Below are 60,948 nucleotides of genomic sequence, written 5' to 3'. Positions count from 1 at the left end.
GGAAAATGTGAGAAATTAGAACACAAACTTAAGAATTGGATGGTATTAAAAATAATTTAGCTGGGTGTAATAATGGTGGTTATAGAAAAAGAACCATTCTTAACAAGGAGAGATGCACGCTGATGTGTTTGTGAGTGTGAGGACACAATATCTGAAATTTGCTTTAAAATAATCCAGGGAAAAAAAAGAGGTGACAGATGAAACAAATTTGGCAAGATGGTCCTAACTGTTGAAACTGGATGATGGATATATGGGGGTTCCTGATACTCTTATCTGTTTTCTTGTATGTTACAATTTTCCACAGTAAGTTCAGAAATATTATAGATATTTCTTTCAATGCATGGTTCTAAAATCTGGCTGATATTCAGAACCTCCTGGGCAGCTTTAAAAAAAAAAAAAAAAAGAGGGCTTCCCTGGTGGCGCAGTGGTTGAGAATCCGCCTGCCGATGCAGGAGACACGGGTTCGTGCCCCGGTCCGGGAAGATCCCACATGCCGCGGAGCAACTAAGCCCGTGAGCCGTGGCCGCTAGGCCTGCGCGTCCGGAGCCTGTGCTCCGCAACGGGAGAGGCCACAACAGTGAGAGGCCCGCATACCGCAAAAAAAAAAAAAAAAAAAAAAAAGAGAGAGATTCCAGGAGCTGCACAGTCCTTCGGCATCAATCTTCTATAGGTACACTTGTATTGGGTGGAAGAATGGGCCATTTATAAGTTCCCAGGACACGGGTCCTGCAAGTCCTCAAGACCATCACAGTCCTAGGTCACCTCTTCTAAGATCTGACCCAGAGGTCCTACACTCCTTCCTCCCCTCTGATCTCTTTCCTTCCTGTCTCTCTCTGCTCCTCCCCCTTGCCTTTTCTCTCTGTACTTCAGTAAGGCCGAGGGCAGGAAACCTCAGAGGAGCACGGACAACAGGCCGTGGCACATCTTCCCTACTTCCCTCTGGGCCTCCATGTACTCCCTGTTAAACCAGGTGCCTTACCCTTAACAGCGAGTTCTCTTAATACCTATGGGTGAGAGATGTACCCCCTGCCCAGGTGCTCCGTGAAATAAAGTCGTTTGGGAAGTGTGGTCTTAATATTGGGGCCTTTTGCTTTCATCATTCGTAAACAGAAAACATCAAAATTTGTTCTTAAATAATTTACTTTTTAATCTTGACGTCTGTGAAAAGTTACATTTAAATTTAGGAAAACTTGAAGAAAGCCAATAGAGGGTCAACAGTTTTCTATTAGAGACAACTTAAATGTGCAAATTTCAAATGTTTTCTATAATAAGTATAAATAATCCCATTTATTCACATTAAGAATGAAAATATTGATACACATAAAATATTAAGATAGCAACTTTAAAAGAACTAAATAAAAACACTGAAGTTTATCTTTAGAAAGACATTATAAAGAGATCTCTCAAGGAAAAAGGCTCACGGTATCTCAAGGGGAAAACACATCACACAGGACAAGTAAAGACTATGGAGAGTTAGTTATAGATTGCCAAAATTTTCAGGTTCTAAGTCCAGAACCACCACCCCCCCGCAAAAAAAATAGCAGCCTTTACCTCTGGGGACAATGTGTTCCTTTTTTTTCTAGAACAGATATGAGAGTAACACAAAACACACAGAGAAACTGCAGGCCAAGGACAGAAAGAAATTTCCTCGTACTCATGGTTACAAGGTTGTGCTGTCCCAGCGCTAAGGTGGCCACGAGGTCACTGCCCTGCACCCCAGCACACAACATTAACACAGCAAACAAAACCATCACCAAAGGCTCCATATTTCCCCGTGAGCTTCTCCAATCTCATCCCTGCTCCTTCCCAATTGTCTCTCTAAGGAGGTAGGATACACAGAAGCATCTATACACCGTGGAGAACAGTTTCTCATCGGAGGGCTGGGACGTGGCTCTGGCCAAAGTTTCACGAGGAAGCGTGAGAGTTTAATGAATTTATTTTCGATGTGACTTCTTCTTTCCAAAATGTGTGGAAAAGGACGACACCCCCACTGTGGTCAGGAGTTTGCTGTGTCTATAACATGACCGAAAGCCAGTATGTTATCTCAAGAAGACAGTATGTATGTTATCTCAAGAAGACAGCGATTTCTGCAGACCGGAAGAAACAGCTTCACTTAAATAACCTTAAAGTTTGCAATCAAATAAATAAAGTGATTACACAGACACAAGAGTCTGCTGGTGGAGTTCACGCCTATGAGTTGTGCTTGCCCCTACAACAACCAGAAAATAGGTTATTATTATCAGTCAGTCTTCTTACTTAAACTTCTAGGGCAGCAGCGCAACGTAACAAACAAAATTCCCTCATATGTAACATAAGGGGCCATTATGTATGTTCCAGGTTTATGCTCACCTCAGTTCAAGTTAAGCTTTAGAAGTAAAGACAGTGATAACCGAAAGAGTTACACACCTGCCCACTGAGAATATTGAGTTCTACAAGGTGCATATTGCAAAGAGCAGCTGGTGTGCTTTTCACCGTGGACTTGTTCAGTCTCAGCAGCCTCAGCATCACAGTCTGTGGACGGTTCTGCTTCTGCCGTGTCCGTGGGAAAGGAAGGAGGCAGGTAGGGCAAAACCGTGAACGACTGGCACTCTGAGTCTGCCCGTTACCCCTGAGCTTCCCGAGCTTCCGGCACAGGGCCTGTGGCCTCGGCTTCCCATCTCCGAGAAATGCTGACGGAGGGCGGGGGGCTGGCTCCGAGTTTCCCAGCCCGCCTGACCTGTGTCTTTTCCCTTTTCTCTAAACATGAGGCAGCAGTCCTGGCGCGCGTTCTGAGTCCGTGAGGTTCCTGGCTGCCTGCTTGGAAGGAGGGGGAGCTCTGGGCTGAAGCCCACGCCACCCGCGGCCAGTCACACGCTTCGCTCAGGTTCCAGGCTGGTGACCGAGAGCTTCTTTCCTGCCCTGCTCAGAGACACGCTGGCCCCCCATGCGGGGCTGGACCCCCGGGTGGCACCGGGGCGCTGGGAGCACAGCACCACGCGAGCTAAGGCTCCAGGCCCCTCCGGGCCGGGGCTGGCCCCCTGGGTCAGGTTAGCCGTACATCTGCTTGAACTGAAAGCACTCGTTGCAGTAGCCGTTGCACTTGGCGTTCCCGAAGTGCTCACAGGCGGGGGCCCGGCAGCGCTGCGTGGGGGGCTCCTCAGGGACGGGCTCGGGCCGCCGGGCGCTGGTGGCCACACGCTGGCCGAGGTGCTGGCACTCCATGCATAGCTCCTGGCTGCAGCAGGCCAGCACATTCCTGCAGGTGGCCCGCGTGCCCTTGGACCAGGTGTTCTGGGGGGCTCGGGGCAAGTCTCTGTGCTGGCTCGCCCTCTGGGTGGAGAGAGCAGAAAGAACCACTGTCACATTCATTGTTCAGGGACCGCACGGTGCCATCCCATCCGACGGTGTGGGTTCTACAAAGGGCTGGGTGTGGTGAGGGCTACCTGCCTGACCAAGCGGACAGGGGGCCGTCTGTGGACGGGAGCCTCCAAGGACCTTTCCTCCCCATCCCATGAAAACAGACCTGGCCCCAGGGAGGCCCGGTGGAACCACCAACCCTAACACGGAGGCCGGCAAAGGCCGGCCCGGCTCGCTTCCGTCTGGATTAATACTAAGGTGCCCTCATTTAGACAGATTCCCTACCGCCCTCCAACCAGTAGGAGAGGCATCTATCCATGAATGTTTGCTTTTCTTATATGCCAGTAAGTGGAGGCACCCGGGATGTTCTGCCTTTGCCCTCTATCTCATAATAAGAGGATTACTTAAGAAAGTCTGCACTTCTGCTACAAATCCAAGAAGTCTCTGATCGCCATTTGGCTTTTCGGAGGCTTTAAAACGGGTTTTATTCCACGGCTGGTTTTATTTGCTTCTTTTTTTTTTTTTTTTTGTGGTATGCGGGCCTCTCACTGTTGTGGCCTCTCCCGTTGCGGAGCACAGGCTCCGGACGCGCAGGCCCAGCGGCCATAGCTCACGGGCCCAGTCGCTCCGCGGCATGTGGGATCCTCCCGGACCAGGGCACGAACCCGTGTCTCCTGCATCGGCAGGCGGACTCCCAACCACTGCGCCACCAGGGAAGCCCTTATTTGCTTCTTAAAATGAATCTAAAGTAAACTTAGGCCATGGAAATCAATAGGAACTGCTGCGCTTCCAGCCCTGGGAGCCAGGCTGACTATTCCCCTGGTTTTTCCCTGGAACTCAGCAGGGAGGAAAGCCTGCTTATCACTCCGCCAAGGAGGCCGGGCCCACAGGAGAGGGGGAAGTCCCTCAAGATGTCTCACCAGCTGCTCTTCAGTCCTTTTCGCTTCATGAAATCTCTGATTCTGAGCTTCGATGAAACACTTCTGACAGTATCCTTCAAACACACTGCTTCCGAGGGCGCCGCATTCCCTGCCCAGGCAGGGGACAGTGTTCTGGAACCTGGAGGCTGTGGGGCTGGCTTTCCCTGAGGCAGGGACAAAATCTACAAGAGAGCAGAGGCTCATCAGTAACACGTACGGTTCACCAAGCAGACAGATGCTGACATCAGAGAAACAGACAGGTTCCTAATACAGATCAGACCAGCTGCGCTCTACCTACGGGAACAAGCTTTCAGAAACCCAGCAAAATAACCAACAGAAGTAATACTGTAATAAAAACATCTCCGACTTTACAGATCTCTCCCTTTGCAACATGACGCACTGGTCGGTCACAGTAACAGGACAAGCAGAGACATTAAGTGCCCGTCCTTCTTTCCAATTGGAGATTTCGAAAACCACAAATGGCCTCTTACAATGTCAGTGAAGGCCGTTCTCTTTCCAGCTACCGCTCACCAGGTTTTGAATTTTCTTTAGTATGCCAGTTTCAAAAGAAGTCTCGTTTCAATTCTACCTTACAAACACTACACCACATGACCTTATAAAAACAAATTCTCTGAACTCTACCCACAGGGCTCTTGTGGGGTTTGGAACATGTTGTTCTGTGATTTTGCTTCCAGGTGTGCCGGCAGAGCCACTGTGACTGTCCCCCCCCCACCAAGCAAGGCACATTCAATGCCACAGCCCCTTCTTGAAGGGGCTCCCTTCTTGAATTTCAGGGGCAAAGTGCCTTGTACGTGGGGTTTTGAAACAGGGGTGAAACCCATCCTCTCACTCACGTTTATTTTCTCTGTACTCGATGAAACACAGCGTGCAAAAGCCTTTGTTCTCTGGAGTCCCAAAGTACATGCAGCCCGCTTTCCTGCACTTGCTGGTGCCCGTCCTGTCCCCGGGAGTCCGTGCGGCCGGGGAGTGGCGGCCAGAGGGGGCCTTGGGCCCGGCTCCGCGGCAGGCGTGCGGGGAGAGGCTCTGGGAGAGCTGTGAGGGGTCGGACTTGGAGCGCTGGTGGCAGGAGAGGGGGCTGCCCGAGCTGAGGTTCGGGCCGGGCTCGGCTGTAGTCCTTTTAAAGCAAGCACTGCAGATCCCGTTAAACGTCCTGGTGACGTCCTGGAGGCAGGCTCGGCACTTGCCCGGGTCGAGATGCTGCGCGGGGTCCGCGGGGTGGCCCGCGGGAAGCTGCCGGGCGTTGTGGCATCGCTCGCAGAAGCCGTTGTGCTGCACGTTGAGGGTGAAAGGGCAGCCGGGGCTCCTGCACTTCATGGCCGTGGTCTCGCTGAACAGGAAGAGACTGGGTGCTGTCGGAGGGGCTGAGTGGGGACCCCCGGCGGGCTCCTCGGGGCTCCAGGCCTCCCCCCGGGAGGCCCCGAGCACCAGGCGGGGCAGCGCCTCAGGGCCCGCCTTGGAGTTGGCCTTGGGGCCTTTGGTTTGTTTCTTTTGCCGCCTCTCCGAGCACTCGTGACACAGGGGCTGGGTGTTCACGGACATGAAGAAAGGACAGTTGGGCGTTTCGCATTTGATGCCCATGAGAGACAGCTGCGGCACGGAAGGTCCCAGAGGGTTCTGGGGGTGTGGGTCTCCCTGCCCCTGCTCATTACTCTCCTGCCACTTCTTGTATTCGTGCTGGACAAGTTCAAAGTAGTCATCTACCAGGTTTATTTCTTTGGGTAAGTTAGCTTCATCCAACCTGAAGACCAAAAGGAAAAACATGGTACTACACACACACACACACACACACACACACACACACACATACAACTTTACGCCACTAGATCATAGAGCAAACTTTTAAAGTCTGGACTGTGCTAATAACTTCGTAACCATTCACTGAAATGCAGCCTATGATGAAGAATTTCCACCTCTAACGTAACGCAGTCCAATACCGTTGAGAAGACGTCGTCATTCCGAGAATGAGTCTCATTTAATTAATGTTGGTCCACCCCCAAATTATGGATAATTCTAAAGAAAGGGCTACTCAGGGGCTGCTTCTACACTTAATTACCCTCTTCCTCTTTGAAAAAGTCACTTTTACTTTCTAACTTCTCAGAGATCAAGTTTCTAGTGAAACATTATTCAGCGTATTCTTTTGGGATGAGCTTACTTTATAGTACAAACTACCCTGTAATGTGTTCTGTATTTTTCTTTATGAATTTATTGTATTAATTTTAAACATGCCCCTGGTCTCTGTTAGTGGTAGCTGCCATGAGCAGTAACTAAGAGGCGGACGCACCATCAGGCGCTACATACTGACTTCTGACTCTGTAATTTGTTCAGCTCCACTTTGAGAAACCGATTCTCTTAGGCCTTCTCGGTCTTGTGCATTTCAAGTTCTAGGAAATAGGCATCTCTTTATCATCAAGCCAGTGTTTACAACTTTGATACTTGTACAACCTGAACTCTGGGTCTCTCCTCCCCACCCCATGCAGCCAAGTCATGTGCCTGCCACGTAAACACGTTCTATAGCCCAGTCTGTGTTCTGGTGTGTCTGCCTTACCCAGGAGCCAGAAGAATGAGAGTTTTGTTTCTAAGAATTTTCGCTTGCTAGTCTAGCACTAGGGCAATTAAAAAAACCCCAACCCATCCTTGTTGTGAACGCACTTTTAAAGCCACAGGGCTGACGCTCAGCATCCAGATAGGCAGAAAAATCATTGTGGATAAATTACTTGTTCCCATTTGAAACCCAAGTTAGTGCTACCTGAAGTGATTGTCTCTGACTCACACACAAGCCCCTAAACTTGTTTCACGCTGGAGGAAACCAGCTTCAAACAACTTTACTGTTGGTCTTTGGGGTAGCAGCAGCTTAAAGATGACAAAGGATAGAGAGAAAAACAAACTGCTTACTTTGCAGCGTTAATTAAATGGGTGGTGCCATGGTCCCAGCCTTGAACAGGGATTTCTATCACCATCAAGTACTCTTTCAGGAGCTTTTCCTTCATCTCATTCTCAGGATCTGTCAAAAAGTGAACTTTTAAGTCTTCGAATCTTCCTCTCTCTCTGTTAACAAGTGGAACAGCTCGGATTTCTGAGGGAAAAAAATAACACATCAGCAAAATATGATTCTACTAAATGAGATTATGTGTGAGGCCATATATATAACGACTACATTTTGAAAATGCAGAAAGGATACAATTACAGAGTGGAAAAGTATTATCTAGCCACAAAATCAAATGGGGAAACTAACTGTGCTAAACTCTAATTAAAAACACATGGTTGGGACTTCCCTGGTGGTGCAGTGGATGAAAATCCACCTGCCAATGCAGGGGACATGGGTTTGAGCCCTGGTCCAGGGAGATCCCACATGCCGCAGAGCAACTAAGCCCGTGTGCCACAACTACTGAGCTTGCGCTCTAGAGCCTGGGAGCCACAACTACTGAGCCCACGCACCTAGAGCCCGTGCTCCGCAACAAGAGAAGCCACCGCAATGAGAAGCCTGCACACCGCAACAAAGACCCAATGCAGCCAAAAATAAATAAAATTAAAAAAAACCAAAAAACCAAAAAAAACCCCACACGGTTTCCAGGACGCCCACAGCATATTAAGCAGCCTGGAGGCAGTAGGTCTTATTGGTTAAATCCCACACTCAGAACCAGACCGACCTGGGTTCGAGTCCTGACTTTGCTACCATCCATCTCTGTGACATCAGGTAAGTTATTTCACTTCTCTGAGCTTCAAGTGCCTCATCTGTACTATAAGGCTATCGCATCCACAGGGATGCTGTGAAGATGAAATGAAATAAAATAATGTACCTAAGCATTTGTAAAGTGCCTTATTAGTTCCTCATTAAGCTATTACAATAATAGCTAACCTGCCAGACATTTACGTGCCCTATGCCAGGCACTGTATTACGGGCTAATTAAGAAATGGAAGCAGTAATATACATTATCTCCTACTTGCCACTAACATGCTGAAAGTACTTCCCAAACTATAGACAAAAAGTTGGGGGAGCATTACGATGACTGCTATTGCATCACTGTTGCTAAACAACTGACAGAACACTGTATTTAAATAACACTAATATACTTAGATGAGACTTTCAATAAGGAGCAAAAGAGCAAACCCTGATGTTCAGGAGGAATGGCGTGCACCAGTATCTACCAGCAAGTACAAATGTGAATAGATGCTCAGTTTTCTCACCAGGTCCACTGTCCTTCATGGTCACCAGGGGTACAAAGTGTTGGCTGTCGTAGCCGAGAATGATGGGGTATCTGTAGCATTCCTGGGCAGGCCAATGGAGAGGCAAGTAAATTCCGCCCACCTTCAAAGGAGCGAAATTGGAACCCGACTCCAAACTTCTCAGCATTTTGTCTGTTTAAGGAAAGAGAAAGAAAAGATAAGGCCCTCCGTGGCTTTCATCAGATCCCATTTAACTACGGTCTCCTGTAACTTTGGTAGCATGGGTTTTCCTAAGAGGTAAAGCACTAAAGCTGAAAAGCACTTCAATACAGATAAGCCCTCAGCAGGCATCTCACCTGAAATGACAATGATCGGCCTTCTGAGGATGTTGCAAAGGACAAATATGTGTATCTCTTCCAGTGAATTATACTGAAGTCCACTGCGGGCCACCGGTGTGTCCGTGGATGACATTTTGACAAGGCTGTCCCATTCATCAGTCCAATTCTAAGGGGACAGAAAAGAAATCATTGAATGTACTCTGCACTGAAAAACAATTCTGGCTTCCCTCTACTCTAGAATTAATCACTTGTATCACTCAGCTTACTTTTACCCTTTCTTGAAATTATCACTTAAACGATCACCCTTTTGTTCCCACTTTGGTTTTCTTCCCTTACTTTTTTCCACTACAAGGCAAACTCAAAAGTAGGGGAGGATGGGGACAGCACCTGCTTTCAAAAAAAATCCCTGATGAGGCATAATGTCAACGCTCCTCATCCAAATGTGCACAAAAATCCCAAACTTGTGACTGAAAATGGGGAGGCACCCGTCTGAATTTGATTGGCTGGCTCAGTAAAGCATGAGAAGGGCAATCAAACTGAAAAACAACTAAAACGCCACAGGGAAGCCCAAGATCAGAAAGATCATTCTAAAATGACTCCCCAGCTGGGAAGCTGCTGCCCTGGAGCCTCCCAGCAGTGACAAGAGCCTCAGGTCCATCCCACAGGAGGTTTCTGGTGTTTTCCATTGACTCTGCTTTGCCCAGTTCACGTGACCCGGCAAAGCACACGCTCCTTGAGAGCAGGGACTGGCCGAAGGTACTGTTTTGCCACCATGGAGCTCTGCCAATAGATGCTTGATGAGGAAATGCAACATACCCGGGTATCGTAGCAAAGCCCCGTTTCCACGAATTCCTGAGACTTAAGAGACTCCAGCTGCCAGCGGAATTTAAAGTTGCGGGTGTCCGTCTCCTTGAGGGTGCTGAAGAGCGCCTTCCTCAGGACCAAGTCTGTGTCCTGAACACCCCACATGTACTGGGAAGCGGCGTGCATGAGGCAGTTTCCGTCACCTGAGGACAGAAGGGAAGCAAATTCAAGCAACCTACATCTAAGGCCTAGCAGGGGTTTACAGAATAAACTAGCCTTATGGCTACCAGGTGGGGACCCAACAGCGCTTGGGAGAAACAGTGGAAGGGCCAACTGGTAACATTTCACAAGGTGACGACAGCTTTAACGAAAAACAAATATATCGTTCTTTTAACTCTTATTTTTAATGAATGATACTAACAGAGCCAAGGAACCAGGGACTGAGAGTCAGAAGCCCTTGGTTCCAGCCTGGCTCTGCCCTAACTAGTTTAGGTGACCTTGGGGGGAAATTCCTTAACCTCTGAGTATTTTTCCTCTTTGGAAATGAGGACATTGGATTATGATCTCGAAAGTCCATTCCCTTCTAACATGCCTTGATTTTCTGGCTAAGACGCTGGCACTATTGCTCTCTGACTCTGAGAGCGAACCCCAGAGCAACATGCTCAAACCAGGAAGCTGGTCTGGCTCCACTTACTAGACAGGGGCGGCCTGGCCATGACTCAGCGGTACATGACTTGACCATCCCACCACAGCCTTTGGGGCCTGGGAGCTTCCTCTCCTGGTCTGTAAAGTGGGATTGAGAAGACTGAATTACCTACTGCCTGCCCACCCCACCCCCAGAAATGCCTTGTGTGAACCCGCCTGTTAGCAATTAGAGTCCTTTTTCAGAGTCAAAGAGGGCCTCGATGTGTACATTTGAAAATAATTCAGTGTTTAGGGCTGGCACTTCAAGAATTTTGAGACTTTTGAGAAAAAGATAGGTCTAATTTTATTTTATCACTTTGTTACTTTTATAGGTTAAAATCCACAATTCACGAGACTGCATTGCTTTTTGAACTCCAAAGAATAAACATTTTGGAGGTCTGTTTAATACTTAAAAAGTTAACTCCTTAGTCTCTTTTGGGAAGTGCATAAGTGTTTTTATAAAGAAAAGTTCAATCGTGTTCTTACATTGTTCTATGGGGCAATAAAGCTATTTGAAATTTTATCAAATCTTAATTATAGTCAACTGTAAACAACAACAAAACCCCACAACAATATATCCGCAGCCAGTATCCGTTCAATTTACACACTTAGAAAAACTAGCTAAATAAACATTCAAACAAATGAACCAAAAAGATCGCTCAAGGCTTGTGTCTTGGCAGAAATGTAGCAACAACTGCATTCTGTTGAAATTTCCCCTTTGCAAAATCTAGAGCAAAGATAAGGCTTTTTTTCTTCTTGTGCTTACTTTCAGTTCTTTATTGAGATGCACCAGCATAAAATTCCCTAAGTAACATCTGGAATTCCCCAGCGCTAAGTTATTTGACTAGCAATTGAGCAACAGCTATTGTACTTTTTGTTCTGGTGTGTAGACATTTAAAGTGCGAAGTGCACCCTGGACTTTCCAAGTGGGTGTGGTCAGGGTGAGCTGGAATAGGGCTACTCATTATACAAGTGAAATCGCTGCAGCCAATAGACGTTGGAATTTTTCACATGAAGTTTCAATTTTATGCCACCTACTCCCTTCCTCATTCACCACAGTCTCATATCCTCAAATGCAAACTTGTGAATCACCCCCTCCCCAAACAGACCATTGACTTTGTAGAGCCCTCCTATAGGGGGAAGGCTTAAAAAAAAAGGCTAATAAAAATCAGAGAGGAAAAGTCATTTGTTTCCTTCCTTCCCCTAAATATCTTTTCTTCCTTTTCCAGAATTTTAAGGAATTTTTTTTGCAAGTGGTGAAATAAAAGGATTCTGAGCCTAAAAATCCTTACTTCTCAGAAAATGATACCAGAATGCACTTGCTTTTGTAGTTTTGCTTGTAGCGTGAATCCTTGATTTAAATGACCTATCTTTGCAAAACAAGTATTTACTCTTCATATTCCATTTTTTCTCTTAAGGAACCAGAGCAAGTTAACCCTAAAATCTCAGTTCAGTTCATGATAATATGTTTTTTTCTCTTTCTACCACATTTCTAATTTGGCAGAATCTCTTCTTTCCAACTCTCCCACCTCTTTTTGTAACCAAATGGGAGAGAGTTAAAACCACAAACTGTCAGGAACATAAACCCCTTGATGATGACTTCACATAATTACCTACTTCTAAGCATCACTTGACTTAATGCCAAGAACAACATAAACACTACATAGCCCCAGTTTTCTTTCTATGTTTCTAAGAATCTATGCTTCAAAAATAAAAGCAAGATGTTGAGGTGATGCCAACTCCCAGAACCAAAGGAAAAAAACATGTCCCTCAATCGTGCCAAGTTACCCAAGTCAAAAATGGCCAAAGTGAAGGTACCGATTTATTTAAGTTGATGTTCTTATCATCTCACTGTCAACAAGGATGTTCTAATTTTGCCCTTCGACATATGATTTTGATCGGGATGGTTTAGGATTGTCACTGATCTAAGGACAGGAGCCTTTTGAGAAAAAGGCCTTACTTAAGACTATAAGCAGTCTACTTGCTTCTTGTGATAATTCGCTACATTTATAAAGTAGAATTTTGTATCTGCGTGAAACAGTATGCTCGAATGTTTCTGTGATGTGCATACTCTTGCTCAAAGGAAATAAATAAGAAACAAAACAGTAAAGCTTAGAACAGGAAACACCTACTAGTCACAAATGGCCATTGGGTAGACAGTCACAGACAGCAAGAAATGCAGTACAGTACTAGGAATCCCTAAAAAAAACATGAAGTAGAGGTCTAAAACCTGCGCTAAAAATCTCAAGTATCTTTCTAGTTCATATCATGGGACTGTGGGCAACAGAACCCAGGTGAGGGAGGAGCTGACAACAGTCACTGGTTAACCCATAAAATGTCACTGATTCAAGAAGTGTAAGGCCAAGCATTTTCTAATGACAGTGGGAAACGCTACCAGTTTTCACACAATGCTTTCCTTTTGAACTTAAAGCCTTTTGATATTTCCATTACTGGCCAGGGAAGGGTATTTCACAGATGATTAAACAGTTGCAAGAATTACATACAGAAGTCATACATACATACCATACACATATACTTAATAGGTGCATGGTGTCTAGACATGCATTCTTAAAGCCTCAGTGCGCTCTCCTGTCTAACATACACTAGAAAATATCCTTAATTAAAATATTCACAAAACGAGCTTGCTTTCGTTACGTGCCCCTTATAGAATCTCTATACTAAGGTACCTACGGCCTTAAGAGATTCGATTTGGACTGGTGCTATCACCTTCTAATAAATGGGCACCCAGCCCGGTGGGAGCTACCTCAGCACCCAGACAGAAGCATGTCTTACCATTTGTTTTCAGCGCCACAAGCTTCCTGACTTCTCGACACCAGTTGAGCTTCTTCTGGCTTTCCAGGGAGGCCTGGATGTTTCTGTCGATGAGAGCATTGTGGATGATCTCCCGAAACTGTGGACAAAACTGGCAAGTTCTGAACATTTCCAGTGTGTACCGGTGCATGGATTTAAAATGGTGAATGATTCCATTGGTAGGTTTAAAAATATCTTCTGGAGTTCTCTCTCTTATCTTCACAGCTTTCCGCATATTGCTCAAGTACAAAGCCAGAGGAAGGAGTTGCTCAGCCATGGTACTCTCCAACACCTGAAGAGGAGGGAAAGAAAACCCCATGCTGTTAGCTCGGCTTTGATAGGACTCCTATATACCTGCCTGCAGGAAACCCCAGTGTTTGATCTTGTCATTACCCTAAGCGGTAGGCAAAAGATCTTAGTCACCTCTACTCCCAGGATACTAGCTGGCCCCAAAGATGAACTCACACCGGACTGTTTTAAGTTACATCACTTTTAAAGATTAGTCTAAACAAGAGAAGGAAGGCGGGGAGTGGGCAATGAGGAGGAGGGGAATAACCCATGTTTTCAGTAACGTTTGTCAGGGAGCCAAGCCTGTCTGTCAGCAACAGGTATGGTGCCTCGTAACCGACTGAAAATCCCACTTCATCCTGATGCTGCTCTGGGGCAGCCACTAGATTTTAGGCGCCCTGAATGCCAGCCAGTTACAGGCATGATGTAGTCCTGACAAGTCTGCCTCCTTTCCTAACAGCACCACCGAGCAACCCTTGCTCTCAGGCAAAGTCTTGATTTACCTCTTTCAAGCACTCCCTCCCTATACTGGAAAGACAATAAATATTTTGCGAAAAATCCTGCAATTTTATGCTGCCACCTAGGCTGTTGATTGGACTTTTCTCTTTAGTCCCCAAACGAAATATTTATAAAGCGTTTACTTGTAAAATGTATTATAATATACAAAGAGTTAAACTGAATGTTTTATAACCAACAAAAAAGCTTATTCCCAGCAAGATGTTTTGCAATTTTAAGAGCAAACAGTCAGCGGTCTTTCAGCACCTCTCCACTGAACTTAACAACATTAGAATAAAAAACAGAATAAGGATAACAGTAACAATAATAGAATACTAAATTCTATACTTCCAAGAGCAGATATTGGAAGTACAGAGTTATATTCTATATAATTACAGAATTAACTGTATTACTTCAACTCAACCGTCAACCAAATTTTAGTATCGTCCTCCAGGTACCAACACCCAGACGGATTTTGCACCCTGTCTTCACCCTGAAATCTTCAAGCATAATCAACTGGTGGAAAGAAATAAAAGTCTGGAAGCAGACAAGGAGAGAAGTTTCAGACAGAGGGAGCACTCAGGACAAATGAAAGAGGAGGGGGGCCAACCCCAGCATCTCCAACCCATGCCAACAGCATGGAATGATGTAACGTGGGATCTTTACAGAGCAGAGCTTTAATGGAGAGCCAGCTCACATTCACTGGCCCTTAGTAGGGTGCCTTGCCATCCATCCTAATTTCCAAGATGAAGACAAAGACATTTTCAGAGCACGAAGAGAGACCCTAGGAAGTTTCACTGCATTTGTTAACCCCACTCCTGTGTCATACTCTTTACCAGGGCAAGCCTCTAGCTGAGAATGAAGTTAAACCACTGTAAGAGGGAGAAGAAACCTAGATTACAGAGAAGCCAGTCCTGGTGGGTCTCAGCTCTCTCAAAGCCATTGATAAAATGGTCTAAATTCTCATGGCCCGCTCCAAGGAGAGAGGTTGGACTAGAAGACTCTGAGGCTGCTTCTGAGGAGTCTTGTGGTGGTAGATCTAGCTCAGGATTCCTTATCTGATAGCTGGATGATGCTTGGAAGAAGTCATTCTCTGGGTCAAATGGTAATCTCTGCTTTGATGTCAGATATTCCTTGCAGGTGGATTTGGGCAAAATCATGGCAGGACCACAGACACAACGAAGGGACAAAAATATCACACACGCACTTCCCCTTGGTGGCATGGCAAATGCCGCTTTCACGATGTCATTCATTTGTCCATCCATCACTCGGCAAGCACTGCCTGACCACATACTTCTACTGCCTGACCATCAGCTTGATGCTGAGGCTAAAGATAAAGACAACCTTATTCCCCGGCTTGAAATCACATGACCACCTTAGTCTCCATCTACGGCCACTGCAGTACTGGTCCTGCTCAGGTAGGTCCCACACCATCCAGGGGCAGGGCTTCGCTGAGAAGCCCGGTCTTCCAACACCCGCCCCTTGCTAATCTCAGAACACCACTCCTGTGGTCGCAGTGCATGCTGCTCTCACAAGCAAACAGACAGGCAGGAGGAAGATTTGAAACAAGCTAGTTGTAGCCTCTTTTTGCTTTTTTGACTCTTCTATTATCTTCTTCTTCATCTAAGATCTTTCAGCAAAGTTCTCAAATACTGAGATCTGGAACCATAGGCAAGACATGCAAATGTCAACATTTGATAGCCCGGTGTCACCTCACTCACAGGTTCAGCCTCGCACGGCCTGTAGAATTGCCTCCTTAAAAGAAATCAAAACCCACTGCCCAACTGCCCAGGACTTGGACTTCTCCACACTTAAGATTAAAGAATAATCTGACCTGTGATGAAGAATTTCTGAGCTATGATTGTAATGTCCTTATATGCAAAGACATACAATATTACCCGTAACATTTCTTTCATGTTTGTTACCTCATTGGCTTTTTATCAACAAATATCGACTTTTTAGAAAGTACCCCTCCAAAAATTCAAAAATTGTACAAAGAATTGGAAAAAAAAAATAAAGAAGCACTTCAGACCACCGTGACTGAAGCAGTAACTGGCTGTTTAATACTCTGGGACATTAGGGCTGTGGTCCAGAGAACCCTGAAACACTGGTTCTCTCAGAAGGCTGCCCTGAGATACTTGACCAGAGCGGCTTTCCATGGAAAGATCAGAGGCAGGGAGAACTGAAAACAAAGCGGTCTCAACAAGTTCTGAGCTCCTTCCTTACTTAATACCATGGCTTTCCTGAAAGGCCAGGTGGCAGGATGTGTGACGACCCCGACTGACAAAGACAGTCTGACTGGGGGATAGAGGCCTGCACATGCTCTAAACTGGAGCCCCCAAAGGCAGGCCGACCACCCACTGCTACACGCATACTTCTCTGACACTGTTTAACTTTCAGTGTCTGCAAGCCGTCCCCGGGAAGCTGAGCTGACCTGGCTCCCCGCCCCCTAGGTTTTGATGCCCCTGAGACATGCCACACCTTCGGGCTGGTGCTACAACAATCTGGAAAGAGGCCACAGCAGTTTGCAAGGGCTACGTAGCCGTAAGCATGCAGAGCTTGATTCCAAAAAAGACAAGCCAAAGAGCAAAGCACCAATGACCACCCGCGACCAAGCGGCCCCGGGGGCGACTCTCCCCGCAGGCAGCTGCCTTTCAAGTTCTCTGCATTATCTGCAAGAAACAGCTGGCTGGATCCTTGAATCCCGGCTGTCACCCCAACATCTGGCGCGGCCCCATCAACTATCAGCAGTTCAGAACCTACAATGGGTACAAACGGCCAACAAACTCCCCTCTGGAAGCGCTGCAAAACCAAGGCCAGGTCGACGGGGCCAGCCCGCGGGTCGCTGCCAAATTCGCACCTGCAGCCCTTGCCCGGGGGAGACGGCACAGGGACGCGGGGGTTACCTCTTCGGGACACGCGATCTTCTGCAGAAACCCCAAGTCCAGGTCAGGACAGGCGTGCGCCGCCGGCTGGGGTCACGGTCGGGGTCGGGGCCAGGTGGAGGCGGCGCCCCATAGACGCCCTGCCTGGGGTTAGCTCGCGGGCCTGGCCGGCCGGAGGTGCGGATCTCTTCTGCCGCCGCCGCTGCCGCCGCAGTTTCCCCGGCGGCCGCTCTTGCCGCTCCGCCCCCGCGGACCCTAGATCGTTGCACTTGGCCGCCGCCAAGGCTGCAGACTGCCAGTTCTCTTTTTTCCCTTTCTGTTTTACCGCCCGCGGACAGCCGGGGATTTCCACCCAGGGACTTTCCAGTCACGTGACGCGGGCCGGGCGCCCGGAGCCGGTGGTATCCTGCCGCTAGGGGGCGCAGGAGACGCGGGAGGCCCGACGCACTCTGCCCCGCCCCGTCCCCGCCCCGCCTCGCCCCGCCTCGCCCCGCCTCGCCCCGCCTCGCCCCGCCTCGCCCCGCCTCGCCCGACGCCGGAGAAACTCCTGCGCCCCGCCCCGGGGTGTCCCCGCGTGAGTCACCTGGGCATTTCGGAAGCTGGACTCAACGTCACATCCATGTGGAAATCGCAGTGATGGGAACTGGAAATGAAATAGGTTCTTTTTCTCAGCCGTTTTTCTGCAGAAAATCATCAACTGTGGAGAACAAGAAGGGAAATCATAAAGAAAGAAAACCCTAAAAACCACCACAGGCCTCCGCTGGGTTTGCAAAGCTTGGACTGCGCACATGATGAGCTCGCAGGGGAGCGCCGAACTCTGGGCCCCGGGGGGATTTTAAGAAAAAGTTGCAGTCACAGCCCTTGGTTCCCCATCCGCAGCATTCGTGCCAGCCCCGGACCCCAGGCTGGTGCTATGCCGTTTCGAAGTGATGTCAGATCTCGTGGCCCTGCAGCCTCGAAATTCGCAGGGGCAAAGCCAGTCTTAGATAAAATTAGGAATCAGGACCACTATCAACCCCTTCACTTGATTGATTTCCCATCTCCATTTCTGCGTACCAGGGGCCCGGGTGGCATCCCATTCAGGTAGCATTTCAGTTGAGAAATCACTTCTAGTCCCTTACTGTCCTTGCCACGTCCCCCTAAGATCTTATCAGGAGTCTTTTTAGAGGTCCTGATGACAGTTCACCCCAAGATGCCAATGGCTGATAATACTTATTACCCTCCCCCCCTCACACCCCCTTATTAAATAGCATTCTAAGGGCAGTGTCTTCACCTAGAGGGTGTCCTGTAGAAATAGGTGTCAGCCACCTTGGCTGTGCAGGAACATGAGTTGTGGAGAGGGGGCACTAGGTCCTTTTGCTGTCTTGGTCTCCCCCTTGGCTTGGCTCATCTAGAATGACTAGACTAGAACCAGACTGAAGTATTCTCTACCACTGCCCCCTTGTAGACTTAGGTATACTTGTCAGGCCATATATCTCAAGTTTTGAATTATAAAAATATACTCCTCTCTCCAGTAAGAACCTGCAGAGCCTGGGCTGGAGGCTGCGTGGAGTGTGGCACTTTTCCAGTGGCACTTAGAGAGTCAGTGGTGACCAAGGTCTCAGGGCTGGTGCTTGTCATTTGAAACCAATGGCTGGAATGTTTTCCAACTCCAAACCTCCTGGTATTTGTCATCCTCTCATTCACAGATGTTTTCAGCTGCCAACACTCAAACGATGGATAGTCAAGCTAGTAATAAAATAATGATAACAGTGATGATGATGCTTATCAAGTCCTTACTATATGCCAGGCTGTAGGCTAAGTGTTTGCAATGCATTCTGCCATTGAAGTCTCACCACCCCACTTTGCAGATGAAGAAACTGAAGTTTAAGAAGCTTACTCCATTTGCCCAAAGTCTACACAATCAGTGGCAGAGCCGTGATTGGCGCTGGGCCTGCCTTACTCCAAAGCCCACACTGTTAGGTCCTCTCAGAAAATAATCACTCTCAGAAAAGATCCTACAAAATTTAAAGTCTCAGGGCCTCTGTTTGTACCCTGGCCACAGCCTCATAAACTTACGGCACTCACTTCACCAAACGTGGACCCTGGGCAGGGGCAGAATATGGCCTTGGGACCCAGACAGGCCTTGGTGTCATGCTCAGGAAACTTTCTGAGCTAGAGGAGATGATAAAAGATGATGTATGCAAAAGAACACCCTCAATCCTCAGACCACTCACCCTTTGTGCTCCTTTGGAAACAGAATTTGCCTGCTCTTGTGCATCATGGTCTGGCTCTGGCCCCTCAACTCCTCCTGTAGCTTCCATTGCCCCTTTTCTGGTTTACATCTGCTCCCTGGTTTCATGAGTTAGGAATGCGATAGCAGGCGTAACAAGCCTGAAAGACCACACTCATATCTGTCACTTCCAGTTGTCCTGAGATCGCTGCTATACCATCTTGCCTGCCAGGATTTGTGACAAGGTAATGGCACTCAGAGGCAGGAGTGGTCTGTGACTCTCAGTTTAGCTGTATCCCCATTTCCATAGTTCTACCACTGGAATGATGGTCTCTGAGGATGCATTCTCAGCCCTGCCCTTCTCTAGTTTTTACTGTTCTTTCTGTCTTCTAAATCAGAGCTCTGGCTGTGCACTTTTCCTTTTCTAATACTTAACACATGGGCGAGACCAATAAGAATTTTCTTGGTAAATCAGAAAGAAAGAGTGGAAGAGGAAAGGAGAGTGTAGAAGGAGAAACTCCTTATCAGAAAGGGGATATAAAATTTGGGGAAATCTGTGGAATGAATTGAAACCAAAGAGATATAAAAGCCTTGCAAGGGACTTTAATTTCTGCTATAGACCTTATCAAGATGGACAGAACTCTGCAAAGAGAAAGGAATATTTATAAACATTGACTGGACACATAGGAGGAAAAAAAAATGTCTCCTTATCAGAGAGAAGAGCAATTCCGGTTACGTGGAGTGTTTCGGTGAGTTCCCAAGTTATGTGTCATTTTTATTGTGGTGCCAACATTCACATGTCGTGAACTTCATACAATGAGCACACATAACCTCTTGGAGTTAGACAGTCCGTGGGACTGTGACTGGGGCCTGTGTGCCTGTACGACATAATGAAAAAGATGTGCATCCCAAGAGAGGGGGGTTGGAGTGGAGGAGGGTGGGGAAGGGGGCAGCAGAAACCTGATTAAAGAGAGGCAGATGTGACAATTGGGAAGAGGACCCATAGCTGGCTCACCTCAAAACTCAGTCCATGAGTCTTTCTTAAGAAACAGCCATAGTGTATTTCTGAAAGTGCATGGAATTCCGTGGCATGGCAATCATGGGTTACACTAAAATCGAACATTTTGTGTCTGTGGTACAGTTGTTCCCCTTTTCCTGGCATTGTGCTCTGTTGAAAAGGAGAATCCATATTAAACGTATTTTGAAATAGCCTTATCTAAGTATGGCAGTTTAGTTATTGCAGGGTAGCTTCAAATCCTGCTTCAAATTTTAATAACCCTGAGCTGAGTTTTGAGATTATTGAAGTGTGATGTTTGTACTTTCAAGCCTGTTATCAGGGCTAGTTTTGAGAAGACAGTAGAAGTTCTTTGTGGGCTATAACTCCAAGGAGAACTGGGATACTGATGTCACAGGTTTCCTCACCCGATGGATGCCAAATTTTCCGGAAATGCTACTTCTTATCTAGGGACCTCAGATCCTCTACAGGGATTATCTGGGGTGAATGGAGAAACCAAGACCCACCACAGGGAAGGGACTTAACTGAGGTAACCCAGTGGGTCACCAGTAACAGGAACAAAGACCCTCCACTAGAAGGGAGGGAGTTGGTTTAGTGCCAAGTACAACCCCTCTTTATCCTACTTTGCCTGAAAGCGTGGGGTACTGAAATCTGAAACTTGTCAGAAAATTCATTCCCCAATGAATTCTGGTTTAACTTTCTGTCAACACTTGGCTGAAACACTTGGCGAAGTAATTTTAATTTACATTATGAATGTAAATATTCAATTATTGGTTTCATTTCCATTTCTGTGGAGGCTTCTATTAATGACACAGTATGAATGATGGCCGAAAGATCTAAAATGGGTTTTATTAGGAACCAGCTGGTGTGCGGGGTTGGGTTTAATAGTAAGCTGGATGTTAACTGAAATAAATTAGTTCCTGTTATTTGGAATAGTGCAAGCCATTGTGAAAATTTGCCTTTGATGTGCCGCCTTTTTCTTCATTTGTCTCTCAATTCCCTTCGTCCAGTTTGGGGTGCCCATAATCCTACTTCCTTGTCACCCCTGCCTTCTCTCCTCGCTGACTCCCCATCAGCATAAAAAAGGATTTTGGCTTTCCTTCTCTCCCAGGGGCCTGTTTTCTGGGACTGGCTAATCTAATAAGGTAATTTGTGTCCATTTTCAAAAACAGATTGCAACGTGTTATATATTCCCATTGACACCAGAACGTTGCAGAGCTTAAAGGTGGAAACTTCAAGCGCCTTAGCAGGCTGGAGGGGAAGCAGCTGTATTTCCATGATTCTGAGAATCCGTAGTTGCAAGGCATGCCCTGGATTTGATATCTACACGGCAGGTAGGGCAAACAACCTCATCCTATTCAATGTACACGTGTCCTTTCTTTTACTCACTGACTATAGCCTACATTTATTGATGTAATTACATTCCCCCTTCTTCTTCACTGTGTAAAGGAGGAAAGACTTTAGCTCTACACTCCTAGGTTCCATAGCTGGGTCTATGAACTGAAAAAAAAACTGAAAATAGGCAGATTAACAGGAGAAAAGGTCTACAAATTTATTAATTTTTAATATTATGTGCATGGGGCATCGCAGGAGAAAAGTGTATGTACCTGAGATGAACCAGCCAGATATTTTCTTCTTTCTTATTAGAATGAGTAAACATCAGCAGGGCAGAGAAGCAAGGACCCTCTGCCGGGTGTGCTTATCACGTATGTTTATGCATGTGTATTATTCTCTTGATTATAGGGAAGTTGACTAGTCTCCCAAATGAATGTTTAGGTGTTTTAAAATGTTTGTTCATGCACTTTAGTTTTAAAAATTCATTTGTAAATGAGTTTATCATATGCAAAAATATTAACCTTTTGTTTGTTTTATTTTACTGAAAAAAAAACACTCTTGTTTTCCGAACTGGGTCTGTTGTCATAAAGTCTTAAGACTTTAGCTTTAATTGGTTTCTAATTTTCATTATAGAAGATTTAAAAACCTAGAAGGAAATTTTACAATTGCCATATTTTTAATATATGCTTTGGAGGCTGCCTGGGTTTTCCACACTTGAAATAAATCTACTGAATCTGTCTTGAGACACGTTCAGTTCTCTAGAGAAAATGGCTAGATAGGCATCATGCTTCATCTCAGAATGAAATGTAACTTTTCTCCTGGAACAAGTGACTTTCATGGTATTTTACAGAAGTAACCCCACCCTCCCAAACTCAACTTGTTGCATTTCAGCTCTGAAATAAATTCTTAGGAAGAAATACCTTGATTCTTGAAGCTTTCATTGTTGGTTCTTGGCTTCTTTGGTTGAACCAAATAGTACTTCTTTGGTTGGTTCTCAATGATGTCAAACATTCAAACCTGGACACATGTGAGATTTGAGATTAAAAAAAAAAAACATTGTTTTAAAAATGAAAGAACTTAATTCATATATATGTTTCTGGCTTTGAACTTCAGGAAAATTATTGTACTGCTTGGGTGGCTTGAAAAATTCTTGGCCCTGGACATTTTAACTATAATCGCTTAGAAACACACAACCTGTTATGTCTTATCCCCTAACTATAGTCATTTGCTTTATGATGACTGAGCTACCCCTGCAGAAATCTGCATGTGGCTGTGCTTTCAAAGTACCTTTCTAGAGCTAAATCAGATGATGTGAATGGAAAACTCTCTATGAGAAAATGTAAATAACCTCCTAAGTTAATGATCTTTTACTTTAAGCCTTAAAGCATCTATTTGATATTTTCTGAGTTAACACTTATTTTACTTTTTATTTTTAGTTTAAATTTTTAAGGGGGTAATTTCTGATATAAATCATTTTAGAAACTTTAGGAACTTTAAAACTTTCAGCTGAGCCAAGAGATTATTTTTCGCCTTCTTAAATTGATCTCATTTATAAAATGAAAAATTTGGATGCACTAATCCCTAAGAGTCATTCCAACTCCAACATTTGATCCTTCTTTGGTTCTGTCAAGAAAATTGTATATGAATTTATATTCCAGTGGGTTACATTTAATAAGGAAATGTGCGTACAGGGTTTGAATCACACCGTTGGGTTCAAAGCTCAACTCAGCCACTTAATAGCCAAATGATCTTGGGCAAATTACTTCACTTCTTTTCCTTTAGCTCTATATTTGAAAACAGGAGATAATAATAAGACCTAGTGTTATTATGAGCATTAAATAAACTAATACATGTGATGTGCTTAGAACAGTGACAGGCATATAGTAATGTTAGTTATTATTAATTGTTCATTTTTTTTAAAAAAATATTTATTTATTTATTTATGGTTGTGTTGGGTCTTCGTTTCTGTGCGAGGGCTTTTCTCTAGTTGCGGCAAGCGGGAGCCACTCTTCATCGCGGTGCGAGGGCCTCTCACTATCGCGGCTTCTCTTGTTGAGGAGCACAGGCTCCAGACGCTCAGGCTCAATAATTGTGGCTCATGGGACCCGTTGCTCCGCAGCATGTGGGATCTTCCCAGACCAGGGCTCGAACCTGTGTCCCCTGCGTTGGCAGGCAGACTCTCAACCACTGCGGCCTCAGGGAAGCTCAATTGTTCATCTTCTTGACAGAACAATTTGTTTTGTTTCAATGTTTGCTTGGAATTAAACATACTAAAAGGTAAAAGAAGGCATTTCATGTTTGTTTTCCATATTTTGGGAGAAGAGTATTACCTTTATTTTGCAAGGGAGTTCAAGAATTCCTTTATACATTTACTTTTTTTTTCACAAATATAGAATTATAGAACTATTGAATATTTGTGTTTGATGGGACTTTTGAAACCATCAAGACTGATAATTTTCTTTTCCTTCTTTTTTTTGACAATGTTTTAGTTTTTTAATGAACATTTTTTACCCAGCTTTACTGAGGTATAATTGACCAAAAAAAAGCATATATTTAATGTAAACGGGATGATTTAATATATGTATATAGTGTGAAATGATTACCACACCAAGCTAATTAACACATCCATAATCTCACATAGTCACCATTTTGTGTGTGTGGTGACAACACTTAAGATCTACTCTCTTAGCAAATTTCAAAGTATCCAATATGTAAAATTATTTTTCAATAAGACATTTTAATTTTTTGATTCATTAAAATAAAGTACAGTAAACCAATTTTAATTCATATACTCTTATTTTTAATCCACTGAATGTATTTTTATCAGGACCAATTATTTTATGTAAATGACTTGATTTCTTATCCACATCATAATTTATTTCTTTAAAAAATAAAAATTGTATATATTTAAGGTGTACAGCATGATGTTTTGGTATACGTGTAACATATGGTTTTTTGGTGATGAGAGCACCTGACAGCTCCTCTCTTAACCAAGTTTCCAGTATATAATATAGTATTATCAACTATAGTCACCATGCTGTACATTAGATCCTCAGAACTTATTCATCTTATAACTGAAAGTTAATACCCTTTGACCAAGATCTCCCCCTACCCAGGAATCTTAGAATTCCTTGGAGATGATTTGAAGGTCATCCTCAAGCCCATGCAGGATGGGTGAGGAAGGGTGAGCCTCCGTGGTCACACCTAATTTCCCAGAAAGGCTTTGCTTCCATCTACTTTGTATATTGCAATTCCTGATAAGAATTAATCTTATTTTGCACATATCCTCATTTTACAGATGAAGAAACTGAACCCCAACAAGGTATAGTGATATGCCCAGGGACACATAGCAGGTTAATAGCAGGCCAGAAATAAACCCCAGGTTTCCAGATGCCCAACAGACCACATTCTATACCATGCTGCCGTGGAAACTTTCAAACCGATTAAAGTAAAAACAAACTCTCACACAACAACCAGAAAACCCTTGAGTATCTCTAGGAAACCAGCACATTTTTGCTAAATAGGGTTTTCCTTCACTTGATAAAATCCGTAAAGACTAAACCAAGGGAACTAGAATTTAGAAGTGAAAATCTATAGAAAAATGAATAATTGTTTTTTAAAGGAAGCATCCCAAGGGCCAAATAATTCAAATGTGTCAGGCACCATGGGATACAGGGATGAAAAATTCCCTACAGTTCTAAAGCAAGCATTATAATTTGAAGTTTCCTGACAGTTTTTAAAAGAAGAGAAATACCTTTCTTTTCTGGGACAAATGCCAAGTTAGGTAATTACCCCTTGCCCACTTTCTTTCCCCAGGCTGTTTTAATTAGATAAGAATTCTGCCTTCATTTCCTTTTGTAAACTGAATTGTGATGTTGCCACTTATCTTTCAAAGACTGTTAATGCCCTTGTTTGCTGAAGGCTTTTCCCTTCAGAATGGAAAAGATTTTGCCATGAGTACTTGGCTCACTTCAGGGTACAAAATGCTTTCCAAGGGTTAGGAAATACTAGATCCCTCAGCTTCCAATACTAGATCTTTCAGCTTCAATTCTGCTCCAGAGACCCAGAGAGAAATCAATAAGCCATACCTTCCCTACTAGTCCTACTATGTCTGACAGATGTTAAGGGAAAAGCTTTAATAAACTGCTCAAGAAACAATGTTAACTAGAGTGAAGTCTTACAGTCAATTCCACACTCCACACCCTCTCCCCTCCTTGAAAAACTGCCCAAAGAAACAGTGGATCCATAGAGTCACAGACAACATGTAATCCATTGACCTCACCATCTTCTGAACAACATGACTTTCCACAACAGCAAAACAGCAGTGCACATTTAAGCAGGGCCTTGTACTAAGAAAGAATGGGGTTCTAGTACCAACCACCCTATAATAGCAAGGTTATTTTAGGCAAGTTACTCAATTTCACAAAGCCTCTTTCCTCAGGCTTACATATTTTTTCACTTAAAATATCTTGGAACTGACACATATCAGCACATGTGATCCACTTTTTAAATAATTTTTTTAATGGCTACACAGCATTGCATTATATAGCTGGACCATGATTTAACCATTGATGGACATTTAGGCTGCTTTCAATCTTTTGCTCTGGGAGGCAATGTTGCAGTGTGGATGGACCATTGCACACACACAGGAATACATCTCTGTAAGATACACTTTTAAAAGTAGAAATGTTGGGTAAAAAGATCTTTGTATTTGAAAGTTGGATAGACAGTGCCAAATTGTTCTGCTTTGTGGTTGTCCATTTATATTCTCACCAGCAGTGCCTGCCAGGGCTGTTTCCCATGTAAATCTTTGTGAAACTGTTAGGTAAAAATAGCATCTCATAGTAGTTTTATGTTCTCTTGTCACGACTAAGGGTGAGCATCCTTTCACATTTTAAAGAACCATCTTTATTTACCTTTCTGCAAACGTCAAGTCTTGTGCATTTTCTCTTGGGTGTTGCATTTCTTCTCATTAAAGTATAAGAACTGTTTATGTGGACTTCCCTGGTGGCACAGTGGTTAGGAATCCACCTGCCAATGCAGGGGACAAGGGTTCGAGCCCTGGTCCGGGAACACCCCACATGCCACGGAGCAACTAAGCCTGTGTGCCACAACTACTGAGCCTGTGCTCTAGAGCCCGCGAGCCACAACTACTGAGCCCGTGTGCCACAACTACTGAAGCCTGCATGCCTAGTGTCTGTGCTCCACAGCAAGAGAAGCCACTGCGATAAGAAGGCTGCGCACAGCAACAAAGAGTAACCCCTGCTCACCACAACTAGAGAAAGCCCGCGTGCAGCAACGAAGACCCAATACAGCCAAAAATAAATAAATTTATTAAAAAAAGAACTGTTTATGTACATGAAAAATTGTCTTTTGTCTGTTGTATGAATTGCAAGTATACGTATGTAATATATATATAGGATTTTTAAAAATCATATTTAGAAAGTCTTTCTCATTCTGAAATTAAAAAATTAAAATCTCCCAACTTTCTTCAGAATATTTTGTGACTTCATTTTTCATATTCAAATATTTGATCCATCTGAAATTTGTTTTATTTTAAGCTGTGAAGTGCGGCTCTAATTTTATTTTATTTTATTCCTTATTTTATTTTTCTAGGTGGCCACCTTGTTGTTGCAAACCACTTATTAAATAATACATTAATCTCCAACTGAATTTATCATCATCTAAATTTCTGTACATATTTTAACATATGGTTGGACTTACTACACTGTTTTACTGATTTTTTGTCTTTTGCAAAGAAAACATTGTTTTAACAATTAGAATGTTTAATATCTGATAGAGAGTATCTAATAATAATTTAATATCTGATAGAGTATCTAATAATAATATCTTCTAACTTTTCCAAGAATTTTCCTAGCTAATCTTGCTTATTTACTTTCTCATATGAAGAATTCACTTATCTAGTCCCTCCCCTTACAACAAAATTGATTAGTTTTTGGGGGAGGGGAGTGCATTAAATTTATAATTTTTAAAGAAAGACTATATATTTATGATGTTGAAACTTTTAACTCAAGAATATGGTATGTTTTTCCATTTAACTATTTTTGTGTCCCTCAGTAGAAGCTGTCAAAAAGTGGAGATAATATGACGAAGGGTAATAATGGTACCTACCTTAAAGAATTTTTGTGAGGATTAAATGAAGATAATACACAGTGCCCGGCCCTTCACATGCTCAAAAAATATAATATATGACAAATGCACACTCTATTGCCATACCCTGGAGAGACCTATCTATTAAGATAAATTAGTCTCTCAATAATCTGAAATTTCCATGATTATGACTCATACTTGGCTCTACCCTGAAATAGAAATGATTCCCCTGTCTTTGCCATTCTTCCCTCTATCCTACTCACCTCTGTGGCAGGTTTTGTAAGGTGACTAGAAGTCCCACTGGGGGCATCTGTGGCATCCTTGTTGGATATGAGTTAACTAAATAGGTTATGGCTGCTGGCTTATCCAAGGAGGTATCAGGTCACCCAGGCAGAGGTGACTGGATAGGACTTGCAGTTCACATCTCTCTTGGCAACTGTGTGCAGGATGAAGAAAATATTGCCAAATACTGTATAGATTTTATTTCTGTTTTGAAGGTACAGAATCTCCCTCCATAGGCTAGTAGAGGATTTGATTAAGATTGCTCAACTGTCAATCAACTGGAGGGTCTTATTATCATCTTCTGATACTTGGTGCTCCGTATCCATGTATTTTATACGCCTTTATGGCACACTCATTTTATGCTTCATATTGAGCATAAAGTTTTATTTGTTTTAGCATGTTTAACCTTCACAAGTGGGTATGATCATCCCATTTTCCAGATAAAATAACAGGGTCAAGTTTACAGATCTAGAAACTGACAAAACTGGCACTAGAGATTTGTTTATCCAAAGTCTGTGCTATTAACCACAATGCTTAATTTAGCAGAGCTTGAACAAGTTAAACAAAATCAACTCTAAAATAAATTGAAATACCATTTGACTGCATGTCCGAGCATGCTCCTTCATCTGGAATTGAAGCATTGTCATGTTAGGTATTATTAGTGTAGGTATTCTTTTTGTTAATAAAATCACACCTCAACTGAGGGGTACAGTGCCTGGTCCTTCTTGAAAATAAACCTGAAAAAGTCCTGGGGGAAATTAATGATCTTTTCAGCTGCATTTGCTTTCAGGGAACAAGATTTACATTTTCATATGATCTCAATGTGCCATAGAAACAATAACAAGGAGGACTCTATTCAATTATTTGTCTTCCCTTTTCTAATGCCTTAGTTTGATACGAAAATTCATTTATGTCACACCTCCACTTGGCCTTTCCCAGGTAACCTATCCAACATCTAAGAAATATTTCCGCAAATAAGAAAGGTGATCCATCGAATTACTTATTCCCTGGGGAAAAAAGCATGTGACCAGTGAATCAGGGGAAATTGACTGCCCCGGGAAGAGCACACTCAAGGCATTTCAGCATGAGTCACAGGACATAGGACTGTCCCATGATCAAAAAAGGTGAATGAACAAAGCCAGAGTTCCTTTTATAGTTTCCATTGATGTGATCAACTTAGGCTTGTTTCTACACAGGCTGGTTAAGCTTGTCATGGTAAAGAATGAGGGATCATCAGTAAAGCATACAGAAGAATGCTCTGTCAGAGAGGAGACTCCTTCCAGGTGCGGAGAGCCTAGAGCTGGGGGACCACCATTGAATGAGAAGGGCAGCATTGGTGAAATCCCACAGGAGGAAAGGCCTAGAGTCCGGGAGCAGCGGAAGTGGAGATCCACATGGTCACAGCATTGGCAGGAGATGCTGGCTGGACTAAGTGTCAGAGGACCTCAGTCCTAGAATAACTGGGGTGATCAAGTCTGGGACTTGGTCTTGGAGGAACTGGAGTATTTGGCATTTTAGCAAGGCAGGTTCTCAGCTGAAATTAATACCAACTGGGTTGTAAGGGGAAAACCTGTTCCTAGGAGCTATATGTGAGTCTTCAGGAGGCCCTCTGCTTGGCACATAGGAGCCATTCAGCTAAGTATTTGTGGAGTGATTATGACTCATAAAGCAGACACCCTGTTTCTGAATGTAGGACACATGGTGCCAGCAGGTCTCTGAGTGGAATTGACCTGATGCTGAGTCACCTGTACAGTGACAAAGGACGTGGTTACCTCAGAGCCTAGGGTGGGACTGAACCTGCAGGTGGTGGTCAAGGGTCCAGGTGGGGGAAATTAGGAGGATGAGGAGTAGGCAGGCAGTTTCTTACCCATTCTTTGACAGCTTTACATTGTTATTAGGTCTTCACTTTTGATCAAATACACTGTCTTAGCCCTTTTGGGCTGCGATAACAAAAATGCCTCGTAGTTTATAAACAACAGAAGTTTATTTCTCATAGTCCCAGAGGCAGCAAAGTCCAAGATAAAGGCGCTGGCAAGGTGGGTGTCTGGTGAGGACTCTCTTCCTGGTTTAGAGATGAGCTTCTTTTTGTTGTGTCCTCACATGGGGGAGGGGACAAGGGCTCTCTCTGGAGCTTCTTTTATAATATAAGGGCACTAATGTCATCCATGAGAGCTCTTTCCTCATGACTTAATCAACTCCCGAAGGCCCTGCCTCCAATTACCAACATATTAAGGATTAGATTTCAACATATGAATGTGTGTGGAGGGCACATACTGAATTGGTCTGCACTTTTGATCAAATACATTGAAAAATTTTGCCAGTTTCCACGGAGCCCAGATGGTGGACGCTTTTAGGTAAGTCACATGCCCCAGATATCCAGGGTTCATGATCTTTGGAGTTACCATTCAGTTCCACTTAAATGCTTGTTATGTGACTGTCACTGGGCTAGGTCCACCATAGACAGTAGCTCTGCTCCTCTACATAATCCTTAAAGGTTGATGGTCTTGGACCCACTTTACAGCTGAGAAACCTGAGGATTAAGTTGCATGTTATGCCCAAGGCTACATAGACAGGAAATGTTGGAACAGTAGTGTCAGGCTCAGAATCCACCATCTTTCCCCAAACCTCTTTGACATGGTCCTTTCCCTAGATCAGTGCTGCTCAAACTTTCATGTGCAGATGGATTACTGAGTTAGAATGAAGATTCTGGTTCAGATTCTGAGATGGAGACCAAGACTCTGCCTTTCTAATGAGCTCCCTGGTAATGCTGATGCTATTGGTCTCTGAACCACACAGTGAGGAGCAAAGGTCTAGAGTAGGGGTGGCTGGATAGTAAATATTTTCAGCTCCGTGGCCCACGTGGTCTCTGTCACATCTACGCAGCTCTGCCAGGATACTGTGAAAGTTGCCATTGACAGTATGTAAAGAAATGAACGTGGCTGTGTTCCAATAACCTTTATTTATGGAGACTGACACAAATTTCACGTAATTTTCATATGTCACAAAGTACTATTTTTCCTTTGATTTGCTTTCAACCGTGTAAAAATGTCACAAATACGATCAGCTCATAGGCCATTGTTTCCTGTCTCCCATTCAGTCTAGAAATGTAATGACCTTGCTCTGACAGAGGTGAAGAACTTAGCAAGGAGGATGGTCCAGGGTCTGAGGTTTTCAGAGATTGATAGCAATCGCAAGAGTTGGCAGATGGGTAGCTGAGATGGGAGAGCAAAGGCCTTGGAAGTCAGATCCACCTCTGTCACAGGCCTTGTCACTTTCAGTGAAAAGCCTTTAAATCTTAGTGTCCTAGTTTCCTCATGTGCAAAGTGGGACTAAAAAGAGTCGGGTTATTGTGAAGACACAAAGAAATGAACTAATGCACAGAACGCTTTTGTGATACCCAGCAGAGATGGATTACGATGTTAGAATTCCAATGTTAGCATCAATGAGTGAAACAGGATGTGAGGACAAGAACCTACCAGAATCTGACTGGACCTCAGAGCCGATCAGCTCAGATTACATGAGAGAGAATTTGCTGATCACACTGTGGGTATAAACGGCCCTGCAATTTTGAGGAAAACACATTGGGGAAGCGAGCACTAAGTACAGTTATAAAAAGTGGGGGTGAGGTCAACGCAGAGCCCGTATGGAGATGTCTATTTAAGACAGACAAGGGAAACCCTCCAGAGAACTGTTGGCATGGCTGGTATAATAATATTATTTAATAAAAACAATTCATAGCTGATATAGCACTTACCATGTGCTTGGTAATGTTCTAGTGCTTTGGTATTAATAGAATAATAATAGAATAGAATAATAATAATTAATAACTGACCCAGCACTCACCATGTGGTTGGTAGTATTCTAGTGTTTTATAAGCAGTAATCTATTTAATCCTCATGATTACTTAATAACGTAGGCACTATTATTAGCCCCATTTGACAGATAAAAAAACTGAGGCAAAGAGAGGGTAAGTAACATGCCCAAGGCCACCCTTTGTTTAAGTGGCAGCGCTGTCGGGTTCCAGCATCCTTGCTCTGGATCACCACGCTGCAAGTTTTCACTCCAGGAGTTCTAGGGTCTCTGGATGAAATTAGCTTGGTGGTGCACAGAGATGTGGTCGGGTGGGGAATCTTCTTCCGGGGAGCACACGGGGTCAGGAGCTTTTACAATTCTTTTATGCCTCGGGGGTGTGACAGATAGCAAATCTGATATACTCTTTCTGTCTTTGTATTTCACGGTTACTAACCACCGAAGCCAGAGTCCTGTTGTAGTCTGAGGCGTACTGTGCGAGTTTAGACTATCCTGTATCTTGATGTAGATTCATTTTCAGGAGCGGGCACACATATTTTTGCCCCTTTTCTGTGTGGGTGATGACCCTAACCTCAGATGTGGGCTGTGCACAGGCAACTTGAAACAGAAAGATGCCTGTTGTGATCAGAAGGAAAAGTCACTTGAACCAGGTCTTCCAAAATTAGTGCCTCTGATTACTTAGATCCTGTGAGTCTATCGAAAACTTCGGGTGTTTCCCCACATCGTGACTCTTGCTTTTCCCATCAATTACATTCTAACAGTTAAACAGATCTTTCTGTATTCAACTTGGAAGAGGAATTTTTAATAAGGGTATTCCCAACTCCATATACCTCAGAGAATTTGCACTGGAAAATTCTCTCACTCTGTGTGACCATATTTGGCAGCTTCCTCATCGGTGAGATCAGATTTCCTGGATCTTCCAGAATTTCCGTTACCACTTTGATTTTTTAATTTGCGAGAAGAACACTGAACCTAAAAATGTTATGTTACCTTTTCTTAAAGGATAAAGAACTGCATATCTTTATGCAGCTATAAAAAAACTGTATTCATAAGCTTTGACGATGATCTAGTGTCAGCTTTCCCAGCTAAACGAAACATTCTCAAATTCTCTAAATTCTCCAAGAAATCCTTCCAGGTGACTGTACACCTCTGCATTATTTCCAATAGAGTAATAGGTATGTCTTGAATTCTAGCCCTGCGCATAATTAACATTTGATTCATAGAAAATTATATATGATGATAGTAATATTTGTATTAATATAATGATAATCATGAATATAAGGACTTTACACATAAGTGGCATTTGTGATACCAGATTGACTTTCAGTTTTCTTTTTTACTGATTCAATTCCTAGAGATTTAAAAATGAAATCTATTTCAGTTTTATGAAAAATATTCCTGCAGCGGGTAAAGTGCAGAGCTTGCCTGCATTTTATTCCACTTATATTATTTTATTCCATTTCTATGGAATATGCAGCCAAGAAAATCATCAGCAAAAGCTGTTTAGCTAAATGAGAGTCATAGAAAAAGTCCTGAATTGCTTTAAACATGCTTTGTAGCAATTTCTTAATAAGTTTTGAGAGTGCAGTCAATTGTAAAAATACATGGAATACCAGGAGTTCCTAGCCTCAGTCTGGCCTCACTCATAAACACCATATGACCTTTAGTAAGTGACTGGGGACCCATCCTTACAGCAGTAAAGTGTTGATTTTGTGTTCTAGAAAGAGATTGTTCATAATTCAACCCCCAAATACTGCATTAACTAATATTTGCTTACATGAGACTAGAAAAGAAAAACCACAGAAAAAAAAAAAAGGCTGCTGAAACACGTTTTCCAAAAATTTTTTAAGCTGAAAAGAAATTCTTGAGGCAAATGATTTTTACGGGTGTTTGGACATTCAGTAACAAGAAAACCTGACCAACATCATAGTTTGGAGAACACAAAGTAATTTAGGTTATTTTAAGCTTTGGTTCACTTCAGTTAGATGATGAGGAATTTATTAGTATCTATTAGGAGATACTGAGATATGTGTAGCTGCCATAAATCTATACCGAGCAATCCAGTTCTGTATACAGTTAAGTGCTATTTGGTGGTTCCAATAATCAAATTCTATCCAGTTCAAAGGGGGGAGACAGTAGCAAGGCAAGTAATGACCTCCTCTAGGCGGTCAGGTCTAAAACGGCAGGGGTGATGTCAGATGGGTTCTAGAGAAGGGCAAGGGCCTTCCAGCAGAGGCCCTTGAGCCACAGTTACATGTTCCAAGTCATGGAGGTGAGAAATGAGCCCAGAAGGTTAATGTGAGAGTGAAAAAACTTGCCTGAGTTGAGTGAAAAAAAACTGGACTCAGTCACATTGTAGGGGCCACCGCAAGTCACCAGAGGACCTCAGCTTTGTTTAGGGGGGGAAAAGGGAGTCTGAGAAAACTTGAAGCAGGGAAGAGCTGTGATGAAACTGGTATTTAAAGAAGATTGATTTGGCAATGGTGTACCTCGGCAAAGACTGAAAGGTAGTCCTTTGGGTAGAAGCTTCTTCTATTTTTTATATAAAACTAGTGTCTTGATTTGGGAGATTAGCTATTTTGACACCCAGTGAATCAATTACCTTCACATTCATGTAGACAGGTGATCCAGTAATTTAAATTTATTTAATGCAATATTGTTTCAATGTTTTGTATCAAAATACCCCATACAATTGTACCATGCTGTTTCCGGTCCTGTGGACCAAGGGTAGATAAAAATAAATAACTGGGTACTCTATTAGGAGCGGAGTTGTATTGGTAGACAGGGCGGGTACACTGTTTGCCCTCAGAAAGTCTGACCATGGAGAGAGATTGGCTGTAAGCAAGTCATGACGGAAATAACTAGTTACAATGGTAGTTAAGTATTGAGTAGGGCGGGGTAGTATGGGGAAGTCTAAGAGAGTGTTCTAATGCAGACTTATGGTCTGAGGACTTGGGGAAAGTCTCTTGGGGGAAGTGACATTCAAGATGAGATCTGATTGGAGTGGAGGAAGGGCGAGTAGGAGCTGAAGTGGGTTCGAAATTCTGAGAAGAGGAAATTATATTTGTAGGGGCCCTGGGGTGAAACGGAGTCCAGAGCATTCAAGGAACTGAAAGAAGGCCAGCTGGACCAGAGTGTCAGGGCACAGCCTGGGCAGGATGGAGTGAGACTAGGAGGGGGCTGAGGGCGCCGGGCCTCGAAAACCACAAGAAGGGCTCTCAGCGCACTGCTCTGTCTCCCTCAATATTGCCCCTGCCCTCTCCCACCAGGAGACCCAGTTACTTCAGTATCCACATGTCACATCAATTCCTCAAACTTACTGCATCACTTCAGTGCAAGTAAGCTGCAGCTGAATGCGGCCACGCCTTGAACTGAAAGTCAACCAGCTGACAGTGCTCCATCTGTATTATCCTAAATCCTGAAATTAATTCTCTGTGTGGCCATGGCCACTTATCCCTTTGTCTCCTGCTGAGCTGCTGGTCGAGCTCAGAGCACCTTCCACTCCCCTCACTGTTCCTGACTCTTGTTCGCTCACTGGGCTCTTCTCTGACTTCTGCATCTCATCCCCCAGCACAGAGCTCAAGGGCAACCATTTTCAACCAGACCCTTCATAGTACCTGATCACTGTCCTGCTTGGCCTTCTATGATTCTCACATTCCAATCCCTCACTCCAGAGTGAAGATAAGCTCACCTTCTCTGCTCCTCTCTTGAACTTTGCTGGGAAACCTAGGTAATGTCCAGCGTGAGAAGTTCACGCTTCTACTTGACCCTTGTGTTACTTGACAACCAGTTTTGGTGTATTGCTTATTGCATTCCTCCTAACAACTTTCAAACTTTATCCTCCTAACCCCAAGCCAGCTTTTCTGTCACATTCACTTCCCGTTTCTGCAATTGGCAACCCATCCATGAGTCACCCGTGCCAGGAATCCAGGGGTTCTCTGGACTCACTTTTCTCACTCTGACACTCAGACAGTTGTGGCCAAATCCCATTAATTGTGCCAACTTAGGCTCTCTTTTCAGTTTCCTTCCCTCTGTCCCAATAACTGTTTCTCAAATTCAGATGATCACTTTCCTTGCATTCATTGGCTTTCTTGCCTCTCATCTGGAATTCTTTTTTTTTTTTTTTTTTTTTTGCGGTACGCGGGCCTCTCACTGTTGCGGCCTCTCCCGTTGTGGAGCGCAGGCTCCGGACGCGCAGGCTCAGCGGCCATGGCTCACGGGCCCAGCTGCTCCGCGGCATGTGGGATCTTCCCGGACCGGGGCACGAACCCGTGTCCCCTGCATCGGCAGGCGGACCCTCAACCAGTGCGCCACCAGGGAAGCCCTGGAATTCTTCCAATCCTTTTTCCACATGGCCTCAGACCTAACATCTAACCTTGTCGTTGCTTTGTTTTAAACTGGGACTCGCGATAACTCCCGTTACCTACAGGAGGAAAGCCCAACCTTAGGGACAAATCAGGGCCCTCTGTGGCCTGGCCTCTGCCCACCTCTCTGACTTTCCTTTTCAGATGTGCCGCCTCCTTCTCCTGCCTCCTTCCACCCTTGAATCTCATCTTCTGGCCATTCAAACTTGCCCTTCTTACTCTAACCCGCCGTGCTGTTGCGTGCCTCTGGACAAGGTGCTCTTCGGCCCAGAGTGTCTTTTGCCACCCAGCTGACTTCCCAGAGACTTGATATTTTTTGAGATTCAGCTCACAAGTTTCCGGAAACCTTTTCCAAGCCCCCTTCTCCCCCCTCCTCCATAGGTAGTCCTGGTCTCTCCTTCCTCCAGGCCCCCAGTCCACCGAGAGCATCTTTCTATCAGAGCACTTATTATACTTAGTTGCAATAATTTGTTTTCAGATCTCTGTTCTTCACAATGGTTATAAGCTCTGTGTATTACTCGACTTGGCCTGCTTGGTCCCCGGTGCAGTTCCTGACCTACAGTAGTAACTCTAAGACGGTCTCATTTCTCTTGTACTTTGCTCCATAAATTATTGCTATGCTAGCTTCCACTTTTTCTTTTTCTACTTTGATTTTTCCTTCCAGCCTACAAATGAGCTCTGTCTCTCCTATTAAAACCAAAAAGCCCACCTGTCTCAACTTTCCCCGATCATCCTAGGATAGTTTTTCCTACCACACCTACCCCGACCCCACTCTCATTCACTGAATTGTCTTCTTCTTTTTTTCTTTGTTTTTTAACTGAAGTATAGTTCATTTACATAGTAGTATAGTTAGTATAGTTGTGTTAGTTTCAAGTATACAGCAAAGTGATTCATTTATACATGTATATATATATACTCTTTTTCAGATTCTTTTCCATTACAGGTTATTACAAGATGTTGAATATAGTTCCCTGTGCTACACAGTAGGTCCTTCTGAATTATCTTCTTAATTGCCTTTATCACAGCATTATTAATTTATTTTTTTGTTAACTCATTTTTTTGTCCACACTAGGAAGTAAGCTCCTTGGCGGCTGAGATCTATCCCCAGTGTCTGGCTCTCCAGTGCCTTGTGCTAAGGCACAGATTAATTTATCCGTTGAATAAATGAATGCATGAGTGGATAACCGAATGAATAAATGAATAAATGAAACTGCTGCTTTCACTGCCAACCCCCTTTTGAATTCTGCACTTCCCATGCTCTTTCCAACCCATCCTGGATTTTTTCCAACCCACCCTGCTCTACTGAAATTGCTATTTCAAAGTTTGCCGGTGACTCCTTTATTAGCAAACCCAATGGCCTTGCCCTTTCTGTGGCATTTGATAAACCTTCCTAGAAAGTCTATTACTGGTTTTTGGGAGAACGTACTAACTTGGTTTTCCTCCCACATTTCTGGTCTCTCCTTCTGTGTCTTTCTCTGGCTCCCCTTCCTTCGTTCAACTTCTTATTTGTTTTCTGGGAAGTAGTTTTTTTGAATGCTACACGATCCATCCCAGAGATTTCAACTGTGATCTACAGGTGAATGAGCTGCAAACGTGCATCTCTATCCTTAGCCTCTTCCTGAGTTCCAGGTTGGCCTGCTTCATATTTCCAAATGAGGGCCCTACTGGTAACCCCATATTCACCACAGTTCAAAAACAAATCTATAAACGGCACACTTCCTGTGTTCCATTTGTCAGCCAATGAGAGCACAGTCCCGCCACCCTCACTGAGATAGATTTACACCCTGGGAATCAGTTCTGTTCACTCTCTATGGTAACTTCTACTAATCACTCACCGAGTTCTGTCAATTCTCCTGCTGCCAGATCTCTTCCTTTAATCTCCATCCTTTCTTTTCCTTTGGAACCCAGCCTTCACATTACCTCTAAAGCAATCTTTCTGAAATATCAGTTCTGATCACCTCAAGTCTCTGCTCAAAAACCTGTGATTGTATAGAATACTTTTGGAGGAATTAATAAGAAAGCATACTATTTGAATTTTGTACCATGACCATGACTTAGTATTATAATTTTATCAAAGTCTAATTTGAAATTCTTTTTATTGCCTAACAAATCAGTTTATAAGCTTCTTTACTAAACCTTCCTGTCCATCCACAGTATAATCCCAATCTAACTTTCCACATTTTTCTTCACTTACTCTGTATTCTAGTCAAATGGATTATTCATTGTATATGTTCATGTGTATTTTTTTGATTCATGGTTGAACTGGTAGAGTAGGAAATTTGTGGAATAAAAAGATGCCCTTTAATTTAATTACCTTAAAGCTTTGGTCACCAATGATGGTAATTTGCACATATATAGCTCAGAAAAATAAACCCAAAGTACCTATCCATAGATGTACTCTGTATTGGAAATATCAAATTTACAACTATACCATAGCACAACTGAAGTTCCTTAAGATATACTTAACTTTGAAATGGGAAGACTGGGGCCCCCCCGGGACCTCCATGCTTACCATTTTTCAGATGCTTGGCAACCACCACAGCAATGATAATTCCTGTCCAGCCACTTTACTGTTGGGCTACTGTTTTCCCAAGTCAGCTGATTCCGGGGTCCGGGGTCCAGGGTCCAGAGCATGGGGGATGCCTTGCGGTCAATCATTCTATTTTCCCTGCTATAGGTGCCAAATCTCAGGCAGGCAAAGCAAACAGTTTTTTGTGCCAGCCAACCATCCGAAGTGTGGACCCGATCACTTGCTTTCTTTTTTCTCTGTCCACTAGGCTAAACACATGCCCTGCTTTTTCAGGATGCTAGTTTTCCCAATTAGCCAGAGGCTGACCTCAATCTGTGCTTGCTCAGCTTTGCCCCATCACAGGGAGAACATCCATCTCCAAATTAGAGAAACAAGCTGTACTCCTGCCCTCTTTCACTAGCTCTGGGTTTCCTTCCGTTGCTCATACCCCCAGCTGTAATGTTATCAAAGGGAAACAGAACTGCCCATCCCCCTAGCATTCCGTTGTCATCTCTCCCTTACCTGGCCATGGGCTATCTATTAAATTCCCATCTCAGGGATGAATGAGCATTTGGAATACATTTAAAAATATTAAAAAATCATTTTATTGTTTTCTTTTTTACTAGAGAAATGTATTAGAAAAACAATATATTTTTCTAATTACTACACGATTGCTCTTCCACTGTACAACCACAATAGTATAGCAGTAGGGTGATGTGTATTACATAGGCTATTCCAGGAAAGCTAACAACCTTTAATAATTTTGTTTTTATAGGAAAACATATTTTAGGTTTCAAACAGCCAAGTGTATGCACTATTTTGGAACACACAATTACAGATGTTATGATTTCAACTTTCCAATGTATGTATTCTAGTATATGTATATTATATACACATAAATATAAATATATTTACCTATATATGTTATGTATTCTAATATGTATGTATATTGTATATACATAAATATATTTATTTACATATAGACAAAAAGACTGGATGGGAACATAGGAAAAGAAAAACTGTTAATGTGCAAAGTGGTGAAAAAATATCCTTCTTAATGTTATATTATTTATACAATTAAAACATAGCCTCAGCAATAGATAACTGCAAAAAAAATTATCATCTGCTCTCTAAAAGTGACCCCCCTCCATACCCACAATATATTTTTCTGTGTTCTCATAGCATCTTACATATATACCTTAATACAATAGTCTTATTGTAGTATAATTGTTTGTTTATATGCCTATTTTTCCAATGAACTGTGAGTTAGTTGGAGGTGAAGTCTTCCTCTTACTAGTCTTTGTATACTAGTTCAAATACGAGCATGTGGCACAGAGTATGCATTTGCATTGTGTAAATTATTGAATGAATGAAAAAAATGAATGAATAGGTAAATTTCTTCATGTGGTCCCACATTAGGGGGGAGTAACACATTCCCACATCTAGCCAGCTATGATCAGGATACATGAGTATCATCTACAGTGGCTTAAAACTTTGGCCAAAGAAGAAAATAACCTCCTTTGAAGTAGGAATGTGCAAATAATTTACAAGTGAGTCTGGAGGAAATGTGAACAAGAGATTTTGGGTTGTGTTCCTTTGGTATATTCCCTGACTTCAGGCCTCAGACATTTTCAGCTCCTCAAGTTGTTTTTTTTTTTTTTCTTCGAATTTTCCTAAAGTCTATTGAAATGATGAAATTGTTTCCTCTCTCCAGGGTTTTAAAAGTTGTTGAAATGAACTCTTATTACTCTGACAGTTAGGATTCTAATGGGAGTGTTATCGATGGTGACTGTTTAAGTGGAAATGGAATAGAGATTCAGGTCAGGGATAAAGAATGAGATCGGGCTGCTTGGCCATTTAAGGAAGTAGATAAGACTCAAAGAGAGGCAAATGTGGGGAAGCAAAAGTGGGGACTAAAGAAAGGGTCATTGGGAAAGCCCGTGATAAAAACGAATAAAATAAAACCCTTAGTCAAACAAATAAAATATTATAAACAGAGCAGCATAAATCAATTAGTTTGGTATATCCTACACCTGCTTGATAACAAATTTCACCAGGAGCTATTTGTTAACAATAGAGATTTCTAGATTTCTCTCATATCAGAATCTTCAGGACAGAAACCTGGAAATTGATACTTTTACTACATGGCCCCTGGCGATTCTTAGAAGCAGGCAAATTTGAAAAGCAATGAATTAGTTCATTACAATATCCTGATGTGGAATTTAAAAGGTAAAATCCACAAGTCCTCACATCTAAATATCCACACATACATCTGTGCCTATGGAGGCACTGATTGTTTGATTGATTGATTCTTCCTTTCAAAAGGCATAGTCACTAAATATGAATGTCTGTGATGAGAGTAAGACTGATCATCACTGTGGGGGAATTAAAGGAAAAAGAAAATTCAGTCTCAAACTCTACATGCCACCACTTGATATAATTCACAAATTTAGAAACTTCTATGGATGTTTTGATTATATTACTTAACGACAGAATTAGGTAGGTTGTGTGTGTGTGTGTGTGTGTGTGTGTGTTTTGTTTTGTTTGATGCTTTTGAACACTCATCAAACAAAGTCAGAGAGTCAAATTGAGTCATTTAGTCCCTTAAAAAAAGTCCCTAGTCCCTCTTCCACTTGGGAATTTTGAATCTGAAAAGTTCAAGTATTTTATGTATGATATAATCTTTCTAGAAATCTATTTGCCTAAACTCCTACACTCTTCAATCTGTGCATTCAGTGTATTGATACTAAGCCACATCAGGGAAATCTCTGGCTTGAATTATCTGTAACTTTGGCCCTCTGATGTTTTTTCCAGCACCCCTTTACTTTTTAGATCAGTTTCTTTTTGATCCCAATTAGTGTCTTATTTCTTGATAGTTAAGTTTCTGAGTTGAAAATAAGTATGTTGCATTTTCTGGGATGCACACACTGTACTTCTAGTATTATTACTAAATGAATATGTCTCTACCTGAAACAGATTAAGAAAAATAAGACCACAAATGGAAGCTTATAGTGAGTATGTATGTTGGACTTTGTGTGAGGCCTTCACATGTCCTTGGGTCCTCTCATGTATTCATTTTGAGGACAAAGCAAAGCTCTTAGCAGGTAATTTTGTCTAATAACTCTGATAATAGATGTTAAAAAGTTTGTGAATATAGTAAGAACTCCTCCACTGGATAGTAAGCTTCTTGAAGGGAAAGACTTTGCATTACTAACTTCCCAATACCTGATAACACAGGTTGGCATTTAGTAGGTATTCATAAATATTGATCAGACCCAAACTTGATTAAAAAATGCCAAGGAATTATTGCTTTCTCTGTGTCTGATCCCCCAAAGTGGGATGGATACTCAGCCCTTATATAGGTTATTCCTCTTTACTATATTTCATTGGTAAAAAGCAATAACAACAAAAATCTTTGGTTGATAAGCTTTTTACAAAGTTAATTCAGTTTACTTCTTACAAAGCTTTTGTCTATCTCCCATGCTTCATTTCCTAATATGGCAAATAGTGCATTTCAGAGAGAGTTTTTGTGACTTGGTTTTACTATTAGTTAATACTTCTAAAATGTCCCATTTTCACTACCAGAAGTTGCTCATTTCTTGTTGGGGGTTGTGGTTACTGAGGAAGGGGAGTTCCTTTAAGGCTAGTAACACTTTGGAATCCCCAGGGATGGTCCATGACAAAGAAGCTTAGAATTCTGAAGATACCTGATAGCCTTCAAACCACAACCTGTCAATCATCTGAGTCATAGTCACCAACCAGGTCAGCCTGAACACAGAAAGGGAAAAAAGGATGAAATCCTCATAAAAGTACAGTGTACCCAGTAGAAAATTATTCAGTCATGCTTTAGAATTTTGAGATCCAACCCATTAAAATATTTCAAAACTTAACGTTCCAAAGAGACTGCCATATCAAGTATCTGCCATAAACTTTGCTGCACTATAAGTAATGTTATTTTTAATGTATTTTGTTGAACACATATTCTTTAAATTGGTTCATAACCTCTTCCTTAGTTTTTTTCTTCAAAAGAGATTTTTGCTGTTGTCCTAAGCTTCAAATTAATTAAGGTACTTTTAAAAGATGTCTACATGTCCAATGTAATGCAAAAAATGGAATTTATTTGAAAAACATAAGCTATCATATCATTTATCAGAGGCTATCTATGTGAGTGATAGGTCTGAATGGACATGTAGATTACTGCCATGCACCTGGGTCATTGAAGAATTTCTGGACCTCATGTGATCATAAAGAGCAATAAAAACTAAGGGATAAATAACTTTTTTTTTTTCCAGAAATAACTTAGAAATTAGTGCTTATGAAGATAGCTGTGTATTTCTGGCCATTACTGAGGAGGGTCTTCCCCTCAACATCCTGCACTATGGCCCAGTCTCGGGCACACACACAAGTTACCTAACCACGGTTGTCTCATCCATTTCTAGCTGCTGTCACTGCCACCTGCTCTAAATTTAGCTTTCATTTTTTCGTATTATCTTTTGCTCTCCCAAGCAAAAGGTAAAGAATATAGTGGAATATAGTGTAAGGAATATAGGGTAATACATAGAATTCAGGTTTTGTCAGCTTGGATTTATATGCCAACTCTAGATTCCTGGAGGTGGGATTTGGGGCAAATTACTTAATAGGTTCCCTCCCTCCCCAGCCCCTCCTCACAAGGTCGCCCTGATCTCTAACATGCAGGCGGTAAGACTTACCTTTCAGAGTTGTACAGTGGAGGTGAGAAAACATAATGCTAATTTTCCAGCACATAATAAACTAATAAATATTAACATCCTGGGAGGAAAAGCAGGTGGGGGGTGTTTCAAGACCCAGGGGAAAGTCCTGGGACCAGCACTTACTAGCCGAACCAGTTCTCCTAACCGCCCCCTCAGTTTTTTCATTTATAAAATGGGCAGAATATTCCTTAAGCTTCCTCACTGAGTTAAGTGGCTTAAGGAAACAATTTTTTTGTGAAATTACTTTATAGAAACTATAAGATATTAAAGCATTATGAATATGATTACAAAGTTTTGGAGAGTTAACTTTATTCCTATTGGGAATAGTATATTTTTTTTCTTGCTACGAGCTATCTCCAGGTTGTTGGGGTTTTTTTTCCTTTCTTTCTCTTTCTCTTTCCTTCCTTCTCTTCTCTTCTCTTTCTTTCTTTTTCTTTCCTTCTTTCCTTTCCTCCTTTCTTTCTTTCTTTCTTTCTTTCTTTCTTTCTTTCTTTCTTTCTTTCTTTCTTTCTTTCTTTCTTTCTTTCTTTCATAGCTTCAACTCTGTTCTAATCTTTTCAACAACAAGAACTCAGTTTTAAACTGTGGGCAGCAGTGTTCAGAGCTTACAGCAGAGGCTGAGGGGAAACCCTCTCTGGGGCACCACAGTAAGCCTGGGAAAGGCCAAGGCTGAGAAGTGGAGTGGACGTGCTCTTCTGTGACAAGAGGACAAAAAAACAAGAACCTGATACACGTGGAGAAATTCTGAGATCAAGAGGAACACTAAAGGTCTTCTATTGATTTGCCCTGGTCTTAGCAAAGAAGGAAACAGTCATCAGATGAGGGAAATCCAGAGCAAGGGAGCTGGGATCTTCAGAGAGTATATATCAAAATGTGCATCAACTCTAAATTCTACACCTCTTTCTCCCTGTGTGATGAACAAAGACTATGTCTTACTAATTTTTAAAAATCGCAGTGCCTGTCATGATAACTGGCATATAGTTGGCATTAAAAAAAAGTCTCTTGACCCTGATGAGTAGAAAATTATACAAATATTATTTTGTCATTTTATTATTTATGTTATATAATAATAACACCATATAATATGTAATAACATATACATAATATAATAATAATAACAGCATTTATTAGGTACTTATGATATCATATGTTTATAACCATATGATCATTATTTTCATTTAACACTCAGAATGGCTTTACTAGGTAGAAGCTATAATTATCCCCATGTTAGAGATGAGAAAACTGGAGCTTTGGGAGGAGGTTCTGAGACACTGACGTAGGGCATGGCACAGTGAGTAAAGTAAGGAAAAAATAAAATAATTATAGGGAAGAATTGAGGGCCCAGTTGAGGATGGAGCATGTGAGTTTGAGATGAAGCTCTCAGCACAATTATTATGTTTGTCTTAACAATGCTTGGCAGCCTGGAGTGGTTGGTGGAAACCCATGGTTATGTAGATGTATCCCCTTTGTGCTTCCTTGGAGTTAATGGCTATGAGTCACCTAATAAAGAGGAGTTAACAGATGGAGATAGGAACCACTGAAATGTGTTCTCCAGCCTCGTGGAGACAAGTAATTGTCTTTGGCTCTGGAGGATTTGAGATACTTCAAAGCTTCATCTAAGTGAGCTCCACCCCGCCCGCCCTCTTTGCAAAACTCCTTGGGTCCTGGCCTGTATGACTTTAACTTCATTCAGGTAAGAGGACTCAGAAGGGATCACTTGGAGGCTAGTGAACTTGACATCCTATACAGCCTGTGTTTTGCACAGCTCAGTTGTTTGCTAATAGGTTTGGGGGTAGAGGAGGAGAGAGGAATCCTCACCAAAGAACTGGGCCATTTGGGTGGAGTTGCTTGGGTGGTTCATCAAAAGCCATCACACCATCTACCTCTCCTATAACCAAGGCAGGGCAAATATACTAGCCTTGAAGGTGATGGCTGCTCCCTTTCACCAAATCCAAGCCTGCTTAGAGAAAGGTAGGAGGGCTTGTCTGATCTTTCCTGTTCAGGGGAAGGGGAATCAGGTGGGTAGGACTTAATTGGTTGAATTACGAAGCAGTAGACACCTTTTATTTTAATTTCCTTGGGCAAGGAAGCATTTGATATTATATCAACCCTACACTTAATAGTTTTTACATTTGGTCTACAGAAACAGCTGATACAAATCATTGTTCTGTTATGACTTGTTTGGATCCAGACAATGCAGTGCTCTGAAAAGAAAGCAAAGAGGATAGTGAGAAGCTATAAAACGGTGTCAACTGGGGATCAGGTAGAAGACGTGGCTACGTTTGCCTGGGCAGGGGATGCTCTGGCACAGGCTCTCATTCTCAGCCAGGGCTGCACATCATATCTACCTGAGACACTTTAAAAAGTCCTTCTACCTTGTTCCACCCGGAGAGATACCGCATTATTGATTTTGAATACAGTCTGGACATCAGGAGTTTTAAAAGCTCCTCAGATGAGTTGAGCTAAGAACCCCTGTTTAGGGGGCAGCGGGCTTGATTATGAAATGAGAAAAGTCCTCAGATGGGAAAGGAACTAGGTCTCCTCTCTTCAGCACCAAGAAAATGACTAGTACTAGTGGTAAGAGGTGATAGGAAGGCAGATTTGGGCTCAAAGGAAAGAAGACTATTTGAAAAGCTTTGAGCTATACTGAAAATGGAAGTAGCTTAGTGGTAAAGAAGCTTTGATCACTACAGGTGATCAAGGCAAAGGTGGACAACATCACCTGGGAAGGTTGAACTTGGCCAGTGAGGACCCATCTGTGCCAGGAGGACCAGAAGCATTGTCCAGCCCCCTCACCCTTCATCAGAGCAGTTTGGCTTTCTCTCTTTTTCTCTATTGGGTTTCCCCATAAGATTTCCTTTGAAAAAAGAGATCTGCTCCAAAAAAAGTTTTAAAATCACTTAACTAGTTGACCTTTATAACTATTACCAACTCCAAAATTCTACAGTATTTAATCCTGTTTGATGTTTTCTAAGAAATCAGGCTACTGCTTGATCCATTCTTCCAAAGACTGAGGCGGGCAAAGAAGGAGTGTGTGAGGGGGATGGAAAGTGTGAGTAGAAGTTGGGGTGCTGTTCTCAACAAAGGGCCAGATGCAGGAGCCCTCAACCCTATATAAGCTTGCAATGAATCAGAGTCTCTGGGGATGCGGTGTGGTGCTAGCTATTCATGATATATGCAGCGGGATTGAGGGCCACCGGCTCCATGGGTGAGCAGAGAGAAGCGTTCTTCTGTACACTGAACCAAACGTGTCAGGCAGCCTCCGACACAGTGTTCCTCAAACGTCAGATGCATCAGGTTCACATGGATGACTTGTTCAAACACAGATGGCTGGGACCCGCTCCCAGAGTTGCTGATTCAGTAAGTCTGTGACCGGGCCAAGAATTTACATTTTTAAAAAGTTGCAGGTGATGCTGACATTTCTGATCTGGGAGCACCCTTTGAGAACGACTGCTCTGACAAAAGGGATTTACTTTAGACCCGCAAAGAACCTCCTCACGGCGGGAACTCAAGTCACGGTACGAAGCCTTGATAGGATGGGATGGTGCAATTAACCATTGCGGTCTTCCTTGCAGAAATATATTAACCTAGTCTAATCACAGGGGGAACATCAGACAAAATACCGATAGAGGGACATTCTACAACATGTCTGATCAGTAATCCTCAAAACTGTCAAGGTCATCAAAAACAAGGAAAGTCTGAGAAACTGTCACAGCTGAGGGGAGTCTAAGGAGATATTAGTTTACTAAATGTAATGTGGTGTCCTGGATGGGATCCTGGGACAGAAAAAAAAAAGACCTTAGGGAAAAATCAAGAGAACAATGCATCAATATTGGTTCATTAGTTGTGACAAGTGTACCATATGTTTGTAATATGATAACGGAAAACCGAGAGCTGATCCTCTTACTTTATCACACTGCAGCCTCGCAGTAGGAATACAATCCTGGATAAAAGAGGCCACTGTAATGACTTAAAATTCTTAGTAGAAATTTTCAACCTTTTGATCTATTCATCTGGAAATCATCACCACGGTGGCCCCATCTCTCTTTCCCTGCCTTCTTTTTTGCAGTTCCAAGAGAATCTGCTCAAGGTGGTTGAAATGAAGGACAGTCAGAGTCCTTTCCCCAGGCAATATTTTGCTGCTGGTTTGTAGTTATGGATGACCTTATTTCACTGGCTTTGAGAGTGAACTTTATCAAATTTCCCATGTATCATTTAAGTTTTAACGTGTCCTTGGAACACTGTGGGCTCACGGCATGTGTGTGTCTTGGGGGAGGGTGCATAACACAACCACTCTCTGGACCTGGATGTTTGGGGTTTTTTTAAATTTTATTTATTTTTTTGCATTGTAATCAGTATATTAAGGAGACATACATTTCAAGAATTGCTTAAATTCTGATATCCAGGTTTAAGCTTGTGAACATATGACTTTAAACATACAATTAAAGCTATTCATAAGTTGCTATACTACCAACATTAAATTACAGTTGCTTTGGAGCATAAGTTAAATTGCTTAAAGTAAGCCTGTAACATACCTGCAAAACACCTTCCTAACTCATACATGCAAATTACTTCTCCATGTAAAGTTCTCATCACTCTAACCTCTAAGTTACCCTGCTCCAGAAGTCAGTACTCTAAGGCTTACTTTGGTCCAAAGAGAAAGAAAAAAAAAAAAAAAGTAACCAGGACCAATAGCTGGATATATTAAAAAAAGATGACACAGCAGAAGGGAATGCAATTCTACAAGTGCAAGCCCTCAAGAAGCAGCATGTTATATGATAAACCCCTTCTTTATAAAGGTATCATTTCTATCACTGGACCTGTATGTTTGTTAATCACCCAATATTCACGTCGTTTCTCCAACTTGGCTTTAGGTCCCCTCACTCTTTTGGGTGTTGACTGTTTACAGTTCCTGCCATAGTATCCGCCGAGGTTCCGGATAATAAGTAACAATCACACCTGGTAAGGAGATAATAATAATTCAAGGGCAAACTGAATAACTCATGTACAGTTACAGTGGATTGATTGGTTTGGACCATTTATCTTTTCTTTTCAAGTGACTTAACTATACATTTGCAGAAGTTAGTGAGGAATTCAGAGGCATTCCTGGGGATTAGCAGTGGCTTAACTGACAGCTTTAGGGCAAAAGCTTAGATACCTGATTCATCTTCCATCCAGGCAGGGACTCCCAGGAGATAAGACTGCAGGGTTACATGTAAAACTCAAAATTTGAAGCAAAAGTCTCTCGTCCCCTGGCATTTTCTCTTCCTAAGATTGAGCAGCAATACTGGAAATAGTGACAACTAAATTTGAAAGAGCTCTTCTAGGGAACCAGGCACCATTCTAATGAGTTCATTTCATCCTCACAGAGGCACAGAGAAGGTAAGTAACTTGCTCAAGCTCACACAGCTTGAAGTGGAGCCAGGATTCTAATCTGGGTCATCTGGCTCCAGAACTCATGCTGTAAACTATCAGGCTTGCCTGCCTCTCTTAGAGAGGACACCAGGAGAAGTCCACCTCTTGACTAACCTGACTAGAGAGTCCAGGATCTGGACTGGAACTTCCCAGAGACTACCACATCTGTCTAAGGCTAGAAGGAGAATGTCCATCACTTAGCTGTACTTCATGCAACCATCACCACGAGCAACTGGTAAATATTGATTAAGCTTCTGTTCTATGCCAGGTACCATGGATACGAAGATGAAATAGAGACTGTAGTACTGCCCTCGGGAACTGTGGGGGAGATAGACACCCAAGCAAATAAGCCAACAAAATATCCCAAACAGCTTCTAATAAAGGCCAAAAGAAAACTGTCCAAGCCCGATGGTCAGGAACACACCTTGCCTTGGGGGAGGATACACAGTAGATGACTCCCTCCCTCTCTCACTTAGTTTTCCACCAGCTTTCTTCTACTTACAACTGACAAGCTTAAATGGCAGAGATTTGGAGTTCTGTACAAGGTGTTGGGATGTCTAGAAGGGAAGTATTCTGTTAATCCGATAAATAGAAGAGAGGCTCCAACTCAGCAGATGCCCATTTGCCTTCTTCCTCCAGGGACCTTTATATCTTCTCTGTTTCTTCTTCCAGGGCAGGAACCTTGTATTCCCTATGCAAGTTCTTCTGGCAGCCTTGCCCTGAGGTGCATCCCTGTCTATCGCCATAACAAACATTTGTCGCTGGGGTATTGTTGTTGACGCATTGCCCTGGAAAACTCCCTCTGTCACGGGGTCAACCTCTTTCTGCTGATCGTTATTATCTAGCCCTGTTGCTATGGCGAGCCGATGGAATCAGGTGTGTTTTTGGCCTACATCACTCCCGCCGGGGGTGTGACAAGGACTCTTCTATAAGCGATGGTTGGCAGGCCTGTGGCAGGCTGCGGCCGGGCTTTTCCTGTGGGTGAAACCTAATCAACTGATAAGCTGCAGATCGTATCAAGACCTCTGTTTGATATGTTACTAACAACAGACATGCTTCCATGATTAATAACACAATGCCCTTTGACAATAAAGTTGTTGGGGAGGAAGAAAACAATGCAGGCACCTGACGTGGGTCGAAAGGGCTTGTGTTCACATAAACACAATCTCATGTCATTGCCTCTCACCATAAACTGTTTTGTTGTCGAAGACCGCCTTTGTGCTACTCCTCTGATCTTGGCTTCCTACATAGCCACGCTCTCGGTGAGTATGCCTCATGGCAAGTGCTGCAAGCACTGTTTCCTGTTTCTAAACTTGTAGACAACCATCCATACGTCTCACAGTTGTCAAATTTAACCAGATAACAGCAGCACCTTTTTGCTGCTTTTTTAATCTTTAGCTTAGATTAAGAGGATACTGAAAGTAAAGTTTTAGATTTGGGGGGATAGAGTATTCTTAATTAATTTTGCTAAATTTTCATATCACTCGTAATCTAAAAAAGAAAGTAAGTAGAAATTCATGTCCCCGTTCCTCAGGCCTGAAAAATCAGTAGTGACGAGGCTACAGACATGAAGATTTTAAAGCAATAAAGGCCTTGTAGTTTTTCTTCTGTGTTTGCTGAGAGCAAAGGAGTAGCATCAGCTTTGTTTTCATTTGACCCCCCGCCAAACAGGAAAACAATAGCAGGTAAGTCATTGGTCAGAGTCCATGGGGCCCATGCACACTTTGTGGGTCAGAAACATTTGAATAGTTTTCACAATCTGTGTACACTCTTGCAATGAAGTTGTTTCACTTCATTTATTGATGAATGTTACTTATGTAGCACTACTATGGGCTAAGCACTGAACTAGGCTTATTCTCTTAAGATCTTAACATTTTAAAATGATTAAGATATATAACAAACTTTTATAAAAATAAAATATGCTTATCCAGTAATTTGGAAATGCATTAAAGCAGAGGAAAAATATGTCACTCAGAGATAACCACCATTAATAGCCTGGAGTATATTCTTGCATTTTGTTGACTCTGTGTGCATGTGTATGTGTGTGCATATGTGTGTGTGTGTGTGTGTGTGTGTATTTTAAGCAAAGATGACAATATACTCTATACAATTTGTCATTTGTTTCTTTTGCTTAATTTTAATTTTTACAAACTCTTCATAAATAAATTTATTATTGGTTATGTAATGTTTACCTTATTTGTAACAGAGGATCAACATACTTTTTTCTTTTTTTTTTTTCACAATCATGCTGTATGGATCACAGATTTCCTCATTTCTTAGTCAAAAGTCTGTCTTGACCATACTCAGCAAGGTTCTTTGGAAAAGTAACCGCATTTGTGTTTTGAGATGGTTCTACTGTTCCCTTGAGGATATAAACATATACACACACACACACACACATCATCATCATCATCATCCTGGAGCCTGACATAGGCTAAAACCAGGGAAGTGGGCTTCTGGTTTTCAGTCCACTTTGACTGTCATATCCTTGCTCCTTGCCATGCCCTAGTGCTGCATTCAGAAGTGGGGCTGTCCTCCTGATGGGGAGGTTTTCACGTCTTTACTAATGAATTCAAGACCTGGTACCTAATACTTAGCTTCCCTTAGCACCATCACAGCCATTCTCCCATCTGGAAAGACCTCTTCTCCCAGATGGAGGGCACTCCCTCATGTCTGTCTCTTCCTTCTCCAGGAAAGCGATTCCAATTTGGTTCCTACTAGGTCCTACTGTGCCAAATAGAGTCTTGGTACTCTTTCTTGTTACTTAGGAACACAAAGACACTCTTAGTTGAGTTGGGAAGGGAAGGGTGGGAGTTGCCCAAGGAGAGGGTGGTAAGCAAAGCCTGGAACTGGAGACTTCCATGTCCTTGAGGAGGTGAAGAGAGTAAAATCACCTACTGTATTTTTCTGAGCCTCCTCAGGTGATAGAACAACATGGGAACTATTCTCTTAATAGCTCATATTTTCATGTAAAGAATGTGGCATAATTTATCAAACCAGTGCCTTCAGGATAAAATCTAAACCTTTAAACGTGATTTAGTTTGTCACCCTTTGGCTCCTGCCCGCGTCTCCTTGCCCGGCTGACCCAGCCCTGCTGAACTTCCAAGCTCTCTAGCCGGTTTTTCCTCCAGGTTTTGCATATGCTGTTTTCTTTTGCTGAAACACTCTTCCCTCTATCATCCCTGTCTTCTGCTGAACTTCACACACTTTTCACATTTTAGTTTAAATGTCACTTCCTCTGGTTAGGTTCTCTCTGCTCTGAGGTCTGGTAGCAAATGTCGTAATTACTCAGTTAACTCTTATCTCCACCCAGATTGTAAATTCTGCAAGGATGAGGGCCATGTCTGTTTTGTGTTCGGATTCTGTTCCAGCTCAGCGTTTGACACATATTCGGTGTTCAATAGGATATTGAAATGAGTAGTGGACATTTTTGGGTGCTTCTGTTTTTTATAAGTAGTGATTATTTGTCCATATCTTGTAATTTTTAAATTACTTTCTGATGATAAGTTCTTGGAAGTAAGATTACTAGGTCAAAGTACATAAACATCTTTGAGCCCTCTTGCGAAAAGACAGATTGCTTTCCAGAAAGTTTTACACTCCTACTAGTAGTGAATGAAATTTCCTGTTTTATTGTACTCTTATCAGCCCTATTAGAAAAAGAAATGATGTTTTGCTAACTTGGTAGTAAGAAAGGTTCCCTTTTGCTGTTTCAATTTTGCCTTAAATAGTGAGATGGACATGTTTTCATGTATTTTTAAATTCATTTATATCTGGTCTATTGTGAATTGTCTGGTGTCCTTTGCCCATTTTTATTCTGGAATTTTCATGTTTTTGTAATCACATTTTATAAACACTTTGTGCTTTAAAGATGTTAGATTATTATCATGATATTCGTTGAAGGTTTTCCCCTCTATTTAGATGTTTGTATTTTCATCTTATATTCTTTCTTTCTTTTTTTTCATCTTACATTCTTCTTAAGTTTAATATCTTCAGGTCATCACCTCTGTCATCATTTTCCTTGGGATTTCTTACATGACTCTTAGAGTCCCTTCACCACCAGTGATCAAATATTCAGCTAATTTTTTTTTGGTATGTATACAGTTAGATTTCTTTGCCTGTGTGTGTGTGTACCTGTGTGTGTGCATTTATGTGCATGTGTCCTTGGGTGTCAGCCACTGGGAATTTAATGGTAGGTTGGGAGGATTTTCTTTTGCCAAAAGGCTGACCAATGTCTCAACATGATCTGTTGAATAATCTTTCCTTTTCCAATGATTTAAGGTGCCTCTTTTCACAAACATAAGAACAATATTATTCTAGCTTCAGTGTGTCTTCCAGGGGCTTTTTCATCATTTAGGTTTTAGGGAGAGCCTTTTGAGAGGGAGGATACCTTCTGTGTTTGTCCTCCCCATCCCTGCTCCCTGGCTCTGCCTGCTGCGTACCGCAGTTCAGCTTCACTGAGGCTAAACTCTGAGGCATCTAGGGAAAGTTGGTGTTGAGATCTGAAACTGGTAATGGCACAATGCATTTGCATGAAAACCCACTACGCCAATTTAGTCATGTTTATAATTGTCTTTTTGGCATTATCGGACTATAGCTTTAGTTCGTCTGACATTGGATCTAAGAACACACAGCCTGCAAACAGATACCCACTAAAAAGTAAGTGCTATGGTGAGAGACAGAGAGACACTGCCGCCCTAACTAGTGTTCAAGAGACCCGAGTCTCTATGGTGATGGTTTCTTCTTTTACACAACACTGCACAGTTGTACAAGGGGGGAATGCCAGTCTTAACTAAGACAAGAGTCGACAAGATGTTTCCTTTACAGGAAGCCACTAGCCACATACACAGAAAGGTGGGTGGGAACAGACATCTCTACATTAAGGTACTTTTCTCTCTCTTTCTGTCTCTCATTCATTCTTTCTTCCTTGCTTTCTTGCTTCCTTCCTTTTTTGCTTGTTGGCTTCCAGCTGAGTTCTGTGATAACGTTTGACTTAATCATAGTTCTTGCAAGTTGGTCCCTGGGAAAATGAATCACAGAATCTAATATCTCAAGTTATGAAGCATTGTGGACATTCATTTGCTGTATTTTCCATAAATCAAAATTGGAAACAGAGACAAGTGGTTATTTTTATATGAAACAGAAACAGTGGAAGTAAAAGAATCTTGCTGCTTTAGGAAAGGATTTTAATTTCTATCAAAGTGCTACAGGATTGAAATGGAAGTGTTTCAAGAGCTTCCCCACATCCTGCCCCAAAATGTGGATCTGTGTTTTGAAATCAATTCGTTCAATCTTTATCCTGAATTCAAATACAACTTTTTTCCCTTCCTGAATCTTAAACAAATATAATTAACAATCCTTCTCTTTCTTTGGGGGGGGGTCTATTATAATTTCTGCATCTGGGGGTTTGTTTGGGTGGGATTGGGGTGTTGCAAGTATTTAAATTGTTCTCAGGTGTTTATTTGCAAGTCATAGACAGCAAGTAACAAAGAGACCCATCTCATTCCAGCTTAAATCACGGAGACCCTGTCCCCACCCCCCATCCCTCATTCTCCACCCCATTACCTTGCTCTTCGTTACCTTTTCCCACAGCGTTTATCACCCTCTAACACACTACCGGTTTACTTGTTGTGTTTATTGTCTATTGCTTGTCTCCTGAATAAGGACAACGATTCTTGTCTGTTTCATGTATTCTAAGTGCTTGATACCATATCTGGCACGTAAGCAGTCACTCAATAAATTTTTGTTGAACTCAATGTAATCAACTCACATCCCTGAAAAGTCCAGTTTTCTGGTGGGGTGGGGTCCTTCATCTCAATGATGTCATCCAGAACCTAGCTCTTCACTCTTTTCTCTGTCTACTTTGTTTTTGTTAGCGGTGACCCTATCCTAAGTCAGGTTCCTCTTGTGGTCCCCAGATGCCTTTAGCTGCAGGGTTTCTAATTCAAATACAGCAGGAGGGATATGGAGGCTTTATCTCGCATTCCTAGCAAAAGTCCTGAGAGTCCTTCTGAATGAACTGGCTCAGTCACCGTCATGGTGACTGGGGGATAGATGTGCTGAAGGCTTAGCCCAGCACACATGTTCCCTCCTTCCCACCAAGATGGAATTAGCCTTTTAGGAATCACGTGGATCCCCAAACAGAAACTGTGGGGTTGCTGGAGAGGGGGCTGTGGAGTTTGGGTGTCCACACTCTTCAACAAGAAGGAAGAGCATACTAACCAATAAGGGTTTATCATTACAAGCAAACAGAATTTGGGAAACCCCCTGTCTGTTCTTCCTAGTTTATGTGACTAGAGCTGAGGTTAGACTCAAGCTTACGTGATTAGATTGAGTACAACTTCTCAATTTTTTTTGGGGGGGGGCAATTTGTGTTTTCCTAAGAGGTGGAGGAATCCTCTAAAAGGATCCAGGAGAGCAAGTAAAAAAAAGTGACCTTAGGATTAAAAAACAGTTGCCTTTTCATTCTTTCCAGTGATGTAACTTACTGGAGTTTTAAGAAAAGCAGTCACTTCACCCCTTTTCATTCTTATTCTGCACTGGATGCACCAGACACTGGTACTTCTTCATCTTCAGGACTTTTTGACCAAGTTAGATAGCACAGAGAGAAGATCCACGTTGTAGCCTGTGGCCATGAGTAAGGGTGGTACTCAGAGCTGATCCCATCAAGGCAGAACTCTTGGCTGTCAGCAGAGGACCAGCTCACTCTGACAACTGGCTCCTCTTCTTGCCCTTCCTCATCTCTGTGGTTATTAACTCAGGATTCAAGCCTAAGTAGAATGCTCTTTAATTTGGTCACCCATAATTCTGTAACACCAGGGATGAATTGCTACAGGTAAGCACTGGGAGATGGTACAATTTCCTTAGTTATGTATCAGGTCAACATATGTGCCAGAAAAGTGTAATTCATTCTCTGGGATCTTTTTTTGTTTTGTTTTGTTTTTTCAACTTTGTGTTTTTATTTACTCTGACTACAGGATAGTCTGAGAAACAACAGTAGTAAGACTAGAGACAGGAAGATATATTAGGATGCTTTTGCAAAACTTCAGTACCTGACAAAAGTAGTAATGCTAATGAGGGAAGAGGTATTTACACACATAATCTAAAGGCAGTAGTGAGTACTTGAGTACACAAGGACAGTGAAGAATCTATACTGACATCAAGATTTCCAACTTGGTTTACTAAGACATAGATACTGGTGTCAGTGGTCATAAACAGGAATACAGGGAAGGAAACATAGGTTTTTCAGTTTAATCTGCCCAGATCCATCAGAGAAATCACTATCTGTGGCAGCTATAGCCTTACAAAATGTATTTCTTAAATCATAAGACTTGAAAGTCAAAATTACTCTTTGATCCATGGACTGCAGAATGGATGTTGTGTTAGCAGGTATGAAAACAACATTAATCTTGTACATCTCCATCAGAACCTTTGCATGGCTAGGTGCATTGTCAACAAGCAGTATATTTTGAAAGGAATCTTCTGAGCAGTAGAACTCAACAACGGGCTTAAAATATTTAGTAATATATGTTGTAAGCAGATGTGCCGTCATCCAGGCTTTGCTCTTCCTTTTATAGAACACAGCAAGAGTAGGTTTAGCATAATACGGGTTGTAGAATTTTTATAATGGTAAATGAGCATTGGCTTCAACTTATAGTCACCAGCTGCATTAATACCTAACAAGAAAGTAAGCCTGTCCTTTGAAGCTTTGAAGTCAGGCATTGACTTCTACTCTCTAGCTATGAAAGTCTTAGATAGCTGCTTCTTCCAATATAAGGCTGTTTTATATTCATTGAAAATCTGTTGTTTAGTGTAGCCACCTTCATTAATTATCTTAACTAGATCTTCAGGATAATTTGGTGTAGCTTCTACATCAGTACTTGCTGCTTCATCTTGCACTTTTATATTATGAAGATGACTTTTTTCCTTAAACTTCATAAGCCAACCTCTACTAGCTTCAAACTCTTCTTCTGCAGTTTCCTTACCTCTATCAGCCTTCATAGCATTGAGGAGAATGAGACCCTTGCTCAGGATTAGCTTTGGCTTAAGGGAATGTTGTAGCTGGTTTGATCTTCTATCCAGAGCACTAAAACTTTCTCCATCTTGGCACTAAGGTTATTTTGCTTTCTTATCATTCAGGTGTTCCCTGGAGTAGCACTTTTAATTTCCTTCAATAACTTTCCTTTGCATTCACAGCTTGGCTAACTGTTTGACACAAGAGGCCTAGCTTTCAGCCTATCTTAGATTTCGACATGCCTTCCTCACTAAGCTTAATCATTTCTAGCTTTTGATTTAAAGTAAGACGTGTGACTCTTTCACTTGAGCACTTAGAGGCCATTGTAGGATCATTCATTGGCCTAATTTTCTTTTTAATTTTTGAATTGAATTTAATTTTTTAAATACAGCAGGTTCTTATTAGTCATCAGTTTTATACACATCAGTGTATACATGTCAATCCCAATCACCCAATTCAGCACACCACCATCCCCACCCCCCACCCCTTCCCCCACTTGGTGTCCATAAGTTTGTTCTCTACAACTGTGTCTCAATTTCTGCCCTGCAAACCGGTTCATCTGTACCATTTTTCTAGGTTCCACATATATGCATTAATATATGATATTTGTTTTTCTCTTTCTGACTTACTTCACTCTGTATGACAGTCTCTAGGTCCATCTATGTCTCTACAAATGACCCAATTTCATTCCTTTTTATGGCTGAGCAATATTCCATTGTATATATGTGCCACATCTTCTTTATCCATTCATCTGTTGATGGGCATTTAGGTTGCTTCCATGACCTGGATATTGTAAATAGTGCTGCAATGAACATTGGGGTGCATGTGTCTTTTTGAATTATGGTTTTCTCTGGCTATATGCCCCGTAGTTGAATCACTGGATCATAATTCTCCGGGATCTTAAGTCTCCTGTCTTATTCACAACAAAAGAAAGGAACTCTCATTTTCTAATACCTCTGCTTACAAAAAGAATATAAGTAATCATTATTTTCATGACTACACCTGGCTCCACAGTACAGCACTGTTTCTTTGGAGTAGTGTTAACTATGAATGACTCCAAGGATGAAATACGACTACTTACTCATGCATGGTCTAGTCCCTGCCTGCCTTGCCAACTCCATCGTGTGCTGATTTCCCTTTTCTGCCATCTGCTTCAGCCACAATGGCCTGTAAGTTACTGAAATAACTCAAAGTCTTTCCTTCCTTAGGGTCTTAGGCTGCCTGTGTTCAAGTTCTGCCTTTCCACTTACTTAACCTTTCCCCACTTCATTTGACTCATCTGTGAGGCAGGGCTAAAGGTCGTCGTCCTACTTCATAGGATTGTGTTAGGATTAAAGGATATAATATATGTAAAGTTTTTAGAATGTTCCTGGTTCCTAATAATTAAAAATGTTCGCCCCTCCTCCTCCTTCTGTTCCTATTTCTCCTCTCTCCCCCATCTCCTCACCTCCCTTTTTCCAAACCAGGCATTTCAATGTCTTAGTTGTTATATAAACCATCACTACTTCTGAGGCCTTTTCCGACCATCCTACTAAAATAGTTCCTTCCTTATTTCTCTGTTTCCTTCACTGCACCTATCTCCAATTGTAGTTTGTATATTTATTTGTTTTTATTTCCCTGTTCATTATCTTTCTCCATGAAAAGAATAAAAATTCCATGCTAGCCGGGTCCTTGGCTGTTTTATCCATCTTTGTACATATTATACGTGTCTGTACAGAGCAGGCTATCAATACGTATTTAAGAATGAAAGCCTGAGTCCTTTGAACAGGAGGGGAACTACAAAGGGAAAGTGAAATTCTGAATCACTCTTAATTCTATAATATACTGGGGCAGAAGCCACACTGCTGAGTACTGACACTGGGGCTGGGCATGAGTGGCAGGGGGTGAGAGGAAGCGCACCTCCAACCTAAAAGAAAATGCCAGGCAACTTGAACATCTCTGATTTCCAGGGCCTCGGCTGCAAAAGTAGTTGGAAGTGCCAAACAGGGGACAGTGATGGCCATCAAAAGGCCGGAAGAGCCCTTAGACTAGCTTGGTGGAGAGATCTTACTCAGCAGCACATGGAAGATACTTTTCTAGGGACCTTCAGAAATATTTGAAAATTATCTTTCAGGAGGTTGAAGGTCTACTGCCCCCAAGCTATGGAAAGAACCAGGGAAACTTGAGTTGGGGTTGTTCTTGTTATCTGTGCAGTTGGGTAAGCCCGGAGGAAACTTGAATTACAATATTAATATTATCATGGCCAGGACTCATCCCCATGTGCAGGTTCAGAGAAAGAAACACTCTAGCCAAGATTCATAACCAGTTCATTGACGGAGTGTCACAGTGAGGGAGGAAAGAGTCCGGTTTTATAAAAACTACCATATCATCACCCACATGGCCTCCACAGGCTGTAGGGAATGTTGGTGGGGAAAAAGGATTATTTTCTATCATACTGAATATTTTTGAAAGATCACATTTCTAACATTAGCCAACAGTAAAGAATGTTGAATACACTTACATTATCTGGATACTGGGAAAGGGGCAAACTGGTAAACACATTTAGTAAGGTGGGAAAATGTTAACACTGATACTTTTAATGAGAGGATGGTCATTTGCGAGTCAGGGAGTCACACCTGTGCTCGTTTTACCCCTTACTAGTTTCATTTTAAAAATGTTTAACAGGAGTATATAAAATAAAATGTGAATGGCCCTCTTCCTCCCCTACTGGTCAGCCAGTCCTATTCCTTAGAGGTAACCACTGTGGAAACAGGCTCCTGGGCATTCTCTCACTCTCTCTGTGTTTCCTTCACTTATACATACCTCATCACTTTGCATGATAATCTTTTTACTGGTATGCTTCCTCTTATTAATAGGATGAGTATGCTTGTATATGAATATCTTTGTATATATTTCAGGGTATCTGTAGACTAGATTCCTAGAAGTGTAATTGCTGGGTCAAAGTTAATTGAATTGAAAATTCCTGGGGTCCAGGTCTGATTGCATTTCTGCTTGTGAGCACTGATATGAGCACCCTCACTCCTTTGAACTAACTGAGTTTGGATTAGGTGATCTTTAAATGCCTTTCTGGCTCTAACATGGTTTAAGTCTAAGATTCTTAGGCTCCTCTAGATGATGGCTGCTTTAGGCTGACTTCTGTGCTGTGATTTTGAGAATGATTCTCGATTTAGAAGCAATCCAGAGAGATAAGAAGAATTAAAAGAAAATTAGCAGATAGAGCTGAAAATGAACACGTGTATTCCATAAATACCAAGAAAGGCCAGAATTGAGCCAAAGTGGACTAAATACCCTTTGCAAAAACGCTAGAGCTGAAAGTGGTCCTTTTACCATGAGCAGACAACGTAGATGTTTGAACTAAAGGAGTGTCTTGATATCTAAAGAGCTTACAGTTCTTTGTATTGAATGGAAGGCATCAGCCCAATCCATAACCTTTGAGCTACAGTCCTTGTGACTGTGTCATCAGCTGGTTTCGTAAAAGCACATGGCTAAACCTGCCCAATCCTTGACTGGGGATCCTTTCAGGAAAATCCAGGGTGCTGCTGAAGTGTGGTAGGTGACTCTGGTAGTGGAATTCTGCTTTTGAGTCAGGACAGAATTTTAGCCTTTCCCTGGTTTGGGGGTTTAGTCATATTTGAGGACCTATAAAAATTTTCTACAGAAAATGCTATCTTAAAAAGGTAGTGTCATTTTAATTGAAAGAGTGGTAAACTGTTTCCTTAAGATTCCACTTCAAGTTTAGTTGACGATGTCGTTATTCATTTCCTTTTTAGGAATGACAGGTTCAGCCCTAGAGAATGATCAGCAGGTTGCCATCGGTAATTCAGAAACAACTAAGATGTCCAAACCCCATGACAGAGGTTTTAGCGTATTTCTAAATGAGAGCCAGTGGATAATCTTCGAGCAGTTCACGCTAAATAATTGGTAGAGCTTCTTAATAAAATTTTGAACTTTCCAATTTATTTCATTGGTAGTACTAGGTAGCTAGTACTAGTACTAGCTACCAAATCTATATTACTGAAATTTCTTAACTTTTATGCAATGGACATTTGAGGAGTGCCCATATATCACTAGACCTTTTGGGAAGGAATACAGAAAAGTGAAATTTTTAATTTAAACAAGGTATATAAACATACATATAAGTACAGATCCGAATTTCTCCAAAACAGGATGCCAAGAATTAACTTCAATGAATGCTCTGAAGATATAACCCTGATCTGCATACATGCCTTTTGCTTTGGGCTTAAAGGTGCTGATCTAAGATGCTGATGGCTACATTTATTTCATCAACATGAATCATTAGTATCATTAATCCCAAAAGGTTGGGATAAAGAAGTAGTTAGGTATACTCATGATGTTATAGAGCTAATAGATGGCTATGTCTGTCTAGAATCCTTAAATGATCTACAAA

At 42.3% G+C, this 60,948-nt stretch overlaps 1 protein-coding gene across 2 annotated transcripts; it reads right to left on the bottom strand.

The window, feature by feature from the left end:
• Window positions 1–1,127: 1,127 nt before the first annotated feature.
• On the bottom strand, window positions 1,128–17,134 carry TNFAIP3 (TNF alpha induced protein 3). Of its 2 annotated transcripts, none has more exons than XM_059083413.2 (9): window positions 16,768–17,134; window positions 13,061–13,370; window positions 9,596–9,786; window positions 8,798–8,945; window positions 8,463–8,633; window positions 7,170–7,350; window positions 5,111–6,015; window positions 4,257–4,438; window positions 1,128–3,309 (listed from the first exon to the last, which is right to left on the bottom strand). In XM_059083413.2, exons 2-9 carry the CDS (start codon window positions 13,353–13,355, stop codon window positions 3,028–3,030), a joined length of 2,355 nt encoding a protein of 784 aa, XP_058939396.1. In that variant the 5' UTR covers window positions 13,356–13,370; window positions 16,768–17,134; the 3' UTR covers window positions 1,128–3,027. The 2 variants fall into 2 exon arrangements, with proteins under 2 accessions (XP_058939396.1, XP_066866990.1); XM_067010889.1 differs by having other exon boundaries at window positions 1,131–3,309; window positions 16,722–17,069.
• Window positions 17,135–60,948: the final 43,814 nt, after the last annotated feature.

This window comes from Kogia breviceps, chromosome 13 (assembly GCF_026419965.1).
Source record: "Kogia breviceps isolate mKogBre1 chromosome 13, mKogBre1 haplotype 1, whole genome shotgun sequence".
Lineage (NCBI taxonomy): Eukaryota > Metazoa > Chordata > Mammalia > Artiodactyla > Physeteridae > Kogia > Kogia breviceps.
The sequence above is the reverse complement of the archived record's forward strand: the minus strand, read 5'-3'. Positions and strand labels throughout refer to the sequence as shown.

Coding starts and splice junctions, on each gene's coding strand:
- TNFAIP3 (XM_059083413.2), bottom strand. CDS start 13,355: ATGGCTGAGCAACTCCTTCCTCTGGCTTTGTACTTGAGCAATATGCGG. Junction 6,016..7,169: donor CATTTAATTAACGCTGCAAA/GTAAGCAGTTTG, acceptor TTTGGTCTTCAG/GTTGGATGAAGCTAACTTAC. Junction 4,439..5,110: donor CGAGTACAGAGAAAATAAAC/GTGAGTGAGAGG, acceptor GCTCTCTTGTAG/ATTTTGTCCCTGCCTCAGGG.